The 72,089-nt window shown below is 45.3% G+C and overlaps 1 protein-coding gene across 2 annotated transcripts; it reads left to right on the top strand.

Moving 5' to 3' along the window:
• The first annotated feature begins 40,306 nt into the window (after nucleotides 1-40,306).
• LOC123447361 (oxysterol-binding protein-related protein 1C-like) lies at nucleotides 40,307-49,303 on the top strand. 2 transcript variants are annotated; one of them, XM_045123960.1, is made up of 10 exons: nucleotides 40,307-41,051; nucleotides 41,142-41,507; nucleotides 43,335-43,434; nucleotides 44,213-44,652; nucleotides 45,172-45,327; nucleotides 45,716-45,883; nucleotides 45,953-46,093; nucleotides 47,723-47,953; nucleotides 48,058-48,171; nucleotides 48,960-49,303. In XM_045123960.1, exons 1-10 carry the CDS (start codon nucleotides 40,494-40,496, stop codon nucleotides 49,128-49,130), a joined length of 2,445 nt encoding a protein of 814 aa, XP_044979895.1. In that variant the 5' UTR covers nucleotides 40,307-40,493; the 3' UTR covers nucleotides 49,131-49,303. The 2 variants fall into 2 exon arrangements, with proteins under 2 accessions (XP_044979895.1, XP_044979896.1); XM_045123961.1 differs by lacking the exons at nucleotides 48,058-48,171; nucleotides 48,960-49,303 and having other exon boundaries at nucleotides 47,703-47,786.
• Nucleotides 49,304-72,089: the final 22,786 nt, after the last annotated feature.

The raw sequence follows: 72,089 nt of genomic DNA on the forward strand, positions 1-72,089 counted from the left end.
GCCTGCTGTATCTCCGGCGAGTAGGATAGTTCAGAGTGGCAGATCAGCACGGGGGAGTCTCTTCATCTTCTCTCTCGCGCGTATTAGATCAGATGTCGCGTTGTAGTGTTCTTGGTTGGCAACAGCCACATATATTATTTGTCATGTTTGAAGACCTGTAGCTATGTTGCATGTTGCTCCCAAACAGCTAAGATGTAGATTCTGGCAGATTATGTAGTTTTGCCATTTTGTTCAAAGTTTGAGCTTAATTGATGTTGTGGTGTTCTACCTTGCTCCTTTTCATTCATGTTGGGTTATTACATGTCTTGGCAACCTGGGAATACCAGATTTGTGCCAATTGTGTGTGTGGTGTTGAATCTTTCACGTAGAGCGTCATATCTTGTTTCGTTGATTCCCGTTGATCCGTAGCTCCGTTTGCAATGTTCTTTATATGGTTTTGCACCGTTTTTATGAGCTGCATCTGTTCATGTCATTCTCATACCTGTAAAAATAGTTTAGTGCAAAGTTCTGTCCAGAAACTTGTTGTAGTTTATTTTACTTGTGCTAGTGATAGAAATAGTGGTGCATGCTCAACTTTCATCTCATGCATCATGTGATTGTTGCATTTTGTGGTGCTGCTGTTCATTGGCTGTTATTCTTATGTTGGGTAGCACCGGGAGCGGAGAACGAATACGTGGAGTCAGGAGAGTACGTGCAGAACGATCCAGAACCATTCCAAGCTGAGGATATCACAGGCAAGATGATATGACCTTGATTGCATCTCTAGACTTGTTATGTTAGTTTAGATTCCATGTCATATTGCTCGCTGCCTACCACTGAAATTAAATTGCCTCTTCAAATGCCATGAGCCTAAACACCGTTCTCTTTCCTAGCAAACTTGTATGGCTAGGTAGGCTTGCTCAGCTACTAATGTTAGCATTGTTAGTTGTGGGGCCACCACAAGGAAACTTGAGGTTTGTGTTGGGGAACGTCGCAAGGGAAACAAAAATTTTCCTACGCGCACGAAGACCTATCATGGTGATGTCCATCTACGAGAGGGGATGAGTGATCTACGTACCCTTGTAGATCGTACAGCAGAAGCGTTAGTGAACGCGGTTGATGTAGTGGAACGTCCTCACGTCCCTCGATCCGCCCCGCGAACAATCCCGCGATCAGTCCCACGATCTAGTACCGAACGGACGACACCTCCGCGTTCAGCACACGTACAGCTCGACGATGATCTTGGCCTTCTTGATCCAGCAAGAGAGACGGAGAGGTAGAAGAGTTCTCCGGCAGCGTGACGGCGCTCCGGAGGTTGGTGATGATCTTGTCTCAGCAGGGCTCCGCCCGAGCTCCGCAGAAACGCGATCTAGAGGAAAAACCGTGGAGGTATGTGGTCGGGCTGCCGTGGAAAAGTCGTCTCAAATCAGCCCTAAAACCTCCGTATATATAGGTGGGAGGGAGGGGAGGAGGCAGCCTCAAAACCTAAAGGTTTGGCCGAAATTGGAGGTGGAGGAGTCCTACTCCAATCCTACTTGGAGTAGGATTCCACCTTCCCACTTGGAAACTCTTTCCACCTTGTGTTTTTTCCTTCTCAAACCTTATGGGCCTTAGTGGGAACTTATTCCAGCCCACTAGGGGCTGGTTTATCTCTTCCCATAGCCCATGAGACCCCTTGGGGCGTGACACCCCTCCCGATGGTCCCCGGCACCCCTCCCGGCACTCCCGGTACACTACCGATGAGCCCGAAACTTTTCCGGTAATGCACGAAAACCTTCCGGTAACCAAATGAGGTCATCCTATATATCAATCTTCGTTTCCGGACCATTCCGGAAACCCTCGTGACGTCCGTGATCTCATCCGGGACTCCGAACAACATTCGGTAACCAACCATATAACTCAAATACGCATAAAACAACGTCGAACCTTAAGTGTGCAGACCCTGCGGGTTCGAGAACTATGTAGACATGACCCGAGAGACTCCTCGGTCAATATCCAATAGCGGGACCTGGATGCCCATATTGGATCCTACATATTCTACGAAGATCTTATCGTTTGAACCTCAGTGCCAAGGATTCATATAATCCCGTATGTCATTCCCTTTGTCCTTCGGTATGTTACTTGCCCGAGATTCGATCGTTAGCATCCGCATACCTATTTCAATCTCGTTTACCGGCAAGTCTCTTTACTCGTTCCGTAATACAAGATCCCGCAACTTACATTAAGTTACATTGCTTGCAAGGCTTGTGTGTGATGTTGTATTACCGAGTGGGCCCCGAGATACCTCTCCGTCACACGGAGTGACAAATCCCAGTCTCGATCCATACTAACTCAACGAACACCTTCGGAGATACCTGTAGAGCATCTTTATAGTCACCCAGTTACGTTGCGACGTTTGATACACACAAAGCATTCCTCCGGTGTCCGTGAGTTATATGATCTCATGGTCATAGGAACAAATACTTGACACGCAGAAAACAGTAGCAACAAAATGACACGATCAACATGCTACGTCTATTAGTTTGGGTCTAGTCCATCACATGATTCTCCTAATGATGTGATCCCGTTATCAAGTGACAACACTTGCCTATGGCTAGGAAACCTTGACCATCTTTGATCAACGAGCTAGTCAACTAGAGGCTTACTAGGGACAGTGTTTTGTCTATGTATCCACACAAGTATTGTGTTTCCAATCAATACAATTATAGCATGGATAATAAACGATTATCATGAACAAAGAAATATAATAATAACTAATTTATTATTGCCTCTAGGGCATACTTCCAACAGTCTCCCACTTGCACTAGAGTCAATAATCTAGTTCACATCACCATGTGATTCCAACGAATCCAACACCCATATAGTTATGGGGTCTGATCACGTCTTGCTCGTGAGAGAGGTTTTAGTCAATGGTTCTGAAACTTTCAGATCCGTGTGTTCTTTACAAATCTTTATGCCATCTTATAGATGCTGCTACTACGTGCTATTCGGAAATGCTCCAAATATCTACTCTACTATACGAATCCGTTTCACTACTCATAGTTATTCGGATTAGTGTCAAAGCTTGCATCAACGTAACCCTTTACGACGAACTCTTTAACCACCTCCATAATCGAGAAAAAATTCCTTAGTCCATTAGTTACTAAGGATAAATTTTGACCGCTGCTAGTGATTCAATCATGGATCACTCTCTGTACCTCTCAACATACTTTGAGTCAAGGCACACATCAGGTGCGGTACACAGCATGGCATACTTTAGATTCTACGGCTAAGGCATAGAAGACGACCTTCGTCTATTCTCTTTATTCTGCCGGGGTCGGGTTTTGAGTCTTACTCAAATTCACACCTCACAACGCAACCAAGAACTCCTTCTTTGCTGACCTATTTTGAACTCCTTTCAAAAACTTGTCAAGGCATGCATCTTGTTGAAACTTCCGTTAAGTGCTTTTCGATCTATCTCCATAGATCCTTGATGCTCAACGTTCAAGTAGCGTAATCCAGGTACTCCTTTGAAAACTTCTTTCAAAACAACCTTGTATGCTTTACAGAAATTCTACATTACTTCTGATCCACAATATGTCAACCACATATACCTATCAGAAATTCTATAGTGCTCCCACTCACTTCTTTGGAAATACAGGTTTCTCATAAACTTTGTAAAAAACCCAAAATCTTTGATCATCTCATCAAAGTGTATATTCCAACTCCGAGATGCTTGCACCAGTCCATTGAAGGATCACTGGAGCTTGCATACTTGCTAGTATCTTTAGGATCGACAAAACCTCATGGTTGTATCTCATACAATGTTTGCTTAAGGAAACTGTTGAGGAAACAATGTTTTGACATCCTACATGCAATATTTCATAAATAATGCAGCAACTACTAACATAATTCTAACAGACTTTCAGCATCGCTACGAGTGAGAAAGTCTCATCATAGTCAACTGTTTGATCTTGTCGGAAACATCTTTGCGACAAGTCGAGCTTTTCTTGATAGTGACTTATCACCATCATCGTCTGTCTTCTTTTAAAGATCCATCTTTACTCAATAGTCCTATGACCATCAAGTAGTTCTACCAAAGTCTACACTTTGTTTTCACACATGGATCCTCTCTCGGATTTCATGGCTTCCAGCCATTTGTCGGAATCTGGGCCCACCATCGCTTTCTCCATAACTCGTAGGTTCACTGTTGCTCAACAACATGACCTCCAAGACAGGGTTACCGTACTACTCTACAGCAGTACGCGACCTTGTCGACCTACGAGGTTTGTAGTAACTTGATTCGAAGCTCAATGATCATCATCATCAGCTTCCACTTCAATTGGTGTAGGCGCCACATGAACAACTTCCTGCGCCCTGCTACACACTGGTTGAAGTGATGGTTCAATAACCTCATCAAGTTCTACTACCCTCCCACTCAATTCTTTCGAGAGAAACCTTTCCTCGAGAAAGGATCCGTTTCTAGAAACAAACACTTTGCTTTCGGATCTGAGATAGGAGATGTACCCAACTGTTTTGGATATCCTATGAAGATGCATTTATCCGCTTTGGGTTCGAGCTTATCAGACTAAAACTTTTTCACATAAGTGTCGAAACCCCAAACTTTCAAGAAACGACAGTTTAGATTTCTCTAAACCTCAGTCTATACTGTGTCATCTCAACGGAAATACGCGGTGCCCTATTTAAAGTGAGTGCGGTTGTCTCTAATGCATAACCCATAAACGATAGTGGTAATTCGATAAGAGACATCATAGTATGCACCATACCAAATAGTGCGTGGCTATGACGTTCAGACACATCATCACACTATGATGTTCCAGGTGGCATGAACTGCGAAACAATTTCCACATTGTCTTAACTATGTACCAAAACTCGTAACTCAGATATTCATTTCCATGATCATATCGTAGACAGTTTATCCTCTTGTTACGACGAACTTCACTCTGAAACGGAATTGAACTTTTCAACATTTTAGACTTGTGATTCATTAAGTAAATACTCCTGTATCTACTCAAATCGTCAGTGAAGTAAGAACATAATGATATCCACTGCGTGCCTCAGCACCCATTGGACTGCATACATCAAAATGTATCACTTCCAACAAGTTACTATCTTATTTCATCTCAATGAAAACAAGGCCTTGCTCATGTGGTATGATTTGCATGTCACTAGTGATTCGCAATCAGGTGAGTAAAGATCCATCAGCATGGACCCTCTTCATGCAATTTATACTAACATGACTCAAGCGGCAGTGCCACAAGTAAGTGGTACTATCATCATTAACTCGTATCTTTTGGCACCAATGTGTAACACTACAATCGAGATTCAATAAACCATTGAAGGTGATTATTCAAGCAAATAGAGTAACCATTATTTTATTTGAATGAATAATCGTATTGCAATAAACACGATCCAATCATGTTCACGCTTAACGCAAACACCAAATAACAATTATTTAGGTTCAACACCAATCCCGATGGTAGAGGGAGCGTGCGACGTTTGATTATATCAACCTTGGAAACACTTCCAACACGTACCGTCACCTCGCCTTTAGCTAGTCTCCGTTTATGCCGCAGCTTTCATTTCGCGTTACTAATCACTTAGCAACCGAACCGGTATCCAATACCCTCGTGCTACTAGGAGTACTAGTAAAGTACACATCAACATTATGTATATCACATATATACTTCTCTCGACTTTTGCCAGCCTTCTTATCCACCAAGTATCTAGAGTTGCTCCGCCTCAGTGACTGTTCCCCTTATTACAGAAGCACTTAGTCTCGGGTTTGGGTTTAATCTTGGGTCTCTTCATTAGTGCAGCAACTGTTTTGCCGTTTCACGAAGTATCCCTTCTAGCCCTTGCCTTTCTTGAAACTTAGTGGTTTTACTAACCATCAACTATTGATGCTCCTTCTTGATTTCTACTTTCGCAGTGTCAAACATCGCGAATCACTCAAAAGATCATAGTATCTATCCTTGATATGTTATAGTTCATCACGAAGCTCTCATAGCTTGGTGGCAGTGACTTTGGAGAACCATCACTATCTCATCTGGAAGATTAACTCCCACTTGATTCAAGCGATTGTCGTACTCAGACAATCTGAGCACACGCTCAACGATTGAGCTTTTCTCCTTTACTTTGTGGACAAAGAATCTTGTTTGGAGGTCTCGTACCTCTTAACAAGGGCACAAGCATGAAATCACAATTTCATCTCTTCGGAACATCACTTATGTTCCGTGACGTTTTACAACGTTTTTGGCGCCTTGCTTCTAAGCCATCAAGTATCTTGCACTGAACTATCGTGTAGTCATCAGTAACGTGTATGTCGGATGTTCATAGCATCCACAGATGACGCTCGAGGTGCAGTACACCGAGTGGTGCATTAAGGACATAAGCCTTCTGCGTAGCAACGAGGACAATCCTCGGTTTTACAGACTCAGTCTGCAAAGGTTGCTACTATCAATTTTCAACTAAATTTTCTCTAGGAACATATAAAAACAGTAGAGCTATAGCGCAAGCTACATCGTAATTCATAAACACCATTAGACTATATTCATGACAATTAGTTCAATTAATCATATTACTTAAGAACTCCCACTCAAAAAGTACATCTCTCTAGTCATTTGAGTGGTACATGATCCAAATCCGCTATCTCAAGTCCGATCATCACGTGAGTCGAGAATAGTTTCAGTGGTAAGCATCCCTATGCTAATCATATCAACTATACGATTCATGCTCGACCTTTCGGTCTCATGTGTTCCGAGGCCATGTCTGCACATGCTAGGCTCGTCAAGCTTAACCCGAGTGTTCCGCGTGTGCAACTGTTTTGCACCCGTTGTATGTGAACGTTGAGTCTATCACACCCGATCATCACGTGGTGTCTCGAAACGAAGAACTGTCGCAACGGTGCACAGTCGGGGAGAACACAATTTCGTCTTGAAATTTCAGTGAGAGATCACCTCATAATGCTACCGTCGTTCTAAGCAAAATAAGGTGCATAAAAGGATTAACATCACATGCAATTCATAAGTGACATGATATGGCCATCATCACGTGCTTCTTGATCTCCATCACCAAAGCACCGGCACGATCTTCTTGTCACCGGCGCCACACCATGATCATCCATCAACGTGTTGCCATCGGGGTTGTCGTGCTACTTATGCTATTACTACTAAAGCTACATCCTAGCAAAATAGTAAACGCATCTGCAAGCAAATATGTTAGTATAAAGACAACCCTATGGCTCCTGCCGGTTGCCGTACCATCGACGTGCAAGTCGATATTTCTATTACAACATGATCATCTCATACATCCAATATATCACATCACATCATTGGCCATATCACATCACAATCATACCCTGCAAAAACAAGTTAGACGTCCTCTAATTTTGTTGTTGCATGTTTTACATGGTGACCAAGGGTATCTAGTAGGATCGCATCTTACTTACGCAAACACCACAACGGAGATATATGAGTTGCTATTTAACCTCATCCAAGGACCTCCTCGGTCAAATCCGATTCAACTAAAGTTGGAGAAACCGTCACTTGCCAGTCATCTTTGAGCAAAGGGGGTTACTCGTAACGATGAAACCAGTCTCTCGTAAGCGTACGAGTAATGTCGGTCCAAGCCGCTTCAATCCAACAATACCGCGGAATCAAGAAAAGACTAAGGAGGGCAGCAAAACGCACATCACCGCCCACAAAACCTTTTGTGTTCTACTCGAGAAGACATCTACGCATGAACCTAGCTCATGATGCCACTGTTGGGGAACGTTGCAAGGGAAACAAAAATTTTCCTACGCGCACGAAGACCTATCATGGTGATGTCCATCTACGAGAGGGGATGAGTGATCTACGTACCCTTGTAGATCGTACAGCAGAAGCGTTAGTGAACGCGGTTGATGTAGTGGAACGTCCTCACGTCCCTCGATCCGCCCCGCGAACAATCCCGCGATCAGTCCCACGATCTAGTACCGAACGGACGGCACCTCCGCGTTCAGCACACGTACAGCTCGACGATGATCTTGGCCTTCTTGATCCAGCAAGAGAGACGGAGAGGTAGAAGAGTTCTCCAGCAGCGTGACGGCGCTCCGGAGGTTGGTGATGATCTTGTCTCAGCAGGGCTCCGCCCGAGCTCCGCAGAAACGCGATCTAGAGGAAAAACCGTGGAGGTATGTGGTCGGGCTGCCGTGGAAAAGTCGTCTCAAATCAGCCCTAAAACCTTCGTATATATAGGTGGGAGGGAGGGGAGGAGGCAGCCTCAAAACCTAAAGGTTTGGCCGAAATTGGAGGTGGAGGAGTCCTACTCCAATCCTACTTGGAGTAGGATTCCACCTTCCCACTTGGAAACTCTTTCCACCTTGTGTTTTTTCCTTCTCAAACCTTATGGGCCTTAGTGGGAACTTATTCCAGCCCACTAGGGGCTGGTTTATCTCTTCCCATAGCCCATGAGACCCCTTGGGGCGTGACACCCCTCCCGATGGTCCCCGGCACCCCTCCCGGCACTCCCGGTACACTACCGATGAGCCCGAAACTTTTCCGGTAATGCACGAAAACCTTCCGGTAACCAAATGAGGTCATCCTATATATCAATCTTCGTTTCCGGACCATTCCGGAAACCCTCGTGACGTCCGTGATCTCATCCGGGACTCCGAACAACATTCGGTAACCAACCATATAACTCAAATACGCATAAAACAACGTCGAACCTTAAGTGTGCAGACCCTGCGGGTTCGAGAACTATGTAGACATGACCCGAGAGACTCCTCGGTCAATATCCAATAGCGGGACCTGGATGCCCATATTGGATCCTACATATTCTACGAAGATCTTATCGTTTGAACCTCAGTGCCAAGGATTCATATAATCCCGTATGTCATTCCCTTTGTCCTTCGGTATGTTACTTGCCCGAGATTCGATCGTTAGCATCCGCATACCTATTTCAATCTCGTTTACCGGCAAGTCTCTTTACTCGTTCCGTAATACAAGATCCCGCAACTTACATTAAGTTACATTGCTTGCAAGGCTTGTGTGTGATGTTGTATTACCGAGTGGGCCCCGAGATACCTCTCCGTCACACGGAGTGACAAATCCCAGTCTCGATCCATACTAACTCAACGAACACCTTCGGAGATACCTGTAGAGCATCTTTATAGTCACCCAGTTACGTTGCGACGTTTGATACACACAAAGCATTCCTCCGGTGTCCGTGAGTTATATGATCTCATGGTCATAGGAACAAATACTTGACACGCAGAAAACAGTAGCAACAAAATGACACGATCAACATGCTACGTCTATTAGTTTGGGTCTAGTCCATCACATGATTCTCCTAATGATGTGATCCCGTTATCAAGTGACAACACTTGCCTATGGCTAGGAAACCTTGACCATCTTTGATCAACGAGCTAGTCAACTAGAGGCTTACTAGGGACAGTGTTTTGTCTATGTATCCACACAAGTATTGTGTTTCCAATCAATACAATTATAGCATGGATAATAAACGATTATCATGAACAAAGAAATATAATAATAACTAATTTATTATTGCCTATAGGGCATATTTCCAACAGTTTGGTACCTGTAGCTAGTTCCATCCGGCGTGTCCTGAGACTGAGATATGCGGCTCTTATCGGGGTCGTCGACACGTCGGGAGGTCCTGCTAGCCTTGTCTTACCTTAGAGGTATATCTTGCGTATAGGAATCCCAGTGAAGCTTTGGTTTTCCCAGAGTTGAGGTTTTCCTCTAAGGAATCCGACGAGATCGCGAGATTCGTGATAGACGATGCCTTTGCGTCCTGTGTTCGTTTGTGATGGACTAGTTGGAGCTCCCCTGCAGGGTTTAATCTTTCGGAAAGCCGTGCCCGCGGTTATGTGGCAACTTGGAATATTTTGTTAACATCCGGTATTAGAGAACTTAAACATAAACTAATAAAAACTACCAACTGTGTGCGTATCCGTGACTGTCCCTTCGATGATCTCTCTTCGATCAGGAACACGGTGGGGTTATGAATGCCGTAGGTAGGTGTTCAGGATCACTTTCTGATCAAGTAATCCCGACCGTTAGCGTAGACCACCTTCACTTCTCTTTTGCGCAAGTTAGCCACTTATTCAAACTTAGGATGCTGCGGCCTGATACACTTCATCCCTTCCTTACCCAATAACATGACTAGTTATGGTACCAAGGTCTTAGATTGCTGAGTTCCCGTGGCTCACGGATTCCTCCGAAACTCCCAGGAGGTACAGGTCCCCCAGAGGCAGATGATCCCGACGGCACCGAGCTGGCGTGGCAGTACGACGAGGAGACACACCGCCTTTACGTGAACTATCCCGAGGACTGAGGCGTGGTCGTGATCGTGGGCCTGCAGTGGGTAGCATAGCATTTTCCTTGTTTTGTAGTCCGTACCGGAACTACCTTGTTTGTATCTGCGTTGTACTCTGTATTATTAATAAGAAGACAGTTGAATCCCAAATTGTCTACTTGTAATTATTATTCTGTGCTATGTTTACTTGCTTGCGAAACGCTTAGATGCGCTTCTTTCCTATTCGGGGCCTCGACCCCCAGATCGGAAAGGACCGCATCTTGGTCGTTACAAGTTGGTAATCAGAGCCTTACGACCAGAGGAGCCTTAGTGTGATCGTATTTGGCCGAGTCGAGTCTAGAAATGTTTTGAGTCTTAGTTATATCGGAGAGTAGGTTTCTTTTTTCTCCTCTTCTTTGCTCTGGTGAGGCTTCCGTCTTAGGAAATCTTTAACTCTGCTCCTTTTCTCGCTCAAATTTTTTTTTAGGATCACGCGGGTATTTGTGAAATCTATATGATTTCGATGTGATGGAATCATGTCCTTATGCCTCCTATCTGCTCTAAGTATCAGGGGAGTTGAGCTCCAGGGATTATCGCGCACATCGCCATCATTCAGATTTCTGAGTATCTAAGAACGGAGGGTGTTCGTTATTGCTTCAATACGGGTAGTGGTGAGATAACCCCGATGTCCCCAGTACTGGTGTAGATTGTTCGAGGATACTACCACACTTTGTATCGTTGTGATCACGAGGATCTGTTGTAGACGAAGGTTCGAGATGCTGGTCGTGTGTTGAAGGATGTGATACAGTTGCGCACGCGGAACACTCGGATTAAGCTTGACGAGCCTAGCATGTGCAGACATGGCCTCGGAACACATGCGACCGAAAGGTCGATCATGAATCATATAGTTGATATGATTAGCATAGGGATGCTTACCACTGAAACTATACTCAACTCACGTGATGATCGAACTTGAGCTAGTGTAAGTGGATCATGAACCACTCAAATGACTAGAGAGATGTACTTTTTGAGTGGGAGTTTAGAGAATAATTTGATTAAGTTAAACTCTAATTATCTTGAACATAGTCTAAGTCCACTTTGAATAAATTTGTGTTGTAGATCATGGCTCACGCGACAGTCACCCTGAATTTTAATACGTTCCTAGAGAAAGCTAAGTTGAAAGATGATGGAAGCAACTTTGTAGACTGGGCTCGTAATCTTAAGCTAATCTTACAAGCTGGGAAGAAGGATTATGTCCTTAGTGCTGCGCCAGGAGATGAACCACCCGCTACGGCTGATCAGGATGTTAAGAACGCTTGGTTAGCACGTAAGGAGGACTACTCAGTAGTTCAATGTGCAGTCTTGTATGGCTTAGAACCGGGACTTCAACGTCGCTTTGAGCGTCATGGAGCATTTGAGATGTTCCAGGAGTTGAAGTTTATCTTTCAGAAGAACGCCCGGATCGAGAGGTATGAGACCTCCGATAAATTCTATGCTTGCAAGATGGAGGAAAACTCGTCTGTCAGTGAACATGTGCTCAAAATGTCTGGGTACTCAAACCGTCTAGCTGAGCTGGGGATTGAACTCCCGCAAGAGGCTATCACTGACAGAATCCTTCAATCACTTCCGCCAAGCTATAAAGGCTTTGTGTTGAACTACAACATGCAAGGGATGAACAAGTCTCCCGGCGAGTTGTTTGCCATGCCGAAAGTCGCAGAGTCTGAACTCCGTAAAGAGCATCAAGTGTTGATGGTGAATAAGACCACTAGTTTCAAGAGAAACGGCAAAGGCAAGAAGGGTAATTCAAAGAAGAGCGGCAAGCATGTTGCCAATCCGACGAAAAAACCCAAAGCTGGACCTAAGCCTGAAACGGAGTGTTACTATTGCAAGGGTATGGGTCACTGGAAGCGCAATTGCCCCAAGTATCTAGCAGATAAGAAGGCAGCCAAAGAAAAATCAGGTATATTTGATATACAAGTTATTGATATGTACGTAACTGGCTCTCGTAGTAGTGCCTGGGTATTCGATACCGGTTCTGTTGCTCATATTTGCAACTCGAAACAGGAACTGCGGAATAGACGAAGGCTGGCGAAAGGTGAAGTGACGATGCACGTAGGAAATGGTTCCAAGGTTGATGCAATCGCCGTCGGCACAGTTTCACTTCAGTTACCATCAGGATTAGTTATGAACTTAAATCATTGTTATTTAGTGCCTGCGTTGAGCATGAACATTATATCTGGATCTTGTTTATTGCGAGACGGTTACTCTTTTAAGTCAGAGAATAATGGTTGTTCTATTTCTATGAGTAACATCTTTTATGGTCATGCACCCAATGTGAGAGGATTGTTCATATTGAATCTTGATAGCGATACACACATACATAACATTGAGACCAAAAGAGTTAGAGTTAACAATGATAGCGCCATATTTTTGTGGCACCGCCCCTTAGGTCATATTGGTGTAAAGCGCATGAAGAAACTCCATGCTGATGGAATTTTGGAGTCACTTGACTTTGATTCACTTGACACGTGCGAACCATGCCTAATGGGCAAGATGACTAAGACTCCGTTCTCCGGAACAATGGAGCGTGCAAGTGACTTGTTGGAAATCATACATACCGATGTGTGTGGTCCGATGAGCGTAGAGGCACGCGGCGGATATCGTTATGTTCTCACCTTCACTGGTGATTTGAGTAGATATGGTTATGTCTACTTAATGAAGCATAAGTCTGAAACATTTGAAAAGTTCAAGCAATTTCAGAGTGAAGTTGAAAATCATCATAACAAGAAGATCAAGTTCCTACGGTCTGATCGTGGGGGTGAATATCTGAGTTTCGAGTTTGGTGCTCACTTAAGACAATGTGGAATTGTTTCACAGTTGACACCGCCTGGAACACCACAGCGTAATGGTGTGTCCGAACGTCGTAATCGTACTTTATTAGAGATGGTGCGATCTACGATATCTCTTACCGATTTGCCGTTACCATTTTGGGGTTATGCATTAGAAACAGCTGCATTCACTTTAAATAGGGCACCATCAAAATCCGTTGAGACGACACCATACGAACTGTGGTATGGCAAAAGGCCAAAGTTGCCGTTTCTTAAAGTTTGGGGATGTGATGCTTATGTCAAAAAGCTGCAGCCTGAAAAGCTAGAACCCAAAGCGGAAAAGTGTGTCTTCATAGGTTACCCAAAAGAGACAGTTGGGTACACCTTCTATCTCAAATCCGAGGGCAAAGTGTTTGTTGCTAAAAACGGAGCTTTTCTCGAAAAGGAGTTTCTCGAGAGAGAATTGAGTGGGAGGAAGATAGAACTTGACGAGGTTGTCGAACCTCTCATCCCTCTGGATGGTGGCGCAGGGCAAGGGGAAATCTCTGTCGTTGCAACGCCGGTTGAGGAGGAAGTTAATGATGATGATCATGAAATTCCGGTTCAAGTTTCTGTCGAACCACGTAGGTCGACGAGACCACGTGCTGCTCCAGAGTGGTACGGTAATCCCGTCTTATCAATCATGTTGTTGGACAACAATGAACCTGCAAATTATGAAGAAGCAATGGTGGGCCCAGATTCCAACAAATGGCTAGAAGCCATGAAGTCCGAGATAGGATCCATGTATGAGAACAAAGTGTGGACTTTGGAGGTACTGCCTGAGGGCCGCAAGGCTATTCAAAACAAATGGATCTTTAAGAGGAAGACGGACGCTGACGGCAATGTGACCGTTTATAAAGCTCGACTTGTGGCAAAGGGTTTTTCGCAAGTTCAAGGAGTTGACTACGATGAGACATTCTCACCCGTAGCGATGCTTAAGTCCGTCAGAATCATGTTAGCAATAGCTGCATTTTTTGATTATGAAATCTGGCAGATGGATGTCAAAACGGCGTTCCTTAACGGTTTCCTTAAGGAAGAATTGTATATGATGCAACCCGAAGGTTTTGTCGATCCTAAGAATGCTAACAAGGTGTGCAAGCTCCAACGATCCATTTATGGACTGGTGCAAGCATCTCAGAGTTGGAACAAACGCTTTGATGAGGTGATCAAAGAATTTGGGTTTATACAAGTGGTTGGAGAATCTTGTATTTACAAGAAAGTGAGTGGGAGCTCTTTGGCGTTTCTAATATTATATGTGGATGACATATTGCTGATTGGAAACAACGTAGAGTTTTTTGGAGAGCATAAAGGATTACTTGAATAAAAGTTTCTCTATGAAGGACCTAGGAGAAGCTGCTTACATTCTAGGCATTAAGATCTATAGGGATAGATCAAAACGCCTGATAGGACTTTCACAAAGCACATACCTTGATAAAGTTTTGAAGAAGTTCAAAATGGAACAGTCCAAGAAGGGGTTCTTGCCAGTTTTACAAGGTACGAGATTGAGTAAGACTCAGTGCCCAGCAACTGATGAGGATAGAGAGCATATGCGCTCCATCCCCGTTGCTTCAGCCATAGGCTCTATCATGTATGCAATGCTGTGCACTAGACCGGACGTTAGCGTGGCCATAAGTATGGCAGGTAGGTTCCACAGTAATCCAGGAGTGGATCACAGGACGGCGGTCAAGAATATCCTGAAGTACCCGAAAAGGACTAAGGAGATGTTTCTCGTGTATGGAGGTGACGAAGAGCTCGCCGTAAAAGGTTACGTCGATACAAGCTTTGACACAGATCTAGACGACTCTAAGTCGCAAACCGGATACGTATTTATTCTTAATGGGGGCGCGGTAAGCTGGTGCAGTTCCAAGCAAAGCGTCGTAGCAGATTCTACATGTGAAGCGGAGTACATGGCTGCCTCGGAGGCGGCTAAGGAGGGTGTCTGGATGAAGCAGTTCATGACGGATCTTGGAGTGGTGCCAAGTGCACTAAATCCAATAACCTTGTTCTGTGACAACACGGGTGCCATTGGCTTAACAAAGGAACCACGGTTTCACAAGAAGTCCAGACACATCAAACGACGCTTCAACCTCATCCGCGACTACGTCGAAGGGGAGGACGTAAATATATGCAAAGTGCACACGGATCTGAATGTAGCAGACCCGCTGACTAAACCTCTTCCACGGGAAAGCATGATCAACACCAGAACTGTATGGGTGTTAGATTTATTACAATGTAATTCGCATGATGATGTGAGGGCTAGATTATTGACTCTAGTGCAAGTGGGAGACTGTTGGAATTATGCCCTAGAGGCAATAATAAATATAGTTATTATTATAATTCATGTATCAAGATAATCATTTATTATCCATGCTATAATTGTATTGAATGAAGACTCATTTACATGTGTGGATACATAGACAAAACACTGTCCCTAGCAAGTCTCTAGTTGGCTAGCCAGTTGATCAAAGATAGTCAGTGTCTTCTGATTATGAACAAGGTGTTGTTGCTTGATAACTGGATCACGTCATTAGGAGAATCACGTGATGGACTAGACCCAAACTAATAGATGTAGCATGTTGATCATGTCATTTTGTTGCTACTGTTTTCTGTGTGTCAAGTATTTGTTCCTATGATCATGAGATCATATAACTCACTGACACCGGAGGAATACTTTGTGTGTATCAAACGTCGCAACGTAACTGGGTGACTATAAATATGCTCTACAGGTATCTCCGAAGGTGTTAGTTGAGTTAGTATGGATCAAGACTGGGATTTGTCACTCCGTGTGACGGAGAGGTATCTCGGGGCCCACTCGGTAATACAACATCACACACAAGCCTTGCAAGCAATGTAACTTAGTGTAAGTTGCGGGATCTTGTATTACGGAACGAGTAAAGAGACTTGCCGGTAAACGAGATTGAAATAGGTATGCGGATACTCACGATCGAATCTCGGGCAAGTAACATACCGAAGGACAAAGGGAATGACATACGGGATTATATGAATCCTTGGCACTGAGGTTCAAACGATAAGTTCTTCGTAGAATATGTAGGATCCAATATGGGCATCCAGGTCCCGCTATTGGATATTGACCGAGGAGTCTCTCGGGTCATGTCTACATAGTTCTCGAACCCGCAGGGTCTGCACACTTAAGGTTCGACGTTGTTTTATGCGTATTTGAGTTATATGGTTGGTTACCGAATGTTGTTCGGAGTCCCGGATGAGATCACGGACGTCACGAGGGTTTCCGGAATGGTCCGGAAACGAAGATTGATATATAGGATGACCTCATTTGATTACCGGAAGGTTTTCGGAGTTACCGGGAATGTACCGGGAATGACGAATGGGTTCCGGAAGTTCACCGGGGGGGCAACCCACCCCGGGGAAGCCCATAGGCCTTGAGGGTGGCGCACCAGCCCTTAGTGGGCTGGTGGGACAGCCCAAAAGGGCCCTATGCGCATTAGAAATAAAAATCAAAGAGAAAAAAAAAGAGGAGGTGGGAAGGGAAGGAAGGACTCCCACCCACCAAACCAAGTCCAACTCGGTTTGGGGGGGGAGACCTTCCCCCCTTGGCTCGGCCGACTCCCTTGGGGCTCCTTGAGCCCCAAGGCAAGGCCCCCTCTCTCCCACCTATATATACGGAGGTTTTAGGGTTGATTTGAGACGACTTTTCCATGGCAGCTCGACCACATACCTCCACGGTTTTTCCTCTAGATCGCGTTTCTGCGGAGCTCGGGCGGAGCCCTGCTGAGACAAGATCATCACCAACCTCCGGAGCGCCGTCACGCTGCTGGAGAACTCTTCTACCTCTCCGTCTCTCTTGCTGGATCAAGAAGGCCGAGATCATTGTCGAGCTGTACGTGTGCTGAACGCGGAGGTGCCGTCCGTTCGGCACTAGATCGTGGGACTGATCGCGGGACGGTTCGCGGAGCGGATCGAGGGACGTGAGGACGTTCCACTACATCAACCGTGTTCACTAACGCTTCTGCTGTACGGTCTACAAGGGTACGTAGATCACACATCCCCTCTCGTAGATGGACATCACCATGATAGGTCTTCGTGCGCGTAGGAAAATTTTTGTTTCCCATGCGACGTTCCCCAACAGTGGCATCATGAGCTAGGTTCGTGCGTAGATGTCTTCTCGAGTCGAACACAAAAGTTTTTGTGGGCGGTGATGTGTGTTTTGCTGCCCTCCTTAGTCTTTTCTTGATTCCGCGGTATTGTTGGATTGAAGCGGCTTGGACCGACATTACTCGTACGCTTACGAGAGACTGGTTTCATCGCTACGAGTAACCCCGTTGCTCAAAGATGACTGGCAAGTGTCAGTTTCTCCAACTTTAGTTGAATCGGATTTGACCGAGGAGGTCCTTGGATGAGGTTAAATAGCAACTCATATATCTCCGTTGTGGTGTTTGCGTAAGTAAGATGCGATCCTACTAGATACCCATGGTCACCACGTAAAACATGCAACAACAAAATTAGAGGACGTCTAACTTGTTTTTGCAGGGTATGCTTGTGATGTGATATATTGGATGTATGAGATGAATGGTCCGGAAACGTAGATTGATATATAGATGACCTCATTTGATTACCGGAAGGTTTTCGGAGTTACCGGGAATGTACCGGGAATGACCAATGGGTTCCGGGAGTTCACCGCGGGGGGGGGGGGGGGGGTGGGGGGCAACCCACCCCGGGGAAGCCCATAGGCCTTGGGGGTGGCACACCAGCACTTAGTGGGCTGGTGAGACAGCCCAAGAAGGCCCTATGCGCCATAGGAAGAAAATCAAAGAGAAAAGAGAAAAAAAGAGAGGAGGTGGGAAAGGGAAGAAGGACTCCACCTTCCAAACCAAGTGGGACTCGGTTTGGGGGGAGACCTTCCCCCTTGGCTCGGCCGAAACCTTTAGGGGTCCTTGGACCCCAAGGCAAGGCTCCCCCTCTTCCCCCTATATATACGGAGGTTTTAGGGCTGATTTGAGACGACTTTTCCACGACAGCCCGACCACATACCTCCACGGTTTTTCCTCTAGATCGCGTTTCTGCGGAGCTCGGGCGGAGCCCTGCTGAGACAAGATCATCACCAACCTCCGAAGAGCCGTCACGCTGCCGGAGAACTCTTCTACCTCTCCGTCTCTCTTGCTAGATCAAGAAGGCCGAGATCATCGTCGAGCTGTACGTGTGCTGAACACGGAGGTGCCGTCCGTTCGGTACTAGATCGCGGGACAGATCGCGGGATTGTTCGCGGGGCGGATCGAGGGACGTGAGGACGTTCCACTACATCAACCGTGTTCACTAACGCTTCTGCTGTACGGTCTACAAGGGTACGTAGATCACACATCCCCTCTCGTAGATGGACATCACCATGATAGGTCTTCGTGCGCGTAGGAATTTTTTTGTTTCCCATGCGACGTTCCCCAACATTGACCGCAATACCATCCTTGGAAATCACATGACCAAGGTAAGTCACTTCGTCTAGCCAGAACTCACATTTGGAATACTTCGCATAGAGTTTATGCTCCCGAAGCTTATCCAGTAGAAGACGAAGATGTTCAGCATGCTCTTCTTTATTCTTCAAAAACACCAGAATATCATCCAGAATATCAACAAGTCCATCCCGAGTATGAGATCAATGTTGGAAGAACATAATAACATGGGAGAGACAAAGAATTCCAATCCTTCAATTTCAATGGGGACATTGGAGCAGACCATGGAGGGTCGGCATTGGCCCGAGGGGGTGTTTACCACTATTGGGACGTTCATCTCTTCGTACTTAATGCCATGTATGAATGCAAAACTTTCCGACATAAAGGAATGCGATGCTCCTGTATCAAACAATACAGAAGCAGATACTGAGTTAACGAGAAGTGTACCCATCACGGTAGCAGGCTGATCTTGAGCTTGACGCATATCAATGTTGTTGGCGTGACCACGAACATAAGTAGGCTTAGCGTTGAAGTTGCGGTTCTGGTTGTTGCCACTGCCAGTTGCGGAAAGTGTCACCTGATTCGGATTCTGCCTGCAGTCTCTAGCACGGTGACCTGGACGGCCACACTTGAAGCACAGCCCGTCCTCAGGACGGGAAGGAGGAACTCGAGGCGGTGGTGCTGGAAGCCTCGGCTGCCTAGGTGGTGGAGGAGGCAGGCGAGGTGCAGCGTAGGACGGCCTCGGAGTAGGAGCAGGTGCATGGTACATGTTGTTGGGAATCCAGATCTTCCGCTTCTGTGCAGATGAGCCCATGTCACGGTTGCGCTTGCTACTATCTTTGTATTCCTGCAGACCAGTCTCAACCTGAATAGGCTTGTTCACCAGGGTGGCGAAATCAGCATAGTCCTGAACGAGGAGTATTAGCTTGATATCAGGGTGGAGGCTTTCATGGAACTTCTCCTGCCTGCGTGCATCAGTCGCAATGTCTTCTTCGGCATAGCGAGATAATTCCAGAAATTCCCACGGATAACCATCCACAGTCTTGTTTCCCTAGACCAAGTTGCGGAACTCACGCTTCTTCCGGTCCATGATTCCCTAGGGAATGTATCGAGCACGGAAAGCAGCCTTGAACTCTGCCCAAGTGAAGATAGTTCCATCGGGCTGAGAGCGCCTGTGGCTGTCCCACCATTGAGCAGCGGGACCCTTCAGAAAGTAGGCGGCAAAGTTGACATAGCTCGCCAGGGGCACATTGGCAGACTCCAGCTCATAAGAAATGTCACGGAGCCAGTCATCAGCATCAAGAGGCTGAGTTGAGCTGCGGTAGATCGCAGGGTTGAGACGGCAGAAGTCTTGCAGTGTCACGCCTTGCGGTTGGTTCATGTTCGGCCTTTGGAACTGATCCATGAGCCCTTGCATAAACTGGCGGTTCAGCTCAAACTGTTGGATCATCCCCGCCATATACTCAGGAGGCGGGGGTGGTGCATCGTTGGCAGGGGCACGCGGGCGGCCAGCTGGTCTAACCATCCTGTTAAATATTTAGCAGGGGTAGTTTAGCTTAAAGTAATTGAAAGGCATCGCACGCATTCATGAAGTAATTAAGCATAATGAAAGGGAAATGCGATAGATACTCCATAGTAGTTGAGTTCGACATACAGACCCATACATAAGTTCGATTACAGACTAACGATGACAAATTCGAAATTTGGCGATAGCCCGGACGCATTAGACGATACCCTGGACTCACTAGGCGGCGCGGAGGCACGCGGTGGAAGAGTACTACAACGAGATGTAGCGATAAGGCTACATCAACGTCGGAGAGGACGATCGAATCCTGGTAGCTGGCGGTGATAGAAGGTAGGGACAGGACCCTGTGTCCCGTTGTGACTCTGGTGAGGGTACCGCATCCAGTCGAGGAGCTGAGGTCCAAGTGCAGGGGTTCTACCCCCAACATCAGTCCACTCGAGAGTTGATGGTAGCTTTGTCCTGCTCGGCTGGCGGATGCGCATAGGGGGAACCCTCGGATAGTGTGATGGCTGCAGCTCTGTCAACGCGTCGTAAAGACGAGCGCGCGTAGCATACAGCTCCACAGTCAGAGCTCGGAAAGCACGATCCATTGCCTTAGTGTACTGCACCAGAACCCGCGCGTCGTAGCGACGCTTCACGTAGGGGGCGCAGACATCAACGTAGGAATGGTCGCAGCGCTCCCGAACGTCAGAAGCGAAGGCAGTGAGATCAGACCCAGTCTCATCCCAAGCAGGAGCATGCGGGATGTATCTGAAAGGGCTCTCCTCCAGGTGAGGGTACGCTCCACGGAGACGGGTGATGGCGATGTACGCCGCATCATGGACGGCCATCTCGACCGACACTCCAATACCACAGAAGACGTGGCACTCGAGGGTCTTGCCGCTCCTCTGGTCGAAGATGCGAACCTTAGCCTGGTACTGGTACTGGTTGTACTCGCAAAAATCCTCGAACACAGTGTACTCGGGGTACCACCGATATCCCAGCCTGGTCAGGAGATCGACCAAAATGGCCGGGAACCCAGTCGTCTCAGTGGCCTATGTCAGGCGCACGTGCTGTCTTGCGGGACGCATCTGAAAACAAGATTGACGGATGTCAATGACAGTGTGTGTAATACATATTCAGGAGAAAAAGAGTAGATAGTCCAGCGCTCCGGGTCGATGTGATTCGAGAACCTAATGTTAGAGTTAGTAAAATCTTTGACCCGAAAGAGAAGAGAAAGTAGAGCCCAGAGTATAGGAAAGGAGTAAAATATACTAATACCACCCAATTGAGATGTGGGCCCGTAAGCCACAACATCAGTGTTAGTAAGTTTTTCAAACACTAGACTCAACTTCGGCCAAGGAGTTGGAAAGGGGGCTACCTACAGGCAGTCCGCTCTGATACCAACTTCTGACGCCCTCGATTTAATCGTACGCTAACCATACACGCAAATGCGTACGATCAAACCCAAGGACTCACGGGAAGATATCACAACACAACTCTAGACACAAATAAAATAACATTAGCTTCATATTACAAGCCAGGGGCCTCGAGGGCTAGAATACGAAAGCTCGATAAACACACGAGTCAGCGGAAGCAACAAATATGTGAGTACAGACATAAAACATGGGGTGCCTTAGAGAAGGCTAGCACAAAAGATACAACGATCGAACGAGGTGAGGCCTCCTGCCTGGGAACCTCCTAACTACTCCTGATCATCTGCGGCCTCCACGTAGTAGTAGGCACCGTCGGGGTAGCAATCGTCGGCGGCGAGGACCTCCATCTCCTGGGCTCCATCATCTGGTCGCGGCAAACAGATCGAGGGGACAAGAGGGGGAGCAAAGCAGCGGTGAGTACTCATCCAAAGTACTCGCAAGTCTTACATCAGAACTATTCTAATTATGCATCAGTATCAAAGAAGGGGGTTATATGTGGACTGACTGCAGCAATGCAAGAATAGAGAGAGAAGGCCTAGTCCTATCGAAGACTAGCATCCTCAGGGTCTGGCAGCAATAGACGAGAGTAGAACGGGGGGGGGGGGGGGGGTAACACATTAATAGTCATATTGTTACAGCAATATTCAAGTGAGGTCACGCCTAAAGATCCTCCCTCGACTCCCTCCGAGGAAGCAATCCCGAGGCAAACTAATTCCAGTTAAGTAACAATTGTAGTTGTATAAGATCGGGGCACAACTCCAAGTCGTCCTGTAACCGTGGACACGGCTATCCGAATAGTTAATTTTCATCCCTGCAGGGGTGCACCACATGTCCCGTCACGCTCGATAACACTCTGGTCGGACATGCTTTGCTGGGTCCTGCCCGGCCTTTGGAATATCGACACGTCGCAGCCCCACCTAAGAGTAATCAGAGAGGTCAGCCCGCCGGTCTGAATCCTAAGCGCAAAGGGTTCATGGGCCCAGTTCCCCTCCGCGCTCCTACACGATGCGAGGGCGGCCGACTTCAGTCCTAGCATCCCTTAATCACAAGCGCAATGCATCTCGGGGCCACTCGGGCGCGCGCCACTACGATTGCTGACATATGAAAAGCTTCGGCTGATACCGCGACGCCGAGTACCCATAATTCTTCCCCCGTAGCCGGCAAGTGCGAAAAGGTCTCCGACAAACCCAAATCAGATACCCAAATCCATTAACATTTTTATTAGGCCAACAACACAGTCTCACGGGAAACCACCCGTCTTACAACTAATCACCAAAGATCCCAGTAACATGGTCGAGTAACTGTGTGGTTGTAACATCGGGGGGGGGGGGGGAATCTGAGGTATCACCTGTTGGGGAACGTCTCATGGGAAACAAAAAATTTCCTACTCGCACGAAGACCTATCATGGTGATGTCCATCTATGAGAGGGGATGTGTGATCTACGTACCCTTGTAGACCGTACAGCAGAAGCGTTAGTGAACGCGGTTGATGTAGTGGAACGTCCTAACGTCCCTCGATCCTCCCCGCGAACCGTCCCGCGATCAGTCCCACGATCTAGTGCCGAACGGACGGCACCTCCGCGTTCAGCACACGTACAGCTCGACGATGATCTCGGCCTTCTTGATCCAGCAAGAGAGACTGAGAGCTAGAAGAGTTCTCCGGCAGCGTGACGGCGCTGCGGAGGTTGGTGATGATCTTGTCTCAGCAGGGCTCCGCCCGAGCTCCGCAGAAACGCGATCTAGAGGAAAAACCGTGGAGGTATGTGGTCGGGCTGCCGTGGAAAAGTCGTCTCAAATCAGCCCTAAAACCTCCGTATATATAGGGGGAAGAGGGGGAGCCTTGCCTTGGGGTCCAAGGACCCCTAAGGGTTTCGGCCGAGCCAAGGGGGAAGGTCTCGCCCCCAAACCGAGTCCCACTTGGTTTGGAAGGTGGAGTCCTTCTTCCCTTTCCCACCTCCTCTTTTTTTTTCTCTTTTCTCTTTGATTTTCTTCCTATGGCGCATAGGGCCTTCTTGGGCTGTCTCACCAGCCCACTAAGGGCTGGTGTGCCACCCCCAAGGCCTATGGGCTTCCCCGGGGTGGGTTGCCCCCCCCCCCCCGGTGAACTCCTGGAACCCATTGGTCATTCCCGGTACATTCCCGGTAACTCCGAAAACTTTCCGGTAATCAAATGAGGTCATCCTATATATCAATCTTCGTTTCCGGACCATTCCGGAAACCCTCGTGACGTCCATGATCTCATCCGGGACTCCGAACAACATTCGGTAACCAACCATATAATTCAAATACGCATAAAACAACGTCGAACCTTAAGTGTGCAGACCCTGCGGGTTCGAGAACTACGTAGACATGACCCGAGAGACTCCTCGGTCAATATCCAATAGCGGGACCTGGATGCCCATATTGGATCCTACATATTCTACGAAGATCTTATCGTTCGAACCTTAGTGCCAAGGATTCATATAATCCCGTATGTCATTCCCTTTGTCCTTCGGTATGTTACTTGCCCGAGATTCGATCGTCAGTATCCGCATACCTATTTCAATCTCGTTTACCGGCAAGTCTCTTTACTCGTTCCGTAATACAAGATCCCGCAACTTACACTAAGTCACATTTCTTGCAAGGCTTGTGTGTGATGTTGTATTACCGAGTGGGCCCCGAGATACCTCTCCGTCACACGGAGTGACAAATCCCAGTCTTGATCCATACTAACTCAACGAACACCTTCGGAGATACCTGTAGAGCATCTTTATAGTCACCCAGTTACGTTGCGACGTTTGATACACACAAAGTATTCCTCCGGTGTTAGTGAGTCATATGATCTCATGGTCATAGGAACAAATACTTGACACGCAGAAAACAGTAGCAACAAAATGACACGATCAACATGCCACGTCTATTAGTTTGGGTCTATTCCATCACGTGATTCTCCTAATGACGTGATCCAGTTATCAAGCAACAATACCTTGTTCATAATCAGAAGACACTGACTATCTTTGATCAATTGGCTAGCCAACTAGAGGCTTGCTAGGAACAGTGTTTTGTCTATGTATCCACACATGTAAATGAGTCTTCATTCAATACAATTATAGCATGGATATTAAACGATTATCTTGATACAGGAATTATAATAATAACTATATTTATTATTGCCTCTAGGGCATAATTCCAACAGTCTCCCACTTACACTAGAGTCAATAATCTAGCCCTCACATCATCATGCGAATTACATTGTAATAAATCTAACACCCATACAGTTCTGGTGTTGATCATGCTTTGCCCGTGGAAGAGGTTTAGTCAGCGGGTCTGCTACATTCAGATTCGTGTGCACTTTGCATATATTTACGTCCTCCCCTTCGACGTAGTCGCGGATGAGGTTGAAGCGTCGTTTGATGTGTCTGGACTTCTTGTGAAACCGTGGTTCCTTTGTCAAGGCAATGGCACCCGTGTTGTCACAGAACAAGGTTATTGGATTTAGTGCGCTTGGCACCACTCCAAGATCCGTCATGAACTGCTTCGTCCAGACACCCTCCTTAGCCGCCTCCGAGGCAACCATGTACTCCGCTTCACATGTAGAATCTGCTACGACGCTTTGCTTGGAACTGCACCAGCTTACCGCACCCCCATTAAGAATAAATACGCATCCGGTTTGCGACTTAGAGTCGTCCAGATCTGTGTCAAAGCTTGTATCGACGTAACCTTTTACGGCGAGCTCTTCGTCACCTCCATACACGAGAAACATCTCCTTAGTCCTTTTCGGGTACTTCAGGATATTCTTGACCGCCGTCCCATTATCCACTCCTGGATTACTCTGGAACCTACCTGCCATACTTATGGCCAGGCTAACATCTGGTCTAGTGCACAGCATTGCATACATGATAGAACCTATGGCTGAAGCATAGGGGACGGTGCGCATATGCTCTCTATCCTCATCAGTTGCTGGGCATTGAGTCTTACTTAATCTCGTACCTTGTAAAACTGGCAAGAACCCCTTCTTGGACTGTTCCATTTTGAACCTCTTCAAAACTTTATCAAGGTATGTGCTTTGTGAAAGTCCTATCAGGCGTTTTGATCTATCCCTATAGATCTTAATGCCTAGAATGTAAGCAGCTTCTCCTAGGTCCTTCATAGAGAAACTTTTATTCAAGTAATCCTTTATGCTCTCCAAAAACTCTACGTTGTTTCCAATCAGCAATATGTCATCCACATATAATATTAGAAACGCCAAAGAGCTCCCACACACTTTCTTGTAAATACAAGATTCTCCAACCACTTGTATAAACCCAAATGCTTTGATCACCTCATCAAAGCGTTTGTTCCAACTCTGAGATGCTTGCACCAGTCCATAAATGGATCGCTGGAGCTTGCACACCTTGTTAGCATTCTTAGGATCGACAAAACCTTCGGGTTGCATCATATACAATTCTTCCTTAAGGAAACCGTTAAGGAACGCCGTTTTGACATCCATCTGCCAGATTTCATAATCAAAAAATGCAGCTATTGCTAACATGATTCTGACGGACTTAAGCATCGCTACGGGTGAGAATGTCTCATCGTAGTCAACTCCTTGAACTTGCGAAAAACCCTTTGCCACAAGTCGAGCTTTATAAACGGTCACATTGCCGTCAGCGTCCGTCTTCCTCTTAAAGATCCATTTGTTCTGAATAGCCTTGCGGCCCTCAGGCAGTACCTCCAAAGTCCACACTTTGTTCTCATACATGGATCCTATCTCGGACTTCATGGCTTCTAGCCATTTGTTGGAATCTGGGCCCACCATTGCTTCTTCATAATTTGCAGGTTCATTGTTGTCCAACAACATGATTGATAAGACGGGATTACCGTACCACTCTGGAGCAGCACGTGGTCTCGTCGAGCTGCGTGGTTCGACAGAAACTTGAACCGGAGTTTCATGATCATCATCATTAACTTCCTCCTCAACCGGCGTTGCAACGACAAAGGTTTCCCCTTGCCCTGCGCCACCATCCAGAGGGATGAGAGGTTCGACAACCTCGTCAAGTTCTATCTTCCTCCCACTCAATTCTCTCGAGAGAAACTCCTTCTCGAGAAAAGCTTCGTTTTTAGCAACAAACACTTTGCCCTCGGATTTGAGATAGAAGGTGTACCCAACTGTCTCTTTTGGGTAACCTATGAAGATGCACTTTTCCGCTTTGGGTTCCAGCTTTTCAGGCTGAAGTTTTTTGACATAAGCATCACATCCCCAAACTTTAAGAAACGACAACTTTGGCCTTTTGCCATACCACAGTTCGTATGGTGTCGTCTCAACGGATTTTGATGGTGCCCTATTTGAAGTGAATGCAGCTGTTTCTAATGCATAACCCCAAAACGATAACGGCAAATCGGTAAGAGACATCATAGATCGCACCATCTCTAATAAAGTACGATTACGACGTTCGGACACACCATTACGCTGTGGTGTTCCAGGCGGTGTCAATTGTGAAACAATTCCACATTGTCTTAAGTGAGCACCAAACTCGAAACTCAGATATTCACCCCCACGATCAGACCGTAGGAACTTGATCTTCTTGTTATGATGATTTTCAACTTCACTCTGAAATTGCTTGAACTTTTCAAATGTTTCAGACTTATGCTTCATTAAGTAGACATAACCATATCTACTCAAATCACCAGTGAAGGTGAGAACATAACGATATCCGCCGCGTGCCTCTACGCTCATCGGACCACACACATCGGTATGTATGATTTCCAACAAGTCACTTGCACGCTCCATCGTTCCGGAGAACGGAGTTTTAGTCATCTTGCCCATGAGGCATGGTTCGCACTTGTCAAGTGAATCAAAGTCAAGTGACTCCAAAAGTCCATCGGCATGGAGTTTCTTCATGCGCTTTACACCAATATGACCTAAGCTGCAGTGCCACAAAAATATGGTGCTATCATTGTTAACTCTAACTCTTTTGGTCTCAATGCTATGTATGTGTGTATCGCTATCAAGATTTAATATGAACAATCATCTCACATTGGGTGCATGACCATAAAAGATGTTACTCATAGAAATAGAACAACCATTATTCTCTGACTTAAAAGAGTAACCGTCTCGCAATAAACAAGATCCAGATATAATGTTCATGCTCAACGCAGGCACTAAATAACAATGATTCAAGTTCATAACTAATCGTGATGGTAACTGAAGTGAAACTGTGCCGACGGCGATTGCATCAACCTTGGAACCATTTCCTACGCGCATCGTCACTTCATCTTTCGCCAGCCTTCGTCTATTCCGCAGTTCCTGTTTCGAGTTGCAAATATGAGCAACAGAACCGGTATCGAATACCCAGGCACTACTACGAGAGCCGGTTAAGTACACATCAATAACATGTATATCAAATATACCTGATTTCTCTTTGGCCGCCTTCTTATCTGCCAGATACTTGGGGCAATTGCGCTTCCAGTGACCCATACCCTTGCAATAGTAACACTCTGTTTCAGGCTTAGGTCCAGCTTTGGGTTTCTTCGTCGGATTGGCAACAGGCTTGCCGCCCTTCTTTGAATTACCCTTCTTGCCTTTGTCGTTTCTCTTGAAACTAGTGGTCTTATTCACCATCAACACTTGATGCTCTTTACGGAGTTCAGACTCTGCGACTTTCAGCATCGCAAACAACTCGCCGGGAGACTTGTTCATCCCTTGCATGTTGTAGTTCAACACAAAGCCTTTATAGCTTGGCGGCACTGACTGAAGGATTCTGTCAGTGATAGCCTCTTGCGAGAGTTCAATCCCCAGCTCAGCTAGATGGTTTGAGTACCCAGACATTTTGAGCACATGTTCACTGACAGATGAGTTCTCCTCCATCTTGCAAGCATAGAATTTATCGGAGGTCTCATACCTCTCGATCCGGGCGTTCTTCTGAAAGATAAACTTCAACTCCTGGAACATCTCAAATGCTCCATGACGCTCAAAGCGACGTTGAAGTCCCGGTTCTAAGCCATACAAGACTGCACATTGAACTACTGAGTAGTCCTCCTTACGTGCTAACCAAGCGTTCTTAACATCCTGATCAGCCGTAGCGGGTGGTTCATCTCCTAGCGCAGCATTAAGGACATAATCCTTCTTCCCAGCTTGTAAGATTAGCTTAAGATTACGAGCCCAGTCTACAAAGTTGCTTCCATCATCTTTCAACTTAGCTTTCTCTAGGAACGTATTAAAATTCAGGGTGACTATCGCGTGAGCCATGATCTACAACACAAATATATACAAAGTGGACTTAGACTATGTTCAAGATAATTAGAGTTGAACTTAATCAAATTATTCGCTAAACTCCCACTCAAAAAGTACATCTCTCTAGTCATTTGAGTGGTTCATGATCCACTTACGCTAGCTCAAGTCCGATCATCACGTGAGTTGAGTATAGTTTCAGTGGTAAGCATCCCTATGCTAATCATATCATCTATATGATTCATGATCGACCTTTTGGTCTCATGTGTTCCGAGGCCATGTCTGCACATGCTAGGCTCGTCAAGCTTAACCCGAGTGTTCTGCGTGCGCAACTGTTTTGCACGAGTCTATCACACCCGATTATCACGTGGTGTCTCGAAACGACGAACTGTAGCAACGGTGCACAGTCGGGGAGAACACAATTTTGTCTTGAAATTTTTAGTGAGAGATCACCTCATAATGCTACCGTCGTTCTAAGCAAAATAAGGTGCATAAAAGGATTAACATCACATGCAATTCATAAGTGACATGATATGGCCATCATCACGTGCTCCTTGATCTCCATCACTAAAGCACCGGCCCGATCTTCTTGTCACCGGCGCCACACCATGATCTCCATCAACTGTCGCCATCGGGGTTGTCGTGCTACTCATGCTATTACTACTAAAGCTACATCCTAGCAAAATAGTAAACGCATCTGCAAGCACAAACATTTGTATAAAGACAACCCTATGGCTCCTGCCGGTTGCCGTACCATCGACGTGCAAGTCGATATTATCTATTACAACATGATCATCTCATACATCCAACATATCACATCACAAGCATACCCTGAAAAAACAAGTTAGACGTCCTCTAATTTTGTTGTTGCATGTTTTACGTGGTGACCATGGGTATCTAGTAGGATCGCATCTTACTTACGCAAACACCACAACAGAGATATATGAGTTGCTATTTAACCTCATCCAAGGACCTCCTCGGTCAAATCCGATTCAACTAAAGTTGGAGAAACTGACACTTGCCAGTCATCTTTGAGCAACGGGGTTACTCGTAGCGATGAAACCAGTCTCTCGTAAGCGTACGAGTAATGTCGGTCCAAGCCGCTTCAATCCAACAATACCGCGGAATCAAGAAAAGACTAAGGAGGGCAGCAAAACGCACATCACCGCCCACAAAAACTTTTGTGTTCTACTCGAGAAGACATCTACGCATGAACCTAGCTCATGATGCCACTGTTGGGGAACGTCGCATGGGAAACAAAAATTTTCCTACGCGCACGAAGACCTATCATGGTGATGTCCATCTACGAGAGGGGATGTGTGATCTACGTACCCTTGTAGACCGTACAGCAGAAGCGTTAGTGAACGCAGTTGATGTAGTGGAACGTCCTCACGTCCCTCGATCCGCTCCGCGAACCGTCCCGCGATCAGTCCCACGATCTAGTGCCGAACGGACGGCACCTCCGCGTTCAGCACACGTACAGCTCGACAATGATCTCGGCCTTCTTGATCCAGCAAGAGAGACGGAGAGGTAGAAGAGTTCTCCAGCAGCGTGACGGCGCTCCGGAGGTTGGTGATGATCTTGTCTCAGCAGGGCTCCGCCCGAGCTCCGCAGAAACGCGATCTAGAGGAAAAACCGTGGAGGTATGTGGTCGGGCTGTCGTGGAAAAGTCGTCTCAAATCAGCCCTAAAACCTCCGTATATATAGGGGGAAGAGGGGGAGCCTTGCCTTGGGGGTCCAAGGACCCCTAAAGGTTTCGGCCGAGCCAAGGGGGAAGGTCTCCCCCCAAACCGAGTCCCACTTGGTTTGGAAGGTGGAGTCCTTCTACCCTTTCCCACCTCCTCTCTTTTTTTTCTCTTTTCTCTTTGATTTTCTTCCTATGGCGCATAGGGCCTTCTTGGGCTGTCTCACCAGCCCACTAAGGGCTGGTGTGCCACCCCCAAGGCCTATGGGCTTCCCCGGGGTGGGTTGCCCCCCACCCCCCCCCCCCCCCCCCGCGGTGAACTCCCGGAACCCATTCGTCATTCCCGGTACATTCCCGGTAACTCCGAAAACCTTCCGGTAATCAAATGAGGTCATCTATATATCAATCTACGTTTCCGGACCATTCCGGAAACCCTCGTGACGTCCGTGATCTCATCCGGGACTCCGAACAACATTCGGTAACCAACCATATAACTCAAATACGCATAAAACAACGTCGAACCTTAAGTGTGCAGACCCTGCGGGTTCGAGAACTATGTAGACATGACCCGAGAGACTCCTCGGTCAATATCCAATAGCGGGACCTGGATGCCCATATTGGATACTACATATTCTACGAAGATCTTATCGTTTGAACCTTAGTGCCAAGGATTCATATAATCCCGTATGTCATTCCCTTTGTCCTTCGGTATGTTACTTGCCCGAGATTCGATCGTCGGTATCCGCATACCTATTTCAATCTCGTTTACCGGCAAGTCTCTTTACTCGTTCCGTAATACAAGATCCCGCAACTTACACTAAGTCACATTGCTTGCAAGGCTTGTGTGTGATGTTGTATTACCGAGTGGGCCCCGAGATACCTCTCCGTCACACGGAGTGACAAATCCCAGTCTTGATCCATACTAACTCAACGAACAACTTCGGAGATACCTGTAGAGCATCTTTATAGTCACCCAGTTACGTTGCGATGTTTGATACACATAAAGTATTCCTCCGGTGTTAGTGAGCTGTATGATCTCATGGTCATAGGAACAAATACTTGACACGCAGAAAACAGTAGCAACAAAATGACATGATCAACATGCTACGTCTATTAGTTTGGGTCTATTCCATCATGTGATTCTCCTAATGACGTGATCCAATTATCAAGCAACAACACCTTGTTCATAATCAGAAGACACTGACTATCTTTGATCAACTGGCTAGCCAACTAGAGGCTTGCTAGGGACAGTGTTTTGTCTATGTATCCACACATGTAAATGAGTCTTCATTCAATACAATTATAGCATGGATAATAAACGATTATCTTGATACAGGAATTATAATAATAACTATATTTATTATTGCCTCTAGGGCATAATACCAACATCACCCTCGTTGGATTCCGAACGATGTACCCGTCAAGGTGGGCTTAGAGGAATCACCCTCGGGGGTCCCATACTTGAGGGGTTGCACGACAGAGGCGTCATCGGGAATGGTGAAAGAGGAATCACCCTCGATAACCACGACCAACTAGCTATACTACAGAGATATCATCAGGAGTACTTAGTGAGGTGTCACCCTCGGTACCCGATAGTATCTCTGTAGCGTCGTACAACGAAGGGGGGGTGTATGTGCTGTGTCGGGTCTGGCTCGTCGATCAGAGATCGAGATTTGAAAACAAGTGGGGCAACTGGACTACGGGGTCAGAGGGGATGACTGCTCCACCTATACTAGGCATTTTAAAGGTACAGGACTGAAAGTAGCAGTTCATCAAAAACAGGCTATGCATCAGGTATAGGAGCTAACTACAACAGTAGCAAAATACTAATGCAAGCAGTAGGAAGAAAGACATAGATGATATAGGAATGATCAAGGCGGGTTTGCTTGCCTTGCTGCTTTGCGGCAAAGGACTGATCGGCAGGGTCGTAGATGTACTCGGCAGCAGCGTCAGTCTCGGGGTCTATCTGTAAGAAGAGGGGGAAGAAACAATAAATAATAGCATCGATGCAACAGAAAGCATGACATGGCAAGATGCAGGCTAGACATGAGATAACGCAGCAACATCCGTCATAGACGGGTCGGAAGAATATCTGACGATATTTTCCGGGTCTCGGGCTACTACCGGTTATACTGGAAACGATGGAAAGGTTCCATGTTTGCTATGCTAGGGACGCGTGACACACGAACGGGCCGTGTATCCGGGTTCGTCTCGTTCTGCTGATCAACTTTCATGTTGAGAATATTTTGGTCTGACTTATGGATTATTTAATATTGATTTTTAAAGTTTTATTCAATAATTAGGAATTAAAAACAGATTTAATAATTTAATAAAAAGCTATTATGACATCAGCATGATGTCATGCTGACATCAATATTTGACTGGTCAACTGACAAGCGGGTCCCGAACGTCATGGGCACAAGTTTTAATTAAGATTAAATATTAATTAATCAGATTAATTTAGTGGGGGACCCACGTGTCATTCTCTCATTCTTCTAATTAATTAATTTAACTAATATGTCTATTTATTTATTTAATAAAAACATTAACATTATTTTTATTTTTTTAATTATCGCGTGGGGCCTCCCTGTCATAGACAGCGGGTGCGTTGGCCCCACCGGTAAGTGACCTTAGGCCAAATACTCGATTTTATTCACACACACATAATCATGTAAATATCGTATTCCTCCAAATATCTATATAAGCAAATACATACATCGCATCTCATACATACATACATACGGCATCTAATACATATTTTGTTTTATTTTCATTTAACCATTAGCACTCTCATCTCTCTCTCTGTTAACAGAGAGACACAAAACAACTCTGTGCTCTAACTCAACATAGAAGAACACCTTCTTCAAATCCTCCTACCGGTCACTACCGTCGACGGATCGGAGTCCCGTTTGCCGGAACGGAACCGGTACGGTGAGGGGAACGCAGCGGTGGGAGGAGCCCGAGGAGGGGCTCACCAACGTTGACGAGACGGCCCGATGAAGCCGGAGTTCTCCTGAGGCGGAGGTGATGGCGGTGATGGCGCGGTGGTGACGGTGGTGCCGGTGACGGTCGTTGCAGAGGGCCTCCCGGAGTCGTGGCCGGAGAGGAGAGCCCTCCGGTGAAGAAGGGGTCGGTCGGATCCGGCGAGGGCTGCCCCGGCCTCAAGGGGAGGGAGGCCGGCCGATGGTTGAAGGGGCCGAGAGGGCCTTGCTGCCGGCGGGTGGAGGAGGTCGGGAGGGAGATGGAGATGCAGGGGAGGGGCTTGCCGGCGGGATGGAGGGGCCGAGGTGGAGAGGAGGGCCTGGCGGTGGGATCTGGGGTCCTCGTGGGGCTGTGAGGGAGGGAGTCGGTCTGGGGAGGGAGAGAGCCGAGAGAGAAGGGTTGTCGGTGGGGGTGGGGACCCCACGAGGGAAAGGATTCCCTGGCGGCGGCGCAAGGGGAAGGGAGGGAGCGAGGCAGGGGAGGGGCTCCCTCGCCTAGGGTTTGAGGGGAGGCGCGGGGTGGGCTGGCTCGGCTGGGCCACTTTGGCCCAGTCGGCCAGGGGGGTGGGGGGTTTCCTCTTTTCCTTTTTTTTGTTTTGTTTTGTTTTGTTTTGTTTTTCTATTATTTCTACTTTCTAATTTCTTTTTTTTTTCTTTTTAATTTCTTTTCTTTCTTTTGTCATTATTATTTTTAATACTTTCTTTCTTTAATAGTTAATATGAATTTATAAATATAATTATCTTTTGCTTTCAATTTCTGAGTCCAGTTAGAAATTCAATGCGGGTCAACGACGGTAATTCTCGATGATGTGGCATCATTTGCGGGTGATCACTGTAGCTTAATTACAATATTTAATGTAGCAAAAGTCGAGGATGTCACATCACACTAGGAGAACCAAACCTCAAGTTGCCCCGCGGTGGCCCCGTAGTCTGCCAATTTGGACCAACACTCATGAGGAGCACTGGCCCGGGGGTTGATTAAATTATCCTCGGGGTCCGGAAAGTCCCTATGCAATTTTATTATGTGTTTAGGCAAATGTAGTACCAAAGTTGGGCCTTGCCAGGCCAGTCTTAATCTAAAACGAATTATCAAGGGGGTCCCCATAATAACCCCGATCGTGTTATGAGCGCTCAATTATGGAACATAACACCGGTAGCCGAAACTAAGGGGGCAAAGGTGGAACAAAACACCAGGCTAGAAAGGTCGAGCCTTTCACCTTTTACCAAGTATATAGGTGCATTAAATTAAATAGCATTTAATATGGTGATATAACAAGGAACCCATGCTTTCACATGGAAGCAACTGCACCTGCAACTAGCAACACTAACACAGGGTTAAGCAAGCAGTAACATAGCCAATCAGTGGTTTGCTAGGTTGAACAGGTTGAAGGTTTTCATGGCATTGTTGAGAGGCTGATATTTAACATGTGGTAGGCAACGAGACATAATCGATAGAAACGGTAACTAGCATGGCGATGATAGTAATGGTATATGGGGAAATGGTCATCTTGCCTGAGATCCCGCTGAGAAGAAGAACGACTCCGTGAAGCAGACGAACCGATGTAGTCGAACGGGTCCTCACAATCCGGCACGCTACGGAACTCTATCGAGTCGAAGCAAACCGGAAACACAAATCAACACACGGAATTCACCACACGATGCACACCACAAATGATGCATGAGCGGCTGAATACATGCAAGTCACGGCATGACAATCCACACAATCAAACACTACACATTAAGTGAAGTTCAATATGCAGCGAGTTGCAAATTGACGAAACTCCACGTTTAATTATTTAGTTCTATCCCGATTAGGTACACGGAAATATTAAGGGTGGTTAACATGGCAAGACGTCAAGCGTAATTAGTCTACCTATCTAGGCATTTTAAATAAGGTCGGAAATGACATATAGCATCTCCGAAACGACCTCACATGTTAATTTACAATTCTGTCCAGATCTGAACTAACACCTTTAATTAGTTGTTAAACAGCAAAACAAATAGGTTCACGTGATTCTACGCGTCATTTCAAGCAATCTACACATAAAGAACATCTCCAACGGAGCTACGGGTCAAAAGTTACAAGCACCGCAAGATATGATGGCATGAATGCAATATGTGTTCAACGACGGCTACGAGCACTTCAAAACATACAATCAACAAGAGAAAATGAAACTACACGAGATTCTAAGCAAGTTTCATGTAGGACACGAGCAAATCGGAGCTACGGTTCAACAACTACGAGCAAAACAAGAAATCACTACAATCTGCCAAAATTAGCCACATAGCATTTTCTACGCCCACAACTACGGGCTACACAACTCCGATATGCTCAAGCAAGGCATGGAACGAAAGAGGGCAAGAATCACTACTACAAAAAACCAACAACAACTAGCATGGCATCATGGAACACTAGGGAAAGAAGACACAAAATGACATCTCACACACTATTTCAGACTTAGTGAAAATTACACCTCATGAAAGTGCAGTTTTCGATCTGAAGCAGTATTGACAGCAGCAAAATCCTAAGCTACATGTCTCCAAATGGCATGAAAATTTACAGCATGCTAGAGAAACACAAGGGGTACAAGTAACTCCATTGGACCAACCTCAAAAAATCTACACATCACAAGATACAAGCAAGACAAGACAGCAACAAAATATAACAGATTCCAGACTTAGAAATATTTCAGCACCTCCAAATCAGCACTATTTCTAGCAACTTGAGAGAAGTCAAACCACACCTAAACATGCTTTCCTGTTGCAACTAAAAATACCAGGGGCTAGACAAAACATCAAAGAACAAGTCTCTAGTTGACAACTCCGTCAAACGAAGCACGGAATAAATCCTACGAAATAAACAAGAGGGCAATATGGTGAAATATCGCGCGAACTAACTTACTCAAAAGCTAAAACTAATTGCACAAAAAAATCCATTGGATTTTTCTACCCCGAAAACATATAAAATATGTGGGGTAGCAACACGAAAATATGCCACACATAAATGCGAGAAAATAACCTATATACGGAAAATAATCTAGCGGCAAATCCCTACGCGCGAAAATACCAACATCTACTCTAAAATACATGGAAAAATAGTTTCTAAAACATGGGCATTTTATCTACGGCATACGAGCAACCCGGACATGCACGAGAAATAATAATACGGGACGTAACAATATAGACATCACGTTATTCTAGGCATACGGCACGCTAAACGACGTCAAACAATTATGCAAGTTGCGCCAACATATTCTACACGAGAAACTACATGAAATACATATGCTACATGTCGCGATCCGATTTACGGATTAAAAGTTACGGGCATTTTAAAATCTAGCAAAAACCTCGAATTGAAATAAAATACGAAAACCTAAAAAAAACGCTAACGGGCCTAATCTGTCTACCGGGCCGAAACTGGCAAAACTCGGCCAAATAGTACATGGGTGCAGGATAACTAAACTGTGCCGGAGGTGGGGAATAGAGGCTCACCTCGGCTCTGGGCCAGCATGGCGGTGGGGAGGTTGACCTGGCCTTGGGCCGGCCTGGTCTCGTGGCCAGCTGGGCCGGTCGGGGCAGTGGAGGCCCACGCGGGGGTCGCGCTGGCGGACGGGAGGCCGCCTCGTTCCTTCGTCGTGCCCGAGGGCGGCGACCGTAGCCCGCAGCTGGGATGCGGCGACGGGAGCACGGGTAGCCGGCGGCGGGGCAAGGGAGGTCCGATGCAGAGGACCCCGAGGCGGATCCGACGGGAACGGGCCAGGCGGGGGATCCACTAGGGAGACGCAGCGACCCCCAAGGTGGATCCGACGGCTACAGCACGGCTCGCGCCATGGGAGGTTCTTCGGCTTGGGACGCGATGTGGCGGCGTAGAGCGGCTCCGGCGGCGGCTAGGGCGGCATTGCGCAGCACGGGCGGCGGCTAGGGCTACACGGACGGATGGCGCGGGGCCGAGGAAGGGCGCAGAGGCGGCGGCAGCAACTCGGGAGGAGCGGGGCGCTGGCTGGCTCAGGAGGAGCTCGCCAGATGGGCTTCGCGGGCCTGACCCAGGCTCGGGCGGGCCCGGCGGCTGGAGGTGGGAGGAGAGAGCGTGGAGAGGTGGGGCTGGCGGCTAGGCACGGGTCCCTAGGCGCTAGGGTTTTGCCTAAAATGGCAGGGAGGGGAGCTATTTATACGAAGGGGCTAGGTTAGAGGGTTTCTGGGGGTTTTTCGACCCTCCGATCGCGATCGTGCGGTCCGATTAGAGAGGCGGGTTAGGGTTAGCTGTGTAGAGTGGTTTACCGGAGACGAGAGGGAAAACGGGCGGCGCGGCAACGCGATTTGAAACACCGACAGACGTCCGACGGTAGAGCGAATACGGTGCCGCTACGGTCGACCGTTCGGGTACCAGACGGTCTCCGATTGCGACGAAATTCGACAGGCGGCCTGGCTATAACTAATTACGACCGCATGCCAAGTTTCATCATGATGAGAGAATGTTTTAAACGCACTTTTAAAACAGGTTTTGGCGATGCCACGGGCGCGTGCATGTGCGGTCGGGCTCAGAACGGACAACAACGTGAACCGGCAACTAACAACGGATGCAAGTTTGAAAACTGGCGGCAACGAGATGCCGATGCGATGCAGATGATGCGCATGATGCGATGATGATGCGACAAAATAAAATAGACACACGACGAAAACGGAAAGAAAAGGGAATCTTCTGGAACGTCGGCATCGGGCTGTCACAAACATGGCGCGACCCGGGGACGTGTGTCGTCTCAACCGGTTGCTTTACGGGCTCAACCAAGCCCCGCGGGCGTGGTTCGCGCGGTTCACCCCGTACCTCCTCACCCTCGGCTTCCAGGCTTCCAAGGCGGACTCCTCCCTCTTTTTGCTTCATCGCGGCCTTGACATGGCGTACCTACTCCTCTACGTCAATGATATTATCCTCACCGACAATACACCCGCCTTCCTCGAGTCCATCATCGCGTCCGTGCATCGCGAGTTCTCTCTAACAGACATGGGCTCTCTCCACCACTTCCTTGGTATAAATGTCCAACACACCTCCATCGACCTTCACCTCTCCCAGGAGCAGCATGCGCTCGAGATCTTGGACCGCGCCGACATGCTTAACTGCAAGCCTGTCTCTATCCCTGTCGACACCACCTCCAAACTCTGTGCAACCGACGATCCTGCTTTCCACGACCCATCTCTGTACCGCAGTCTCGCCGGCACCCCCCAGTACCTCACACTCACCCGTCCACATCTCTCGTATGTCGTACAACTGTGTTGTCTCTTCATGCATGATCCTCGGGACGCCCATTATCAGATGGTCAAGAGGGTCTTTCGGTATCTTCGTGGGACAACCCACCTCGGCGTGCACTTCTTCCGCTCCGCTTCGCCGACCTGACTGCCTATTCAGATGCGGACTAGGCGGGGTGCTCGGACACCCGCAAGTCTACGTCTGGGTTTGCGGTGTATCTCGGCTCCAACCTCGTCAGCTGGTCCTTGAAGCGCCATACCATCGTCTCCAACTCCAGCGCAGAGGCCGAGTACAGGGGCATCGCCAACGCCATTGCCGAGGCATCCTGGCTTCGTCAGCTCCTCGTCGTGCTCCTCCGCCCACCATCGCGGGCCACCGTCATCTACTGTGACAACATCAGCGCCATGTACATGTCGAGCAAACCCCGTCCAGCATCAGCGGACGAAGCACATTGAGATCGATCTACACTTTGTGCGGGAGCGCGTCTCTCTCGGTGAGGTGCGTGTCCTGCATGTACCGACCGCGTCGCAGTTCGCCGACATCTTCACCAAGGGGCCGCCTACGAGCGTGTTCGTCGACTTTTGCTCCAGCCTCAACGCTGGTGACCACCTCGCTTCGGCTGCGGGGGAGGGGGTGTTGGAAACGTGACATATGCACCCGCACCCATGTGTACAACGAGGCAGCCCGAGCCCCACGGCGCCCACGCCTCGTCGCCTCCGCCCACATAGCCACGCGCGGCGTGATCTCCGGTTCAGTTGTAACAGCAGGCTGCTTCTCCTTGTGTATGTAAACACCTGCAAGGGCATCTCCAACAGTTTGTTGGTTAGCTTGTTGGTAAAATATGCCATGTCATCAGTCAACACCTTAACATACAACTACTTCAATGGGTTGTATCTAGTTTGTCCAATAAGATGTGAGGTAATAAATAACGTGCTCTCTCATTCTACATTGGAGCTTGGGCAAGGGTGTTGGTTAATTTACATACAACCTTGTTCTCTTTCCTCATTTATTGCATGACACATCATCAAAAATCATATGTGTCAAAATTACTAACAACTATCTTACAACCATTGGAGATGCTCTAACTGAGCGATGACGAATATACAGAGAGTTCGTCCATCTCACTCTAACCACTCCTCATTAAATCCTTATCATATATAAACAAATTTATTAATTTAAACCTTATATTATTGCTGAATTTACTGTCACCGCGGGTAGTCCTATCCAAAGGGTTGACGCCGGTCCATGTCATTCCTTGGCACTGTTCTCCGGACCTCCGCAGCGCGGCCAAAGTCAAAACACGAATTCCTTCTCCGCTAAGTCATAAACGAGAAAAAAAAAACCCCAATCAAACCAACAGCATTTCCTAACAGTATCCACTGTACTTTTTTTTTATATACAGCCCTCCACGCCAAAAAAAAGGGAGCACCCGCCACGCGTCACCGAGAAGAGAACAGAGAAGAGAGAACAGCTCGCGGGTCGTCGGTCACGGGCGCATCACGGCTCGCTCCTTCCCTCGCCCCGCCCGCCCGTCCGTCGTCCCCGGCGAGTGGTGCCAAGCGGAAAAGGAGAAAGAAAGAAAGGAAGGGAAGAGAAGAGAAGCGCCCAAGTACCGTACTCCACCACGGCGCCCACCCAACCGCCGAGCAGGCAGCCAGCCAGCAGTTTATTACCCCCACTCCTCCCCCTCCTCCTCCGGCATTTAAACCACTTCACCTACCTCCACCTCCACCCCACCCCCCGCCCCCTAATAAACTGCGCCTGTTCCCAGCGGCGCAGGCGCAGGAGTAAAACAAAACGCACGGGGGATTAAACCTAACCGCCGTCGCACGCCCGCCCGACGGCCAGCGCGGGAGTCGGCGCCCGATCCGGCCCTACCCGGCCGCCACATGCACCCATTCTGCTGCGTGCCCCCCGTGCCGGTCTCCCCCGCCTCCTCCTCCGCCGCGGCCGCGGCGGCGGCCTCCGCGCCCCCCGCGGTGGCGGGCCTGCCCCCCGCGATGCCGCCGCCGCCGCCACCGCCGCCCCAGACCGCCCGCTGCAGCGGCTCGGCTGCCGGCGGCGAGCGGCGGGCGCGCGTGGTTGGTGTTGGCGTCGGCGTTGTTGGCGGGGGCCCGTGCTCGCCGCCGGAGGGGGTGAGGCTGAACGAGATCGTCGGCGGCGGCATCTCCGGGGTCCTCTACAAGTGGGTCAACTACGGCCGCGGGTGGAGGCCGCGCTGGTTCGCGCTCAGCGACGGCGTGCTCTCCTACTACAAGATCCACGGGCCCGACCGCATCGACCTCTCCCGCGACACCGACCGCGGCGCCAAGGTCATCGGCGAGGACTCCCACCGCCGCCTCGCGCGCCCCTCGTCCACCTCGTCCTCCGCCTCCTCCGCCGCCCCCCACTCCAACGGCCACCACCACCACACGCCCCGCAAGCCGCTCGGCGAAATCCACCTCAAGGTCTTCCCGCTCGACGCTCCGATTCGCTCCTCTGATCCGCAGATCCATTTCCCTCTGTTTCTCACGCTGAAACGGGTGGTTGACGTGCAGGTGTCGACCGTCAGAGAGAGCAGATCGGACGACAGGCGGTTCTCCATCTTCTCGGGGACCAAGAGGCTGCACCTGCGGGCCGAGACGAGGGAGGACAGGGCCGCGTGGCTGGAGGCGCTGCGTGCCACAAAGGAGATGTTCCCGAGGATGTCCACGAGCGAGATGGTTGGGCCGGGGGACACCGCGGCGGCCGCGGCCGTCTCCACCGAGCGCCTGAGGAAGCTGCTGCTGCAGGAAGGGGTCAGCGAGGCCGCCATTGCTGATAGCGAGAGGATCGTGCGGGAAGAGTTCGAGGCGCTGCACAAGCAGCTCGTGCTTCTCAAGCAGAAGCAGGCGCTACTCCTTGACACGCTCCGCCATCTCGAGGTATTGACATTTATCTCACCCTGCTTCCAACAGAACTTGATTTTGCATGAACTAGGAAAATTTGGTTTCCACTACATGGTGTGATTCTGCCATTGCCGTTTTCTACATGGTTTTAATTAAATGAAGAAACAAGTACAGAGCTACTGACGTACATTGACGTACAGAACAATTTTGCCGTTCTGCGTACACCGATTGACATGAGCGTACATCGAAATTTTGAATACTACTGCTCACCATGGGTCGTGATGTACTTGCATTTCTGCCACTGTTGTTTTATTGAGTTTGTACTTGCATTTCTTTGAACTTCTTATTGTGTTTGTTCGATGCTGCACTCTGTTCAACATACCCGTCCGTATCAGGTGGAAACCTGAATTGAGTGTAAAGTTCATGGAAGGTGGAAACTATGTGTAAAGGGTTTTGTTAATTGCAAAGAAACTGTAGATGTTGGTGAAGGAGTATTCTGCAGACAAACCATTATTCATGCATGTTTACCCTTTTTTGTGTATTTCAAATGTGCCCATCCTGAGAATTTTGAAAACTAAAACATGTTTTGGCTCTTGATTTCGGTTCTGCCTTATACATTCCTAGCATTCCTTTAAGGCTACATCGTGACGAAGCATACACACACCATGTGCATGCACACATGGGAGTGCCCCCTAGCACACGTGTTTTTAGAGGAATCAGTGAGAAGCAAAGGTAGATGGGAATGGAGAACAGGCGAAAATAATGCTGTAGTAAGAACAGTCTTAAATAGGATCGGTGCTGCATTGGATTAGAATTCAGTGAGTAATATATTTCTTTTTGTTAGGTATTATGCTCGATTTGACTTGTCAGGTATTGGTGGGAAATATATTGCTCCCTCTGTAAATAAATATAAGATCGTTTAGATCACTAAAATGCTTTTATGTTTCTTTACGTAGGGAGTATAATGAATAGTAAATTGCCCTTTCTGCCGCCTAATTTCAACCATAACCACGCCAATCACCAGTGTTAAGTTTTCTTTGCACTTCACACCAGGCAACATCTCGTTGCCATCTCTTCTTGACCTCTTAACAGACGAAAACAGTAGGTTCTGGTCCGGTTGGGTTGAGACCAGCTGCAATCTAAAATGGTATTATGTGCAAAGATATCCAAACGTTACTGTTCTGTGCAACTTGGGTTAAATTAGGTTGAAAACATGTGCAATTTTACTCAATAATAATAAATGTATTAAAGTTTCTAGATGGCTTGTTACTGTGGTTAGATGCACTCTGCTGCTCATATGTGCATTTCTGCATGTATTTATTTTATTGTGATTTAGCAAGATCAACTTTCATTGTGTCCCTCCGGCTCCTTCCCAAGTTAGACTCCAATTAAATTTTAAAAATCATATGCCAGACAATGATGAACATGAGATACCTCTCCTACAGTGGACATGACTAGGGCGTCAGTCAGGCTGGTTAGAAAATTAAGGACGTATGCCAGAAAAACAATCCATTGTTGTTGTTGTTGCTGCAGAAAGAAGGGAATATAGCTAGCTCTGATTATCTATTGTTCTCCTATGTTTGTGTTACATGTAAACCATTTTTGCCATTTGGCAGACATTCTAAGCTTTCCTGCCCTTGACACGCTTCAACACATCGATTTGTAAGATTATGTATTCTGATGTTTACCTTAGTAACTTTAGATATATCAATGATTTTCATATTATCGATGTTCTCATCTTACATTGTTCTTGATTGCAATTTTATGTATTCTGATGTTTCCTAATTAATTTTAGACTATTCAAAATTTGTATTATCGATGTTCTCATTTGGCAATGTATTCTGTTTTCTTGCCTTGTTGTAGACAGAAAAGGTTGATTTGGAGAATACCCTCGTTGATGAGAGCCAAAGACAGTCGAAAGAGTATGGATCTGCTTCCAGACCAAGGACTGAGAAGCTTAGTGGTATGACAAATTGACAGTTAGTGTAAATCTTACTGCTATACATTCGTTCTGAACTATCTTGCTGATAATTTGTTGGTAAATTTTTTGACCATTATGATCCATCCCTGCTTTTACGAAGGAAAATTTTGATTTATGCCGGTGAATAACTCCACACACATATACCATCTAAAGTAGCGGTAACTATAGAATGTCAGATAAAAATGTGGTGGTTTGGTTCTAAATGAGCATTGCTGATTGGTTGGCCAAAGTGTAACCAAACTATATCCATGCATCAGCGGATGGACAACATATTTACTAGGGCTATGTTTTGTTCACGGGATAGCCTTGAGTGGCTATGGGTATCCCCAACCACCTGGCTAGGGACAGCCACCTTTTCTGTTTGGTTAGGTAGGATTCCAAATGGTTAGAGATAGCCATCTATGCGTTTGGTTCGAGGGACGAGCAGTGGATAGGTTGACCATTGAATTAGCACGGACCGTTTGAAAACTGTTTGATATGTGATAACCATTTTTTAGTTGCAAAATAGTAACTCGTAGTTCCCTTAGCAACAGTTCGGAGATCAGCCTAGATCTTCTCCCTCTCTCCCTTTTCCTTCATGGTTTCTTCATTTGCTGTTCTTAGATACCAATTTCTGAAGTCTTGAATGTACATATTAGTCTTCTCTTTTATGGAGTCATCTGTCTTCTTTCCAAACTCTCTTTGGATTATATCATGAATGACGATTCAATATTTGATTTACTTTTGTCGACAACTTAAATTACCATTCCTCTTTTTTCAGAAGGAAGTGCTAGCGAATCTGATGATTACAATGAACCACAAGATCCTGCTGAAGAGGAGACTGACGATGAAGAGAACATATATTTTGATACAACTGATTTCCTTTCATCTAGTTCTTTTAAAAGCAGTGGATCTGATTTCCAAAGATCTGAAGCTGGTTCAGATTATGAGGATGACTACCCGATGGATGGAATTGATCCTTCTATGAAGTCTGTTGGAATTAATTATCCTTATGTGAGAAGGCGTAAGAAGCTGCCAGATCCAGTTGAGAAAGAGAAGGGTGTAAGTTTGTGGTCAATGATCAAGGACAATATAGGAAAGGATCTTACCAAAGTCTGTCTGCCTGTTTACTTCAATGAACCTCTTTCATCATTACAAAAATGTTTCGAGGATCTTGAGTATTCCTACCTTATTGATCGTGCATATGAATGGGGCAAAAGGGTATGTCTTCTTCCTCACTATTCTCAGCATGTCACAGGATTTGCGTGACTTTCCCTTTCATACTAAAACTTAAGTAGCTTAACCCGAAACCTAAGTAGCATAGAGGTGGTTTCATACGATTTTGCACTGTGTCCTCTCCAGGTTGTTCTCATTATCTCCTGCTTTGCAGGTGTAGCATATATCCAATCTTAGTTTTGGTTAGTACCAAAGAGGATATCAATGTACTTATGTGATTGCTCCTGTTTATTGTCCTACATATTACACCTTCATAGAATGTCTTCCATTTCGCTCTAAACTCATTCGAGTGCATCCTAAATCCGCCTCCAAATACTTGGCGTCATTATGTTTAACCTGTTCTCCACCATTTTGTTTGTTTGCAAAGATGTCAGGACTTTTCCTTGTGCATGTTATCTGTAGTAGTGGCAAGAGCTAACTTGTGATTGAACAAGTTTATTTGCGTATTTCTATCGTGAGATGAACCACATGTATGCATCTTACATCTCTATGTTGAATACTCAGGGGGATAGTCTGATGAGGATTCTAAGCGTTGCAGCATTTGCTGTTTCTGGTTATGCCTCTACGGATGGAAGGAGTTGTAAGCCCTTCAACCCCCTTCTTGGGGAGACCTATGAAGCAGATTATCCAGACAAAGGTCTTCGTTTTTTCTCAGAAAAGGTATGTTTATAATCCTTTAGAAATCCAGTAATATGAAGAACAAATTCTTACTGTTGGTTAGCATAGCCCACTGTTCATTCTCCTAACTTATTTCTTACATCCTGCTAGTTTGCATACTGCTGGTTAGCATAGCCCACTGTTCATTCTCCTAACTTATTTCTTACATTCTGCTAGTTTGCATACTGCTTTCAGAACTCAGTACTGCAATACTGCTGCACTGCTCCATGTAGTCATTACTTTGGATTTTTCTACTCAGTACCTACTGAATCATCAAATAGCCTTTCTTTTGTAGACTAACAGATACTTGAGGCCCACCGATTTTCTTCAAGTTTGGTTTATTTGCTTCTGCATGTTGGTTTATATAAAAATATTCAATACCACTTGCCAGGTCAGTCATCATCCAATGGTTGTTGCATGCCACTGTGAGGGAAATGGCTGGAGATTTTGGGCAGATAGCAACCTAAAGAGCAAGTTCTGGGGGCGCTCCATTCAACTTGATCCTGTTGGTGTGTTAACACTGGAGTTTGATGATGGCGAAGTTTTCCAGTGGAGCAAGGTATTATTACCTAGTTACCAAGAAATGGTTAATTCTGTGAAATAATTAACTGAAAATATGCTATCACAGGTGACCACTTCCATTTACAATCTCATATTGGGTAAACTGTATTGTGATCACTATGGTACTATGCGCATTCAAGGTAATCGTGAATATTCATGTAAGCTGAAGTTCAAGGAGCAGTCAATTATTGATCGCAACCCTCATCAGGTATTTAATAAATTGCCTGTATACTAGACTAGATGTATTTTGTATGCTTTTCTTCTGATTTCTCCTTTTACTTCCTAACTTTACAGTTTGTTTGTTACTAAGATGATGCTTTTCCGTGCATATTAGTTAAAGCAAGTGATGCATCTGTGCCTTTTGGCAAGACATATTTTTAACAATTTATATAGATTCATTTGAAAACATAATGGGTTCACCTTTTAACAATGTGTATTGATTTCCTTTGAAAAATAGCGGGTGTTTAATGTGATGTATCTCAAAGTTTGGGGCGTCTAGGAATTTTAGAATCTAACTTGAAAATGATATGAGAGAAGTCTTGAGCCTTATGCTATTATTTTGAAAAAAGGCAATATTGCGCACAAATAAATTAAATACTCCCTCAGTCCCAAAATTCTTGTCTTAGATTTATCTAAATATGAATGTATCTAGTCACGTTTTAGTATTTAGATACATCCATTTCTAGACAAACTTAAGACAAGAATTTTGGGACGGAGGGAGTAGTATTTTGGCTCAGAAATGAACTACTCCCTCCGTCTCAAAATAAGTGTCTTGAGCTTAATACTCCCTCCGTTCCTAAATATAAGTCTTTTAAGATATTTCACTAGTAGTCTACATACGGAGCAAAATGAGTGAATCTACACTCTAAAGTATGGTCTATATACATCCATATGTAGTCAAATAATGATACTTCTTTAAAGACTTATATTTAGGAACGGAGGGAGTACAATTTTGTACTAGAGCTAGTACAAAGTTAAGACAGTTATTTTGGGACGGAGGGAGTATTGAATTCAAAGGACCATTTTGACCCTATAGTGCTCTGAATAGTTTGATGTCAAGGCCTTCTAGAAGTCTAGGAAGAATATGGCGAGAGGAAATGAAATGTTCGGACTCATCGTACCAGCCAAATGTAGGACACTTCATTTCCTCTCGTCATTTCCATCCTGAATTTGACCTGCCAAACACCAACTGAAGGAAGAATACTCCTGCAGAACTGCTGTTAGTTTTGTTGAGTCGTGCAGCCTGAGAAGTGTGTGGCTTATATCAGGGATACCGAAGCGCATTACCATTCATTGATCATTTGGTAGTTTGTTTTCCCTTATTCGTAATTTAATCTGTTAGAAATAAGTTTCCATTTATTTAAGATGACATCCCTAAAATAGGGAAAGCTGTGTCTATGATTCAAGCATGAATGAACTTCTAAAAGTAACCCAACTCTGTCTATCTTTCTCCCCCAGTACCCCTCCTCTTGAAGCCTTCAACGTTTGATTACTTTTCTCACGTAGGTATTTGCTTTCATTGAACTATGGTTCTGTTGTTTCAGAACAAGGTTCATCAGCTGAACAATATGTTTTCTGACGAAACACTGTACACACGCATCCATCAAGTGGAGAATGAATAATGTGAACAACTGAACATGACAATTTAGTTGCTTCAGCTGAAAAAAACACTCTTATCACGTGGCTGTTTAGAAGACCTGTTATAGGTCGTCTTGAATTTCTTTATCCATTCTCCAGACTATGTATATTTTCTCTCTTTATTTGTGTGAATACCATAACTTTTCATAGTGCAAACATCTTAGTCTAACTTAGCATAGCTGTACTGATGTATGTGCAGGTCCAAGGTGTTATTCAGGACCGAAGTGGTCGAACTGTTGCTACACTCTTTGGTAAATGGGATGAAAGCATGCACTACGTTATGGGTGATTGCTTTGGAAAAGGCAAGGGATCTGAGAATTTTTCAGAGGCCCATTTGTTGTGGAAAAGGAGTAAACCACCAAAGTTTCCCACTCGATACAATTTCACTAGCTTTGCGATCACATTAAATGAGCTTACCCCTGGATTGAAGGTGAGGGTGTTAGCTTTGCAGTAAGCTTCACTTTAACATCGTACAGATATATGTGTGGACTCGCTCTAATGATTGATTATTGAATACACCGAACCTATATGCAGGAAAAACTGCCACCCACAGACTCAAGATTGCGACCGGACCAGAGGTGCCTAGAGAATGGTGAATATGAAAGAGCAAATGCTGAGAAGTTGAGGCTTGAGCAAAGACAACGGCAGGTTAGTTAACTTAACCCTTCACATTCCTTATTTCTCATTAACTATATACCTTGCTTACATTTGATTTGTCTCAAACAAACTTTTGGATTGGCTGCATTATATACCACCTCTGGTTGGTTCACATGCTTGTAAGCACAATACAATATCTAAAATGAACCATGGCCTGATGTGTAACATGCTTGTAAGCGCAATACAATATCTATTAAAATGAATCATTGCCTGACATTGCGAGGTCTGAATAAGATTACCAGTATGCTGGATTCATATGGCTGAGAGTATAAACTTACATACAGTTACCTAGTGGGATTGAAATAAACCTCGACGCCTAGTTGTGCACGGAACTCTGGGCTGTTAGGTCCTGTTTGTGTTTTGCCACCTGTTTCATACTCTACAATAAATTTGGAGCATTCCCTTGGCAACAGCATACCTACCATGTATTTTAAACGCAATGCAGTTGAAAGCCAACCAATTGTAGTAGAGTCCTACAGCTGAATGCGAGCCATAAGAAAATCATATCCTACCTAGGAACTAGGGAAAACAACTGCAGTATAAAATAGTTTGGTTTATTCACTCCAGTATTTTTTTTTACTCAATAAGTTTATTCAAGAATTTTGGAGCGATACCATGTGTATGGCATTTGTTCTCTGAAATCTGTACGATGCCTGGCGTTACTGGACTTGTACAAGTTTGAAAATAACGATCGCTTCAGCTCATTTGGTCTATTCATATGATAATAGGCTTGAAAAGTTGTTCATGAATCATGATATGATGCCAACTATATGCTGCAGGCACGAAAGATGCAGGAGAGTGGGTGGAAACCTCGGTGGTTTGCGAAGGATAAAGGTAGCGACACATACCGCTACCTCGGTGGTTACTGGGAATCCAGAGAAAAGAGCAGCTGGGAAGGCTGCCCTGACATTTTCGGACAACTTCCAAACGATCTAATGATAACTGACTAGGTTCAAGTAGGTTACAGGTCTTCTGGTTCTCTGTTCTTCTTTTGGAATCTGTTGGTTCCATTTTTAGTGGTTTATACTAGAGCAATTAAAATGCCTTTCCGCCTGTAAGCAGAAGGCTGCCCTTTCAGATACATTGTTTTTCCGTACATAATAAGAGTGTCGTTCGTCCAAAAGGTCACTCTGAATCGATGTTTTCTTGTGGGGATTTCACTCGCACAGGTTCAGAGTGTTGTTATATAGGCCATTTGTGTATATCTGAATATGTAAAGTGCATTGAAGCGCCAAAGAATAGTAAAGCATGCATACTGATGGTGTGCCCTAAAGGCAGCATATCTCTTATCAATCTATGGCATCGAGATGCAGTTCCATTTTGCCCTTGAAAAATTAATTTAAACAAATGTGAAGCTACAATGCTGATTTTGAAAGTCTATTCGTTGCCTTACATGTTTGTTTCATTTCTCTTTTGTTTGCTGATGTATCTGTCTTGCTTATTAGCACTCAAGAAAACAACATTCGCCCTCAAAACATTTTCTTCCTTTATCACGCAAGTTTGCTGATGTATTTAGCGTGTTTCTTCACGATGTTTGCTAACTTCTGCTTGTCGAAACAGCCTGGCACTCTTCTCCGACGATTGATCGAAGCTACTGTAAAATGAGCAGTATTGCTACAAGCCCCTGCGGTAAAGCAGTAGAACTGAGAAGTCTATTCTCCCTCTGTTCCTAAAGTCTTTTTAGAGATTTTGCTAGGGACTACATAGGAAGCAAAATGAGTGAATTTACGTTTTAAAGTTTGTCTATATACATCCGTGTATAGTCTTTTAGTGAAATCTTTAAAAAGACTTATATTTAAAAATAGAGAAAGCATTTAACTACTTTCTTTGTTCTTAAATATAAGTCTTTTAAGCGATTTTACTAAAGGGCTATATACGGAGTAAAATGATTAAATATACACTTTAAAATATATATATACATTTATATATAGTTTATTAGTGAAATCTTTAAAAAGACTTATATTTAGGAACGGAACGAGTAGAATGCAAAGATTAATAGCGAAATTTCCACTCCCATAAATAGCGTGTCATGAACAGGTAATACACTTTGGTTTGTAGTTCCATCTACACCCTATATGGGATTTATTCTTAATAACTAAAAAAATGTCAAAGTAGTTCAGAAGTTTTTTGGAATAAACTTGATTTTTTTTGCACTAGTATAATTTTTTCCCCATACAATAAACCAGCTTCAGGGAAAAAATATATTCACTATTATATGTCATTATTCACACTATTTTGGTCGAAATTTGTTTTTTATGAAACGAAGTCAAACGGTAATTTTCTTCACGAGTAGGATAGAGGGTCAAATTATTTTAAAAAATATTTTCAGATTTTTTTAATTTTTATTTAACAAGCAAAAGGACCCGTGCGTTGTAAATGAAAAAAAAAATCATAATCTTCAAAAGCTATGGCAACATTTTGCTGCATCACGGATAAATTTTTGGTGAACATTTTGTTCAATTTCATTGACATTTTTAATACACTAACTTTAAACAGAATCATGAACATCTTTTTTATTTCTCAAACATTTGTTTTCAAAATCTTGAACATTTTTTAATGTGCAAGTATTTATTAAAAATTACAGATATATTTTGAATTCACAAGAATTTTATTTAGAAATTCTTTTTAGTTTTGTTTGGTATTTTTGAAGTACCAAATTATTTAAAGGAGAAAAAACAAAAACGGAAAATAAATAAGAAAAAGGAAAAACAAAATTTAATAATAGGTCGTCCACTTATGGCCGCCCCAAATGGAGTGCTGCATTTTCTCACATCACGCATGACGCAATATAGGAGGTCCCTACTCCGTGGGCTAGACCAAGCCACAACGCTCATTATCACATGTGAGGCCGGCACAGGCTGCTGCAAAAAGATGGACACCGCCACCTGCTGGATATGCCAAGGTTAAGTTCGATGGGGCGATCTGCAAGGCCCCTCCTATTGGCGCTGTGAGTGCAGTATGTCGAGATGATCAGGGGATGTATTTGGGAGCATCAGCCGTGGTCTTTCATGGGTTAACTGACCCTCATATTTTGGAAACACTGGCATGTCGTGAAGCCCAATCCCTAGCCAGGGACCTACTTCTCCAGAACCTCGTCGTGGCGTCGGATTGCCTCTCAGCGGTAATAGAGATCAATTCAGGCGCTTGTGGTATTACTGGCCCAATTGTCAAGGAGGTTAAGGAAGGAAACTTGGACTTCTAGGGTATATCTTTTGTAGACAAAGGTAGAGCCTCTAATATGGAAGCTCATTATCTAGCTAAGCATGCTTTGCATTTGGGGGAAGGACGCCATGTGTGGCTCCTACAACCTTTTGATACTCATGTAATCCCTCTATCTCGTACCATTGATCAATAAAGCAAAGCATTTACCCTTAAAAAAAGTTATAGGGCATCGATTGATAATATTTGGAGTTTTGGGAGCAATTTATATGATGTACTGTAAGAAGCACCAATGGCTTTATTATTAGGTATAGATTACTACTTCCTTTGTTTTATAATATAAAATTATTTTTTTCACTAACACTACACTAGTGTAAAAAACGCTCTTATATTATGGGACGGAGATAATTTATTTTATATAAGGTATATATACACACATAGACCAAAAGTTCCCCTCCGTTTATGAACATGGGCAAAGCATAACGGATTCCTTCTTATTCATGTTCTTGAGATTTATTCATCTTACATCTACCCTCCTTGTTTTTGAGCTAGATCTTGTACACCACCAAAAGAAACGAAACAAGCACACCCCAAACCACAGGCCATGTGGGCCAACCCAAACTCACACACGCGTCTCCCTTCTTCCCGGGGAATAAAAAAGGCGAAGGTAGTACTCGCAGCTTCCGAGTCTGAGAAACCACAAGCACGCCGCCCATCGGCCCATGGCAAGCTGCTAAAAACAATGTGTCACACGTGTGATAAGATTGATTCCATTGATAAAGTTATCTCTACATTCATCATTGCCATTCTTTGGTCTATTTGGAAGCGGAGAAGTGATATGGTCTTCTGTTCACGAGGAGGATCTGTATGCCACTGTTAGAGCATATTTCTCCATATGTGGTTTTGGTAATTAATGACAATTCCTATGGACTAGTGGTTGTCGTAAGTTATATTTATAGGATTTGTCCATAGGCACTTCTTGAAATCCATCTGTTGGGTTCAAGGAGTTTATATGATGACCAAGATGGTATTCAAGGTTGATAAAGATCGTCAGACAAAGAGTAAATCAAGATGATCAACACACAAAGCGTACAAGATGTACCGAGAGGGATCAAGTGATCCCATGGTATGGTAAGCATTGTCCATTACGTGTTTGTGTACTAACCCATGGTCTTCATGAGAGTTCTGTGTGGGGGTTAGGTGTGTTTCCATGGGCTTGCGTCAAAAGGAAGATCTCATACAACCCATGAAGGATGACGTCAAAGTGGTGATGGTCATGAAGATTGCGGTGTGCAAGTTCAAGTGGATCAGCACAAAGATATCATGCTTGAAGCCTGCCGTCCATTGTGGTGGCAATGGACTTGTGAAGATATACTGAAGAGCGGCTCACCCATGTTGTGTATGGGGGAGCAATCAACTAGTCTTCATCAAGCCAACGCAATCAAGAAGGTGGTCCATCTTGAGGAAGCCAAGATCATCGTCATCTAGCTCAAGAGGACGAGGTGCAAGGTATAGGTTTGCCCTTGATAGGTTTCTGTTTTAGGATAGATTGCCATTCTATCAAGGGGGGCTCTCAAGTGAGTAGCTCGATCGTATCGTTCGTTGAGAGCTCAAACCATTTCCATCATTGCATCATACTTCTTGGTTCTTATTTGGTGTTTCTCCATGTGAGTTTTAGAGCTTACGGTCATCTTCATGACAAGCTCGAGTTCATCGAAAACAGAGTCCATATGCATCTACTATGATGTTTTCAATGTTGGTTTTTTGCCGGTTCTTCATTCATAGAGGTTTCACATCTCTATATCATTGGCATTTTCATATCTGCATGGTCTTAAGATTTCCAACAAGCTTGTGTTTGCTCGATTCAGAGCTCGTATGCGAAAGTTATGGCTGTTTCAGTGGTGAGCGGTAGTACCGCTGGACCTAGCGGTAGTACCACTGTCCCTAGCGGTAGTACCGCTAGAGCTCGCGGTAGTACCGCTGGCCGAGCGGTAGTACCGCCCCTGGTCAGCGGTAGTACCGCTCCAGGACTTTAGTACCGCCATCCTTGCGGCTGTACTACGTCGGACTTTTTGCGAAGACTTCCTTGGCGGTGGTTGGCCCGATAGTATCTTTGCGCTACCATGGGATGAGCGGTAGTACCGCTGCAGCCAGCGGTAGTATCGCTGGGCTCGGGCTGCAAGTGGGGTTAACGGTCTGATTCCTTCCCCCACTATATAAAGGGGGTCTTCTTCCCCCTTGGTCTAATTCATCTGTTGAGCTCGTGTTCTTCCCCCATTGTTGACCTTCTTAGAGCTTGCTAACTCTCAATCCCTCCAATGATTCTTGCTAGTTCTTGAGGGAAAAGAGAGAGGAGATCTAGATCCACATCTCCACCAATCACTTTCTCCTCTATGTGAGGGGAACCCCTTGGATCTAGATCTTGGAGTTCTTTGTGATCTCCTTGTTCTTCCTCTCATATTTCTCCATAGCTTTTGTTGTTATGGAAGGATTTGAGTGTGAGGGACTTGACCACTTTGTGTGTTCTTGCCATTGCATGAGTTGCATCGGTTTGAGTTCTCCACGGCGATACGTGAAAGTGAAGTTTGATAAGCCATGTTACCTTTTGGTACTTAGTACCCTAGAGATTGTTCTTCGTGGATGCTTTGGCGTCCTAGAAGTTTGATGGTGTCTTGAAGCTCAATCATTGTGGTGTAAAGCTACGGACAAGCGTCGGGGTCTCCAATTAGGTTGTGGAGATTGCCCCGAGCAATTTGTACGGGTACCGGTAACCGCCCCCAAGGGTTGCCATTTGTACGGGTTCGGTGACCGTCCTTAAGGGTCCCTTAGTGGAATCACGACATCTTGCATTGTGTGAGTGCGTGAGGAGATTACAGTGGCCTTAGTGGCATCCTGGGGAGCATTGTGCCTCCACACCGTTCCAACGAGATTAGCATCCGCAAGGGTGTGAACTTCGAGATACATCATCGTCTCCGCGTGTCTCGGTTATCTCTTACCCGAACCCTTTACTTATGCACTTTACTTTGTGATAGCCATATTGTTTATTGTCATATATCTTGCTATCACTTAGTTGTTTATCTTGCTTAGAATAAGTTGTTGGTGCACATAGGTGAGCCTAGTTGTTGTAGGTTTTGTGCTTGACAAATTAAACGTTAGTTTTATTCCATATTTGTTCAAGCCTAAACCGTAATTATTTTAAAGTGCTTATTCACCCCCCTCTAGGCGACATCCACGTCCTTTCAGCCACTCTAAGATGATCTCGAGATGATCTATTGTTCTGGTCTAATCGCTGTAAAAATATTGTCAAGTAGGCCCTTCTAAAGGATTGGGGCACCATGTTGTATCATCTTTGTGCAACAGTTTAGCTTATCATTGGCTACTTGTTGGGTCGGGGGAGGGGTCTGTCCCCCCTTGTAACCTTTCTTTTTCTTGACCCTATGTAACTATCTGAATTTTGTCATATCTCATGGCTAGTATAATTAAGTTCAGGTTTGCGTAAGCCCGCCGTGGTTTCCTGTAAAAAAAATAAGACCGATCCTTGAATTCTCAACTTCCTCACCCACCACGGCATCAACAACACCTTCGAGATCCTATCACCCCTTGGTGATCCTGCACCGGAGGAGATGCATGATGCCTTCCAGTTCGAGAAGGTGGCTCCCATCCCTCTTCTCCTCTAGCACACTTCCTTCTTTGAAATTGGCCATTTCCTCGATCGAGAATCCATCGATGTTCATGTTACGAACGTTCACCATTAGACTGTTTAAGTTTTGCTCCACTGAGCACTAACATGTGTTTAGATCGTTAGTGATTTCTGTAGAACGCCTCTAGCAGTGTACGAGGATATGGAGGGCATGGCATATGGAAACATAGGGAAACTGGTCACAACTAAACATCATCTCGATTTATCAATCCATATATATATATATATATATTGTTGGCTGAATGCATCGGTATGTTTACCGCTAATTTCCTCCGTGCTCACGTTAATTAATAGTGCACTATTGATGTCCATTCAGCTCCTTGGTGGTGAAAAGAAACACAACACCATGAAAAGAGCACACGGGCCTGCTGAAGTGGAGCAAGACCCAAAGAAGCCAATAATGGCAGAAGGCTCATATGACATAGGAGAAAACTCTAAGGCTGCAGGGACAAGAATTCCTCTCGCTAGATGGTCATTCATGTGTAAACCCGTGCATCTGTTTCTTCTTTTAGAGAGTGAATTGCAGAAAACATCGACATTAAAAGCTAGGGTTGCAGGAACCATAGTTTTACAGTTTTGTACCAAAAATCACTAATTCCGGGGCAATTTTTTTTTAGCAAAAAACACGAGTGGGCAGCTTATGCCGTTTTAAGCATGATTTTGGTAGGTGGGTCTCACCAAACAGGGGACATGGCATGATATAACAGGTCACAAACAAACAAAATAGCATGGACTAAAGTGTAAAAGAACCTAAGAGGATAAGGTTTGTGCTGTAAGAAAAAGGGACAACACCTTGCCCGCTGCCCAGCCGATGAGCTCGGCCCGGCATGCACGTCTAAACGGGCATGCTGCTCCTGGCGTCCAGTCGCGCCTCTGACTTTGTCATTGTCGCGGCCTCGGAGGGGCGCACGTCCTTTGAAGAGGGAAATACCCTTTGGTTTCTAGTTGCTTCTACACCATATATGGGATTTACTAGCAAAAGGGCCCGTGCGTTGCAACGGAATAAAAAAATACCACACGCTTTTAATTTTTTTAATAATCATTTTGATTTACTAAAATAATAAGCTAACTAATTAATGTAGTCAGTCCTATCCTATTTTGTTGAGAAATCAACCCGTTCATTGTTAATTCCATCATGATGAGAAATTAAGCGGGACAAGCAAAACAAAACAAAGAGGCTACATGAATTGATCAATGGACTGTTATCTTATTTCACTCATGGGGTAGAGAATGTGGGATCAGATGACAACCTGAAGATGGTGTTCTATTCTCTGTCTCTACAACCATACAATCTTACATTCAATACATTCATTCATCAGCAAACAAATCCTCATAAAACAAAATTTCTTGCCGGTGCTTGGCACACGGTTGAAGGCATGGGGAGAGGATCTCACCAGATGATGAGTTCCTGTCGGAGGAGGGGATACGATGAGGGGAGCAAGGGTTAGACGCCTCTATCTAGCCATAAGGAGTCGTCGTTGCCGCGCCATAACCTCGGAGTTCCCCGTGTGAACCATGGAGGCTCGCCTCCACGTGTAAGTACTTCGCTCCGCCACGCCTTATTCGCGCGTCGCCGCCATTCTCATCGAGCAGACGCATCATCCCCAGTCACTGTAGCTGTCGCGTTGATTTGATCCAGAAGTTGTGCTCGAGCGCCGAAACGGGGGCAACAAGCGGGCAGAGGTACGGCCGCGGAGGCGGGTGGGTGGAGATCGACAACAGTGGTGGTTGAGGTCGGCCACGGCGGCGAGTGGTGTGGCAGCGGCCTGGGCACAAGCCAGGGTGGACCAGGGTCGACGCGATGCGCTCAAGCGCCGCAACAGGGGGCAGTGAGCGGGGAGAGGTACGGCCGCGGAGGCGGGTGGGTTGAGATCGGCAGCGGTGGCGGTTGAGGTCGGCCGCGGCGGCGAGTGGTGTGGCGGCGGCCTGGGCACAGGCCAGGGTGGCCCAGGGTCGACAGAAGAAGGCGATGCGTACGGGTATAATTTTTGCAGCGAATATTTTTTTCCTTTTGCTTTGCAGATAAATGATGGAGCGCGGGTTGAATAACAAAAATTACACAGGCTTTTTTATAAAAAATGTCGCGGTGGGTTTTCCGACGGAAACAATAGCCGCTTTATTATTAGGTATAGATTCTTAATAATTACAAAAAATGTCAAAATAGTTCAGAAGTTTTTTTTTGGATAAACTTGAATTTATATTGCACTAGTATATAAATTTTCACAAGCAATAAACCAATTTCAGGTTTTTTGCTATTTTATGTCTTTATTCGCACTATTTTTGACGAAATTTGTTTTTTATGAAAATAAGTCAAAGGATAATTTTATTTTTGTGAAATTTTATTCACAAGTAGAATAGATGGTCAAATTATTTCAAAAAATATTTGCAAAATTTTTGAATTTTGTTTAACTAGCAAAAGGGCCTGTACATTGTAACTGGAGAAAAAAAATCCATAATCTTCAAAGGCTTTGACTACATTTTGCTGCACCATCGAATAAAATTTTGGTGAACATTTTATTCAACTTCATTAACAGTTTTAATACACGAACTTTAAATAGAATCATGAACATTTTTTATTTCTTAAACATTTGTTTTCTAAATCTTGAACATTTTTTGAATGTGCAAATATATTTTTAAAATTACGGATACAATTTGAATCCACAAACATTTATTTAAAAATTCTATTTTTTTCGAATTTTTGAAGTACCAAATTATTTAAAGGAGAAAAAACGAAAACAGAAAAGAAAATAAAAGTAAAAAAATAGGTTGTCCATTTATGGTCGGTCCGAATGGAGGTGCTGCATTTTCTCACATCACGTATTTTCTCCGTGGGCTAGTTCAAGCGGGGGATTCACCTGTGTAAAATATTTTTTGTCAGTTATAGGTGACATCGATGGATAATAATTACATTATTGGGAACCATAATTTTACAGTTTTGTACTAAAAACTACTAATTCTGAGTCTTCTTTTTTTTTGGCAAAAAACGCGAGTGGGCAGCTTATGTCGTTTTAAGCATGATTATACCAGGTGGGTCCCACAGAACAGGAGACATGGCATGATATAACATACCACAAATAGACAAAATAGCATGGAGTAAAGTGTAAAAGAACCTAAGAGGATAAGGTTTGTGCTATAAGAAAAAAGAACACCATCTCGCCCGCTACCCAACCGGCAAGCTCGGCCCCGACGTGCACGTGTGAACAGGCGTGCTGCTCCCGGCGTCCAGTCACGCCTCCGACATCGTCATCATCGCGACCACGGAGGCGCGCAGGTCCTTCACCTCGGACCCATTGTTGCCATCGCCAAATTGGAGAATCATAGGTGCAATGCAAACAAAATAAGTTTTAGTTGTAATGGATAGTAAAAAAGTTCGACGTTCTAGTATTATGGTATTACATATTGGGAAAAGCTTCTCGTTATCTGGCGGATCCATCTGTACGCATTGGTCGTCTCTGTGTCCGTCAGATCTTTTTTTAATTGGACGGCTTCACAACATCCTCTTTTATAGCCTATGTTTGCAACTGACCTATTGTTGCAATCTTCTTTCTCGCAACAAGTAGTTTGTTGTAAGATCTTGATTCCGACAGGACACGCATGCCATCAGACGTGTCAGCATCGCGATGAGCAAGCTTTCCTTCGTTGTCAGCCCTCCCTTCTCTCCTCCTCTCTGCCTTCTCTTCCTCGTTCCTCTTCGCCTCGTCGACCCAACACTTTCTCCCCCTTCATCTCCTTAGCCATCGGTCCCCTTTCCATCGGCCGCCCGAATACCTAGCACCAAGTTGTCTCCTGTCGGATCCGCGTTAGCGAGATCACCGTCATGCTGCCTTGGCTGTCTCTGCTGCTCTGTCGTCCCTAACTTGGTCCGAGTCTGACACTACTACTGGAAGAGGAGGTCGCCACATGGAGTGTGTTCGTCGTATCGTGGTTCGCAGTAGTGCTCATCATCCCCCCCCCCCCCCCCCCCCCGAGCTCAGCCGCAACCATCTGTGCCGCAGCAGCAACAGTTCCCGCAACATGATCTCTGTTGCATATTTTTTGTGTAACATGACATCAGTTGCAAAAAAAATCTAAAAATATTGCTGCAACATATTCATTGTTGCAAAAAAATCTACAAACATTTTTGCAACATTATCTCGGTTGCAAAAAAAATCTACAACGCAACCTCTGTTGCAAATATTTTTGCAACAAGATTTGTGTTACAAGGATGCTAGATATGCTAGATCCACGGCTCGCGAGGCAACAGATCTTTTAAAAAGATACAGGTGTCTTTGGAGGTGTCTTCAGTAGACGATCTTTGTTATAGAAATTATTCGATAGCAAAGTCTGTACAAAAAAATCTATATGTGTTTCCGCAATACGATCTTTGTTGCAGAAAATATTTTATACTAGACCCTGTTGCAAAAAAATACATGTGTTTCTGATCTTTGTTGCAGAAATATTCTATAACAAACTATGTTAAAAAAATTACACATGTATTTTCACAACACGATCTTTGTTGCAGAAAAACTCTATAGCCGTGTGCAGCTATGTCGGGGTCGAAATAAAGCAGTTGTTTTCGCAACTGGTTGTTGTTTCAGGAATTAATGTGTCGAGGGAGGCGATCGAGCCGCGTGCCAGAAGTTAGATTGGATGACTGTGAACGGCTGCGCGCACGGAGATTCGATAGTTATCGTGGTGGTGAATGTTTATCAGATATCTATCGTGGACGTGTAGCGCAATAAAAAAATATTGAATTCTAAAAAGTATTTACCAATTTCAAAATGTTCATGAATTAAAGAAATGTTAACATTAGTTAAATTACATGTTTAGAATAAAGAAAAAGAAAACAATAAAATTAAAACGCCGAAAAGAAACAAGTAAACAACAGATGGCGACCCCCCGCAAAAAAAAAACTAGACGACATAACTTTCTACTCCGTCCGTTCCTAAATATAAGTCTTTCCAGAGGTTCAACTAATGGATTACATACGGATGTACATAGACATACTTTAGAATATAGATTCATTCATTTTGCTTCGTATGTAGACAACTACTGAAATATTTTAAAAGACTTATATTTAGGTATGGAGGGAGTAGAATATTCCTAAAGCCGTGAGAATAGCAAATCCTATTTAACGCTCCAGGCGTTGGTTCCTTCAGTTTTCTGTAAACCGGCGCCAGCAGCCGTTTTAGCTGGGCTCGGCCCATGTATTTCTTTCTGATATTGCAAATCAAAAAACGAAGCACCTACTGTAGAGATTCAAACCGGTGTCCTTCTGGTCGAGGGCGAGCCGCACTAACTAGCAGACCAAGTCCACCTCATTTGTTTAGTTTTGTTTCTTCCAATTTTCTTCTCATGTCCTTTCTCTTTTTTCTATTTCATGTTTTGGTCTTTTTTTTTTATTTGGAACGATTTTTTCTTAGCTATTTTTCCTTTTTTCATTTCTTGAACTTTTCTCGGTTCGTGATTTTTTATCTTTTTAATGAACGTGTTTCTTTAATATTTTTGAATTTGTGAACTTTTGTCAAATCCCACAAAATGTTTTTCAAATTGATGAACTATTTTTTCAAATGCAATGAATCTTTCTTCATAATTGATGAACTTTTTTAAAAAAATCAATGAAAATTTTCATTTTGTGAACTTTTCTCAAGTTTGTGATTTTTCTCGTTTTTTCATAAATATTTTTTGAATTTGTGAACTTTTTTTAAATCCCACGACTGTCTACAATTGCTGATGATTTTTTTAAAAAACTGATGAGCTTTTTTCAAATTGATGAACTATTTTTTAAATACAATGAACCTTCCTTCACAATTGATGAACTTTAAAAAAAATCAGTGATAATTTTCAAAATCGATGAACTTTTTCGAAAATCGATTAACTCCTTTGAAAAAAGTTCATCGAGTTTTTTAAAAAGTCCATCTATGTTATCAAGTTTTAAAAAGCTCATTGACTTAAAAAAGAGTTCATCAAATTATAAAAAATATTTATCAATTTCGGAATAAAGTTCATCAAATTTAAAATAGTTCATCGATTTTGTTTAAAATAATCGGGCACTTAAGAAAAAGAACAAGAAAAATAAAAAAAGTTCCGCGAACTAAAGACAATAATAGGACAAAAACATATATGTTCAGACTAGATTGGTGTGTCCTATTGGTTATAGCCTCATACTCTGAATTGAAAGGTCTGCAGTTCGAAACTGTCGGCCGTGCCCTTTTTTTTTACTTTTTTTGAAGTTTATAGAATAACAGTTAAATGGGCTGACCCACGAAGGTGCCGAGTGAGAACCACTGTACGTTATTTTCTTTATATGGGCTTGCACATTCCAAGAAAATACCATTCTTTGCGTTTCTAAATATAAGTCTTTTCGAGAAGTTTCATTAAAAAACTAATACGAATGCATATAGACCTGTTTTAAAGTGTAAATTCATTCATTAGTGAATTTTTTAAAAAAAACTTATATTAAAAAACGAAAGGTAGTGTCAGGGAACTGGGTATGCCCTAGGTACGGACAAGCGCAAAATAGGATTTGCCATATTTTTAAGGCCAACTGTAGACGCCCTGTGTTTTGGGTTTCAGGAACTAGCTTTTAAACCTGAGAGTAGGAGGAGTAATGACGAGATTGATTCTGCAGCGAAGTTTGTACTGTCTCTGTCCCGTGGCCGACATGTTTGGTTTGATCCACCACTACCAGACTAGTTTTCTGTACCTACAACTACAAATATTATGAATGAATAGTGTCAGCTGTTGCTGTTCCACCTCACAAAGATAAAGAAATATAAATGGACCAAAAAAGTAGACATGTCATAGACCCAATCCTTCTTGTTCTTGGGCACAAAAAATTAAACTCCTTTGTCAGCCAGCGACGGCCGGAAGCTGCAGCCTGCAGGCACAGGATCGAGCATCGACGACGAGCGCTGCATGCATGCATGCATGCGCGGCGCTCGAGGCGGCGACCGGGAATGACACAAAGGGGGCAAGCCAACTCCGAGAAGGCAGCCGGCGCCGCGCTCGCATTTGATGATGATCGTGCGTGTGTATGCGCCTGACGCGACATGCAATGCAATGCAATGCAAAGCGGCAGCAGAGATGTATGGGAACAGTTGCGCCGCGGCGTAGTATTTGCCGATGTGAAAGGGCATCCGTGGTTGCCTCGTCTGATCTCTCTGGTCTGATCTGAGCCGGCTCTGACGCTCTGAAGCCGTGGAGTAATGCAGCATCTTATCATATGCTAGATCGCTAGATCGACAGGCTGCAAACTTGTGCAGGTCGGTCTACCCCGGATGGAGTAAAGGAGGAGGCCTACCCCCTGCAAGGCTTCAACGCCGACGATCGCTGCCTTCGTTGGTTTCAGACGGCATATCTTGTAAGTACACACTGACGTTTTTCGGACACCAACAGAGGGAGTAGCATGCGCAGTCAAAATCACGGCAGCAGAATCAAGAAATGAATAGCGTTGTTCATCTGGTTCCGGTCGACGGTCATCAAAGCACATACCTCAACGGACCGAATGTGTTCAGGCCATTTTCGAAAGAGATTTGGAGGCTATCTGAAAATAGCAGCTGGGTTTGAGCTGAGCTGACCGGGCGGTCTAGCACGGCAGCAATGATGGCACCGGCCTCGAGCGCGCGTGTGCTAACGTGTTTGCATGATGCTTGATTAGAACACTTTGTTTCAGCTGATGATGCTTAATTAGACTGATGATACTAGTCGGAGTGCCATGAGCGCCCGTGTATAATCAGGTGCGCTGTTGCTCTAAAAATCTCGCATTCAGCTAGTCTATTCTAGCCCTCTTGGTAGATGCATAATGAGTGGCGCATGATCCACAGTTCACTGATCGGTTAGGTGCATAATTAACTTTAGCGGACGATAATGCATCACGGCCTCACAAGCGTTTGAAAGCAAGATATTTTTTCCAAAGCCTTTTATGGTGCAGTTTACTAGTCACATGGGTTAACCGGAATGTTTTCTCCCACCTGCTAGGTAATGGCTTGTTTTCTATTGGATTAAAGAAATGTATTTTGATATTTCCCTAACTACCAAAGTAATTAAGTAAATCATGTATACTTTCTGTTATCAAATTAATATATTTTGAACTGTGAACAGTAGGATAATTGCTCTACCGTATTTTCTGTTAGTAAGCCATAACAGTTACAATATATAAAAAAAAGTAGCAAAAAGGAGACTTGCTCACAACCAGTTCTTGGGATCATGGGATTTTTTTTGCGGGCGAAATAAAATTTTCATTACTCAAGGAGGCTTCTCAGCCTCGGTGAGGTTAACAACAAAGTCCATCCCGACCGCATGTACGGATCCCGGAATTCCCCGCACGTACGGATCATAGTGGGACCTAAAATTAGTGACTAATAGCTTAGAAAACTGGGCAGAATATGCCAAATCTGCGAGTTTTGATGAGTTACCCGTAACTGGATCCCGGGGTTCCACGAATGTCCGGATCGCACCAAGACCCAAAATCAGTAAGTAAGAGTAGAAAAAATTAGCTAGAATAGGCAAAATCTGCGAGTTTTGACGAGGTCCCCCTAATAAGACACACGGTGTTCCCCGGACGTCTAGACCACAACGGAACCAAAAATAAGTGAGTAATAGTATATAAAACTGGTCAGAATAGACCAAGTCTACGGGTTATGGCGAGGTCCCCGTAAGCAGACCCCGGTGTTTCCTGGACATTCGGGCCAGAGCGAGAACCAAAATCAGTGAGTAATGTATATAAAACAGGCCAGAATAGGCTAAATCTATGAGATTTCGCGAGGTCCCCGTAAGCGGACCCCAGAGTTCCCTGGATGTTGGGATCACAGCGGGACCCAAAAGCAGTGAGTAATAGTATAGAAAACTGGCTTGAATATGCCAAACCTACAAGTATTAACGAGTAACCTTGACCAGACCCTCGGGTTCCGCGAACGTTCGGATCGCAGTGAGACCAAAAATCAGTGAGTAATAACATATAGAACTTGCCAAAATAGGCCAAACTTGCGAGTTTTGACGAGTACCCATAACCGGGCCCTGGGGTTCCCCGAACGTTCAGATCGCGATGGGACCCGAAAGCTCTGAGTTTTGACGAGGTCTCCGTAATTAGTAATAATATAGAAAACTGGCCAAAACATGCCAAAGCTCTGAGTTTTGAAGAGGTCTCCGTAATCGGACCCCGACGTTCCCCGACGTTCAGGTCGAAGCGGGACCCAAAATTAGTGACTAGTAGTATAGAAAACTTGTCAAAATAGGCCAAGTTTGAGAGTTTTGAGGAGTTCCCTGTAACCGGACCCTTGGGTTCAACGGATGTCCGGATCGCCTTGGGACTCAAAATTAGCAAGTAATATTATAGAAAACTAGAAAGAATAGGCCAAACATATGAGTTTTGGCGAGGTCCCCAAAAGCGGACCTTGGAGTTCCTTGGACGATCGGATCACAGCGGGACCCAAATTAGTGAGTACTAATATAGAAAACTAGCGAGAATAGGCCAAATCTACGAGTTTTGACGAGTACCCCATAACCGGACCGTGGGATTCCCCGAACGTTCGGATTGTAGCAGGACCCAAAATCAGTGGGTAATAGTATGGAAAACTGGCTAAAAAGGCCAAAGCTCTGAGTTTTGACGAGCCCCCCCTAATCGGACTCCGGGGTTCCTCGCACATTCATATCGCAGCGGGACCCAAAATCAGTGAGTAGTAGTATAGAAAACTTGCCAGAATAGGCAAAATCTGCTAGTTTTGAAGAGTTCCCCGTAACCGGATCCTGGGGTTCAATGCACGCCCGGAGTGTCGTGGGACTCAAAATCAGTGAGTAATAGTATAAAAAACTACCTAGAATAGGTCAAATCTACGAATTTTGGAGAGGTCCCCTTAAGAGGATCCTGGAGTTCCCCGCACGTTCGGATCGTAGTAGGATCCAAAATTAGTGAGTAATAGCTAAAAATATTGGGCAGAATAGGCCAAATCTGCGAGTTTTTATGAGGTCCTCGTAACTCGACACCGGGGTTCCCCCAACGTCCGGATCGCAGCGGGACGCAAAATCGGTATGTAAGAGTACAAAAAATTATCCAGAGTATGCAAAATTTATGAGTTTTGACGAGGTCCCCATAACAAGACCATGGGGTTCCGCGGACGTCCAGATCACATCAGAACCCAAAATAAGTGAGTAATATTGTATAAAACTGGCCAAAATAGGCCAAACCTATGAGTTTTGGTGAGGTCCTCATAAGCGGACCACAGACTTTCCTCGATGTTCGGATCACAGCAGGACCCAAAATCAGTGAGTTGTATAGAAAACTGGTGCAAATAGGCCAAATCTACGAGTTTTGACGAGTACCCCGTAACCAGACCCTAGTGTTCCGCGAATGTTTGGGTGGAAGCGGGACCCAAAATCAGTGAGTAATAGCATATAAAACTAGCCAAAATAGGCCAAACTTGCGAGTTTTGACGAGTACCTGTAACCGGGCCGAGGGGTTCCCCGAATGTTCACATCGCGGTGGGAACCAAAATCAGTTAGTAATAGTATAGAAAACAGCCCAGAACAGGCTAAAGCTCTGAGTTTTGACGAGGTCCCAGTAACCGGCCCCGAGGTTCCCGGATGTTCAGATCGCAGCGAGACCCAAAATCCGTGAGTAGTAGTATAGAAAACTTGCAAGAATAGGCCAAATCTGCGAGTTTTGAAGAGTTCCCTGTAACCGGACCCCAGGGTTAAACGGACGTCCCGATCGCCTTGGGACTGGAAATGAGTGAGTAATAGTATAGAAAACTAGCGAGAATATGCAAAATCTATGAGTTTTGGCGAGGTCCCCGTAAGCGGATCTAAGAGTTCCCTAGAGGTTCAGATCATAGTGGGACCCAAAATTAGCGAGTAATAGCTTAGAAACCTGGACAAAATAGGCCAAATCTGTGAGTTTTGACGAGGTCCCCGTAACTCGACCCCGGGGTTCCCTAAATGTCTCGATCGCAGCGAGACCCAAAATGAGTGAGTAAAAGTACAAAAAATTAGACAGAATAGGCGAAATCTGCAAGTTTTGACAAGGTCCTCGTAATAGGACCACGGGGTTCCCCGCACATCCGGATCAAAGTGGAATCCAAAATAAATGAGTAATAGTATATAAAACTGGTAAGAATAGCCCAAACCTGTGAGTTCTGGGGAGGTCCCCAAAAGCGGACCTCGGAGTTACCTCGACGCTTGGATCGCAGCGAGAACCAAAATGAGTGAGTAATAGTATATACAACTTGCGAGAATAGGCCAAATCTATGAGATTTCGCGAGGTCCCCATAAGCGGACCCCTAAGTTCCCTAGACGTTCGGATCACAACGAGACCCAAAATTAGTGAGTAGTAGTATAGAAAAGTAGCCAAAACAGGCCAAAGCTCTGAGTTTTCACATGGTCCCCGAGGTTCCTCGCACATTCATACCACAATGGGACCCAAAATAGGTGAGTAGTAGTATAGAACACTTGTTAGAATAGGCCAAATTTGCGAGTTTTGAAGAGTTTCTTGTAACCAGACAGTGGGGTTTAGCGGACATCCGGATCGCTCTCGGACTCAAAATCAGTGTGTAATAGTATGTAAAACTTGCCAGAATAGGCCAAATCTATGAGTTTTGGCGAGGTACCTGTAAGCGGATCCCGGAGATCCCCGTACGTTTGGATCATAGTGGGACACAAAATCAGTGAGTAATAGCTTCGAAAACTAGGTAGAATTGGCCAAATATGCGAGTTTAGACGAGGCCCCGTAAGAGGACCATGGGGCTCCCCGGACGTCTGGATCACACGCGAACCCAAAATGAGTGAGTAATAGTATATAAAACTAGCCAGAATAGGCCAAATCTATGAGATTTGGCGAGGTCCCCGTAAACGGACCCTGGAGTTCCGCGGACGTTCGGATCATGACGGGGCCCTAAAGTAGTGAGTAATAATATAGAAAACTAGCCAGAATAGGCCAAATCTACGAGTTTTGACGAGTACCCCGTAACTAGACCCTTGTGTTCCCCGAATGTTCGGATTGCGGCGGGACCCAAAATCAGTGAGTAATAGTATAGAAAACTGCCAAGAATAGGCCAAATCTACGAATTTTGGCGAGGTCCCCGTAAGCGGATCCGAGAGTTCCCGACACTTTCGGATCGTAGTGTGACCAAAAATTAGTGACTGGACCCCAGGGTTCCACGGACGTACGAATCGTAGCGGGACCAAAAACCACTGAGTAAGAGTACAAAATTAGCAGGAATAGGCAAAATCTGCGAGTTTTGACGAGGTCCCCGTAACAGGACCATGGGGTTCCCCAGACGTCCGGTTCATAGCGGAACCCAAAATAAGTGAGTAATATTATATAAATCTTTCAAGAATAGGCCAAATCTAAGAGATTTCGCGAGTTCCCCGTATGCGAACCCCGCACTGCCCTCGACGTTCGGATCGCACGAGGTCCGAAAATCAGTGAGTAATAGTATAGAAAACTAGCGAGAATAGGCCAAATCTATGAGTTTTGACGAGTACCCCGAAATCGGACCCTGGGTTACAGCGAATGTTTGGATCGCAGGGGGACCCAAAATCAATGAGTAATAGCATATAAAACTGGCCAAAATAGGCCAAACATGCGAGTTTTGACTAGTACCCGTAACGAGCTTTGGGTTTCCCCGAACGTTCGGATCACGATGGGAACTAAAATCAGTCAGTAATAGTATAGAAAGCTGGCCTGAAAAGGCCAAAGCTTTGAGTTTTGACGAGGTCCAAGTAACCGGACCTCGGGGTTCCAGGATGTTCAAATCGCAGCGGGGCCCAAAATTAGTGAGTAGTAGTATAGAAAACTTGCCACAATAGGCCAAATATGCGAGTTTTGAAGATTTACCGTAATCGGTCCCCGGGATTCAAAATGGGACCCCAAACAGTGCGCTACGAAGCTGGCCCGAAAAGACAAAAACAAGGAGTTTTTGCGATGTCTCGATAGTCGATCACACGGTTCATGGCGCATCAAAATCGGACCCGGGACCCGAGAACATTGCGCTACCAAAGTGGCCCGAAAAGGCAAAAACAACGAGTTTTTGCAACGTCTCGATATCCGTGCACACGGTTCATGGAACATGAACAATCGACCCGAGACCCAAAACAGTACGGTGTAGCCCACGAAACTGGTCCGAAATGACAAAATTGAGTTTTTGGGACATCTCGGTAGTCGTGCACACGGCTTGGGAAGCATAAAAAATCAAACCTGGACCCCAAGACAGTGCGCTATCGTCCACGAAAGTGGCCCAAAACGACAAAAGCATAGAGTTTTTGTGACATCTCGATAGCCGTGCACATGGTTAATGGAGAATCAAAAATGGATATGGGACCCCAAAATAGCGTGTTATAGCACACGAAACTGGCCCGAAATGACAAAAATAACGAGTTTTTGTGACATCTCGATAGCCATGCACACGGTTCATGGAGCATCAACAATCGACCCGGGACCCCAAAACAGTGCGCGCGAAACAGGCCAAAAAGACAAAAACAACGAGTTTCTATGAGGTCTCGATAATCGTGCACCAGGTTCATGGAGCATCAAAAATCGACCCGGGGCCCCAAAATAGTGCACTATAGCCCACGAAACTAGCCCAAAAAGACCAAAATAACGAGTTTTTGTGATGTCTCGATAGCCGATCACGTGGTTCATGGCGCATCAAAAATGGACTCGGGACCCCACAATAGTGTGTTATAGCCCACGAAGTTGGCACGAGATGACAAAAATAACGAGTTTTTGCGGCAACTCCATAGCCGTGCACACGGTTCATGGAGCATTAACAATCGACCCGTGACCCCAAAACAATGCGCTCCAGCCCACGAAACTCGCCCGAAATGATAAAAACGAGTTTCTGCGACATGTGGGTAGACGTGCATAGGGAGCATAAAAAATCAACCTGGGGACCCAAGACAGTGCGCTATCGCCCACGAAAGTGGCCCACAACGACAAAAGCACAGAGTTTTAGCGATGTCTCGATAGCCGTGCATAGGGTTCATGGAGCATAAAAAATCGGCCGGGACCCGAAAATAGTGCGCTATAGCCCACGAAACGGGCCCGAAATGACAAAACAACGAGTTTTTACGACGTCTCTATAGCCGCTCACATGGTTCATGGAGCCTCAAATATCAAGCCGGGGCCCCAAAATAGTGCGCTATAGCCCACGAAACTGGCTCGAAACGACAAAAACAAAGAGTTTTTGCGATGTTTCGATAGCCGTGCACAGTGTTCATGGAGCATCAACAATCGACCTCGGACCCCAAAACGGTGCGCTATAGCCCACGAAACCGGCCCGAAAAGACAAAAACAAGGAGTTTCTGTGATGTCTCGATAGCCGTGCACCGGGTTCATTGAGCATCAAAAATCGACCTGGGACCCAAAACAATGCGCTATAGCCCACGAAACTGGCCCGAAAAGACAAAAACAACGAGTTTTTGTGACGTCTCGATAGCGATCACACGGTTCATGGAGCATGGAAAATGGTCCCGGGACCCGAGAACAGTGCGTTATAGCCCACGAAACTGGCCCGAAACGACAAAAAAAACTAGTTTTTGCAACGTCTCGATAGCCATGAAGATGGTTCATGGAGCATCAACAATCGACCCAGGAACCCAAAACAGTGCGTTATAGCCGAGGAAATTGGCCCGAAAAGAGTTTTTGCGATGTCTTGATAACCGTGCAAAGTGTTCATGGAGCATAAAAAATCGACCCGGGATCCCAAAGAATGTGCTATAGCCCACGAAACTCGCTAGAAACGACAAAAACAACGAGTTTTTGTGACGTCTCGATAGCCGTGCATAGGGTTCATGGAGCACCGAAAATTGACCCGAGACCACAAAACAGTGTGTTAGCCCAAGAAACTAGCCAAAACTGACAAAAACCAGTTTTTGTGACATCTCTATAGTCGTGCATAGGGTTCATGGAGCATCAAAAACCGACCCGGGACCCCAAAACAGTGCGCTATATCCTAGGAAACTAGCCCGAAATGACAAAATACCGAGTATTTGCGACGTCTCGATAGCCGTGCACACGGTTCATCGAGCTTGAGAAATTGACCCGGGAACCCCAAACAGTGCAAGCCCATGAAACTCGCCTCAAACGAAAAAACACTGACTTTTTGCGACGTCTCAATAGCCATGCACACAGTTCATTGAGCATCGAAAATCGACCTGGGACCCGAGAACAGTGCGCTATAGCCCACGAAACTGGCCCAAAACGACAAAAACAACGTGTTTTTGCGACATCATGATAGGTGTGCACAAGATTCATTGAGCATGAGAAATCGACCGGGACCCCAAAAAAATGCTTTATAGCCCACGAAACACGTCCGAAACGAAAAAAACAACGAGTTTTTGCGATGTCTCGATAGCGGTGCACACGGTTCATGGAGCATCAAAAATCGACCTGGGACCTCAAAACAGTGCGCTATAGGCCACAAAAGTGGTCCGAAACGACAAAAAACAAGTTTTTGTGACTTCTCGATAGCGTGCACAAGCTTCATGGAACATAAAAAATCGACCCGGGATCCCAAAACAGTGCGCTATTGTCAATGAAACTGGCCCAAAACGACAAAAACAATGAGTTTTTGCGACGCCTCGATAGCCATGCACATGGTTCATGGAGCATAAAAATCGACCCATGACCCCAAAACACTGTGTTATAGCCCACGAAACTGGCCCGAAACTACAAAACAACGAGTTTTTGCGATGTCTCATTAGCGGTGCACAAGGTTCATGGAGCATCAAAAATTGACCCGGGACCCAAAACAGTGTGTTATAGCCCACGAAACTCACCCGAAACTACAAAAATAACGAGTTTTTGCGATGTCTCGATAGCCGTGCACAAGGTTCATGGAGCATCAAAAATTGACCCGGGACCCCAAACAGTGCGTTATAGACCACGAAACTGGCTAGAAACGACAAAAACACCAAGTATTTGCGACGTCTCGATAGCCGTGCACATGGTACATCGAGCTTGAGAAATCGACCCGGGACCCAAAAAAATGCACCATAACCCACGAAACTGGCCAGAAACGACAAAACAATGACTTTTTGCGACGTCTCGATAGTCACACACATTGTTCATGGAGAATAAAAAATTAACATGGGACCCTAAAACAGAAAATGGTTCGAAACGACAAAAACGTGTTTTTGCGATGTCTCGATAGCTGTGCACACATTTCATGGAGCATCAAAAATCAATCCGGGACTCCAAAACAGTGCATTATAGCCCACGAAACTAGCCCGAAACAACAAAAACAACGAGTTTTTGTGACGTCTCAATAGCCGTGTACAAGGTTCATGAAGCATCAAAAAAAGACGCGGGACCCAAAAACATTGCGCTTATAGCCCACGAAACAGGCCCGAAATGACAAAGACAACGAGTTTTGGTGACGTCTCTATAGTCATGCACACGGTTCATGAAGCATAAAAAATCGACCCGGTACCCTAAAACATTGCGCTATAGCCCACGAAACTTGCTCAAAATGACAAAAACAACGAGTTTCTGGGACATCTCGATAGCCGTGCACAGGGTTCATGGAGCATCGGAAATCGACCCGGCACGCTAAAACAGTGCGTTAAAGCACTCAAAATTGGCGCGAAACAAAAAAAATAAAGAGTTTTTGTAACGTCTCGATAGTCGTGCACAAGGTTCATGGTGCATCAAAAATTGACCCGGGACCGCAAAACAATGCGCAACCCACGAAACTTCCCGGAAATGACAAAAACAAGTTTTTGCGACATCTCTATTGCCGTGCACAAGGTTCACGGAGCATAAAACATCGACCCGAAATGCCAAAACAATGCGCCATAGCCCACGAAACGGGCCCGAAACGACAAAAACAACGAGTTTCTGCGACATCTCAATAGCCGTGCACCGGGTTCATGGAGCATCAAAAATCGACTCGGGACCCCAAACAGTTCGCTATAGCCCATGAAACTCGCCCGAAAAGACAAAAATAATGAGTTTTTGCGAAGTCTCGATAGTCGATCACACGGTTCACGGTGCATAAAAAATGGACCCGGGACCCCACAATAGTGCATTATAGCCAACGAAACTGGCCCGAAACGACGAAAATAATGAGTTTTT

The sequence above is a fragment of the Hordeum vulgare genome, chromosome 4H, assembly GCF_904849725.1.
Source record: "Hordeum vulgare subsp. vulgare chromosome 4H, MorexV3_pseudomolecules_assembly, whole genome shotgun sequence".
NCBI lineage: Eukaryota > Viridiplantae > Streptophyta > Magnoliopsida > Poales > Poaceae > Hordeum > Hordeum vulgare.

Bases quoted from the DNA above. Each gene is read 5' to 3' on its own strand.
- LOC123447361 (XM_045123960.1), top strand. From the start codon at position 40,494: ATGCACCCATTCTGCTGCGTGCCCCCCGTGCCGGTCTCCCCCGCCTCC. The intron at 41,052-41,141 runs GTCTTCCCGCTC...GTTGACGTGCAG, and splicing joins TCGGCGAAATCCACCTCAAG to GTGTCGACCGTCAGAGAGAG. The intron at 46,094-47,722 runs GTATTTAATAAA...ATGTATGTGCAG, and splicing joins TTGATCGCAACCCTCATCAG to GTCCAAGGTGTTATTCAGGA.